This window comes from Cucumis melo, chromosome 5, assembly GCF_025177605.1.
Source record: "Cucumis melo cultivar AY chromosome 5, USDA_Cmelo_AY_1.0, whole genome shotgun sequence".
Classification (NCBI taxonomy): domain Eukaryota; kingdom Viridiplantae; phylum Streptophyta; class Magnoliopsida; order Cucurbitales; family Cucurbitaceae; genus Cucumis; species Cucumis melo.
Genome location: NC_066861.1, coordinates 20,990,437 through 21,054,735, shown reverse-complemented (window position 1 = coordinate 21,054,735; position 64,299 = coordinate 20,990,437). Strand labels below are relative to the sequence as shown.

The 64,299-nt window shown below is 33.3% G+C and overlaps 5 protein-coding genes across 12 annotated transcripts in view; 2 read left to right on the top strand and 3 right to left on the bottom strand.

Moving 5' to 3' along the window:
• Positions 1–1,249, bottom strand: part of LOC103492195 (uncharacterized) — an 18,835-nt gene extending 17,586 nt beyond the window's left edge. Inside the window, exons 1-3 of the mRNA XM_008452464.3 lie at positions 949–1,249; positions 737–764; positions 447–547 (exon numbers count right to left, since the gene is read on the bottom strand). Of these exons, the coding sequence (XP_008450686.2) occupies positions 447–547; positions 737–764; positions 949–1,074 (255 nt within the window). The 5' untranslated portion in view covers positions 1,075–1,249. The remainder of the gene's footprint in view (positions 1–446; positions 548–736; positions 765–948) is intronic.
• Positions 1,250–17,114: 15,865 nt separating this feature from the next.
• LOC103492176 (pentatricopeptide repeat-containing protein At3g42630-like) lies at positions 17,115–20,682 on the top strand. 2 transcript variants are annotated; one of them, XM_008452451.3, is made up of 4 exons: positions 17,116–17,320; positions 17,919–18,083; positions 18,184–18,412; positions 19,283–20,682. In XM_008452451.3, exons 3-4 carry the CDS (start codon positions 18,290–18,292, stop codon positions 20,435–20,437), a joined length of 1,278 nt encoding a protein of 425 aa, XP_008450673.2. In that variant the 5' UTR covers positions 17,116–17,320; positions 17,919–18,083; positions 18,184–18,289; the 3' UTR covers positions 20,438–20,682. The 2 variants fall into 2 exon arrangements, with proteins under 2 accessions (XP_008450656.2, XP_008450673.2); XM_008452434.3 differs by lacking the exon at positions 17,919–18,083 and having other exon boundaries at positions 17,115–17,320.
• Positions 20,683–25,832: 5,150 nt separating this feature from the next.
• Positions 25,833–42,647, bottom strand: LOC103492157 (26S proteasome regulatory subunit RPN13). 3 transcript variants are annotated; one of them, XM_008452414.3, is made up of 14 exons: positions 42,466–42,647; positions 42,171–42,266; positions 40,172–40,264; positions 33,256–33,315; positions 32,422–32,460; positions 30,420–30,494; positions 30,258–30,324; positions 29,183–29,264; positions 27,961–28,025; positions 27,842–27,868; positions 27,217–27,311; positions 27,063–27,140; positions 26,911–26,965; positions 25,833–26,234 (listed from the first exon to the last, which is right to left on the bottom strand). In XM_008452414.3, exons 2-14 carry the CDS (start codon positions 42,207–42,209, stop codon positions 26,098–26,100), a joined length of 912 nt encoding a protein of 303 aa, XP_008450636.2. In that variant the 5' UTR covers positions 42,210–42,266; positions 42,466–42,647; the 3' UTR covers positions 25,833–26,097. The 3 variants fall into 3 exon arrangements, with proteins under 3 accessions (XP_008450636.2, XP_008450629.2, XP_008450644.2); XM_008452407.3 differs by having other exon boundaries at positions 42,171–42,246; positions 42,466–42,645; XM_008452422.3 differs by having other exon boundaries at positions 27,842–27,865; positions 42,171–42,246; positions 42,466–42,645.
• Positions 42,648–46,343: 3,696 nt separating this feature from the next.
• LOC127149302 (uncharacterized) lies at positions 46,344–48,188 on the top strand. 2 transcript variants are annotated; one of them, XM_051084478.1, is made up of 3 exons: positions 46,344–46,749; positions 46,848–47,629; positions 47,716–48,188. In XM_051084478.1, exons 1-3 carry the CDS (start codon positions 46,605–46,607, stop codon positions 48,136–48,138), a joined length of 1,350 nt encoding a protein of 449 aa, XP_050940435.1. In that variant the 5' UTR covers positions 46,344–46,604; the 3' UTR covers positions 48,139–48,188. The 2 variants fall into 2 exon arrangements, with proteins under 2 accessions (XP_050940435.1, XP_050940436.1); XM_051084479.1 differs by having other exon boundaries at positions 48,010–48,186.
• A 13,747-nt stretch (positions 48,189–61,935) lies between these two features.
• Positions 61,936–64,299, bottom strand: part of LOC103492150 (uncharacterized) — a 17,627-nt gene continuing 15,263 nt past the window's right edge. For all 4 annotated transcript variants that reach the window (XM_008452394.3, XM_051085474.1, XM_017046672.2 and 1 more), the window contains exon 5: positions 61,936–62,613. In XM_008452394.3, the coding sequence (XP_008450616.2) occupies positions 62,167–62,613 (447 nt within the window). In that variant the 3' untranslated portion in view covers positions 61,936–62,166. The remainder of the gene's footprint in view (positions 62,614–64,299) is intronic.

The following is a 64,299-nucleotide window of genomic DNA, read 5'->3' as shown; positions in this document are numbered from 1 at the left end:
GGGTTTAGAAGGGAAAGAGCAAGAGCAGCTCACTAAAAAATGATCTAAATGAATACAAGAAAGCTCAACAAGAATTTTCTGAATCAATTTAATTTATTTCGAAGAAAGCTTGTAGGCCCTCTTTTCCTTTTATAATCAAAGCAGCACATTCACAGGCCAGCAGACAAACTTAAACAAAAAACCTTCATTCAACCCCATGAATTAAGGAAATTATGCCATTCCATCCAAATTAATAGAGCGAAAAACTTCCAACATGCTAGAATAAGAATTAGTTATACATGTGTACACCAAAATCATTAAACATGAACGAGTAAATAAGCCCATGTTAGTAATCAACAAACATTTTAAATAGAACCAAAAATGATGAATTGAGCCTGAGCAGTTATGCATCTTTTGCCAGGAACATTTACTTCATAAAAATTGACATATATTCCGAGTGAGCAAACCTGATGAGCACGCTTGAAAACTGCAATGTCAGACCCATAAGCAGCAAATGTGTACTCACGGTAGGAAGCAAGAGCTCGAATCTTCTTGGGCAATTGAGGTCCTAAACATCAAGCATCAATACAAATTAGTAGAATCACAAACACGGGTGAATCCCAAAACAGAAATTTTAGAAACACCCCAACTCAAAAAATTCCAAAAGACAAACAAACGGGAAAATTATATCCAAATGGAAACTGAAACGAAAACAAACTTCAAAACAGAAAGGAAAAGAAACGAAAAACTCACTTACCAACAAGCACTAAGTTTAACTTCGCGCACTGAAATAAGAAAAACAAACACATAACAACGATTAAGCTCTAAAGTGACAGTTAAAATAAGAAAAACCAACAAAAATAATAGTAATCTTGTAAACTTAAACAGCTCAAGCAAGTAACGGGGATAAAGGGCCGCAGTAATGAAAATTCCACAAGGAAAAGAAGTACAGTGAGAGAATGATCTTACATTATAAACTTGAAAAGCTTTGCCAACGCTAACGGTGACGAAGGTCTCGGTTCCAAGTCTCTGCACAGAGAAGGGGACGCTATTTGTTATGTAGCCAATTGCTCTGTAAGGTTCAAAAATTCCCATCTTCTCTTGTCGCTCTCCGAGAACTGAAGAAGCTCGAGAGACGCAGAGTGTGTAAGAAGAAGGGTTTTAGGAATTTCTTCAGCTATGTTCTCTTCCGGCAACGAAGAAGAAGAAGAAGAAGAAGAAGAAGAAGAAGAAGGACGACGCTTGGTGGCGCTTCTTTCAGGGTTTTGTGGCCGCCGACCAGAACGGAGGTTTAAGCAATAATGTCATATTTTGTACCAAAATGCCCTTAATACCAAACCTATATTATATATATAATAATTACTAAAAAAAACTTTAAATAAATTATTGCAAGTGGCAAAACCATTGCAAATATTTAGAACTAGAATTTAAGTATATTTTGTAAATACTTTGGTTAATTAAAACTAATGTTAATAAACTTTTGGACCACGGTCTAAATTTTGATATCATTTAAATCACTATTGACCCAAAAGCTATTTAATTATATCATTCAACATATACTTATGTCTTGGATGTTTGGTTCAACTTCTAAAATGTTTAATTTTGAAAACGAGTTACTTTAGAAAAAAGTAGAGTGTTCAAAAACAACTCAATTTTAAAGTTTTTTTTATCAAGAGAGTTTAAATAGAAAGTCCTTAAACTTAACGAGAAGTGAAGTTCACAACTTCATACTTCTCAACTTCTACTTTTTTAGTCATTTGTCCAAACACCTTCATATTAAACTGATTAATAACCTAAATACACAACAGGTGTTTGGCACACCAACATGAGATGAGTTGAGTTGGTATATTGTTTGGCCCACCAACTTTAAATGTTGGTAGAGGTGAGTTGGTATCACCCTAACTTTTCCTTCTCCCCGTTGCTTCCAATGGGTTCACCCATCAACCACGATTAACGATTACCATTGCCACACTCCGAGAACCAACTTTGACAACTACTTTCACATGTCCAATTTCGATGACTTATTTTTGGGCTCCGGCAACCACCTTTGGTGACAAACCCTGGTGACCATCTACGACAACCACCTTTGTGTCACCAATTCAAACGACCAATTTTGGGCTCTAGTAACTGTCTCGAATAACAAAATTCGTTGAAAATCAACTTCGACGACCACCAAAACAATACAAATTTCAGGTTTTGACGACAAACTCTTGCAACCAACTCCAAGATCACATTCGTATACTTAGGGCCCGTTTGGTAACGTTCCCGTTTCCTGTTTCCTATTTTTGTTTTCATTTTAACAAAGGTGTTTGGTAACGTTTCCGTTCCCTGATTCTTAAAAAAATGAGAAACGTTTCCCACTTTATAAGGAACTATTGGAAAAAAAATAGTTTATCCCGTTTCGTTTCTCAATTATTTCTATTGGTTTCCTTTTCCTATTCTCAATTTATTTCTATGTGTTTCTTTTTCTTTTCTTTTTTCAATTATTTTATTGATTTCCTTTTCCTTTTTCTTAATTATTTTTATTGGTTTTCTTTTCTTTTTTCTCAATCACTTTTTGGTTTCCTTTTCCATTTTACTCTCCATGTGATTTTCTTTTTATTCCTATCCGCGTGATTTCCTTTTCGCCAGACTCTTCCTCTTCGCCAGATCCATAGTTTTCATCGGACTCTCTGCGCGGATAAATGTTAAATTTTGTTTTGTTTCTTTCAATTCTGAATATTGAAGACATAATAACTTACTTTAAAATTAATATTACATTCTATATGTCACAAAATATCGATGAGAGGTTGTTGAAATTGATAGATTATGAGGAACCATGGTCAAACAAGGGTGAAGTTTTATTTGTAGACTTAATGGATGAAGAGGTTGCAAAAGGCAATCGACCAACAACAACATTTACAAAGACTAGTTAGAATTATATGAGAGAAGCCAACAAAATGCTAGTACAGGATCTAATTATTCTCATGATCAATTGAAAAACAAGTTCAATAAATTAAGACAAATCTACAAAGACTTTAAAAAGATATTGAGTGATATGACAAAAAATGGTTGGGATTCATTATTAAGCACTATCAATCTTGAAGAGGAGCAATGGAACGAACTTTTTAAGGTATAATACTTTCATTCTTTTTTCTATTTGTAACCATCGGCGAAGAAGAGAGCTAAAAAATTACCAAACACATTTTTTGTTTTTGTTTCTTTTTTTCAAGAAACAATAAATAGAGACAGTTATCAAACACATTCCTGTTTCGTGTTCTAAAAAAATAAAAAATAGGGAACAAGGAATAGGGAACAAGAAACAAATAATGGGAATGTTACCAAACGGGCCCTTAACTTCTACCTCCAACAACTACCTACAATTACAAACTTTGGCAAAAATCACCTTTGGTAATTAACTTAACCACCTTTAACTTCGGACTCCAACAACTTTGATAATAGGGGAGATTCAATTAAAATAAATCATGAGAGAAAAAAATATACAAAGCATCAGTTAGAAGAAAACGAAAACGAAAGTGAAAGTGAAAGTGATTAAATTCATGAAAAAATTAGGAATCAAAAAATGTTGTGTTAATTCTTGTTCATTACCAAAAAGAAAGAAGAAAAGCTAAAGAAAGAAGAAAAGAAAGAATACTGTAACGACCCAACTCCTTATACTAAGCTGAAGTCATTACTAATTTAAAAGATAAATGAAATTTCATAAATTTAAGAATATAGAAAATAAACCAACCTTAAATACTCATTAAAATCATAAACATATGTCTGTAAAGATAAAATTAAATAAAATCCTAACTCGGGTCCTATCTAGTTTTAAAGAAAAATAAATAAAATAAAATAGAAAATGCATCAGATCAAAAGATATAAAGCGGAAGCAAAAATGATCCTTATGGCTCGCCAGGGTCACTTCTTGTCAGTCATCACCTTCCCTCTACTCTTACCTCTACCTTTGTAAAATTAAATAAGAAAGAGTGAGTATAAGAATATACTCAGTAAGGGACCCACTACTAGTCCTGCTAGGTGTTTGTTAACTTCCTATTAGAGTCTGTAAAGTGGTACCCCTAAACTGGCACGTTCCCGAACATGTGCAATCTTGATCCCGTAGGAACATATCTGGTTTTCGGTGAACCCAAAGGTACACCTAGGATAACTGTTCTTTAGTGTACCCGAAGGAAACACTAAGACGAGCGGGTTGTGATTGACCTCGTCGAATAACTCATAATCATGTCTATGTCTAAGTCATATTGGACTAGTCATCCCATCGGACTACACAGTCATAAAAGGTGGTGATTCCGAAGGACACCCATGTAGGTACGACTCTAATAGCTAAAGCTAACAGCACAACCTAACCATAACATGTAACATAACATACAATATCAAAGCATGGCATAAAAATCGATCTTATCATTTTAATCAAACATTGCCATCAAGGACATAACACAAACGTCATCACTCACCCAACGTCATGACAGTCATTATCAATAGCATTAAATCATGCATCTTAGCTAACATTAACGCAAAACCATAAAATACATGCGGCCTCTTAATTTATTTCGAGGGTCTGTAGTAGAATCTCTTACCTAGAGATTAGTTTAAACTAAAATTAGCCTAACAGTCACGATCAAGCTTTCCAACAATCAAGTCCTAACACAAGTGAACCCAATAACTAAAAATTAATAAATTAATTAACAGTTTCTTAGGGACCAAGTTCCAATTATTTCCACTTACCAAAGTTGAAGATGAATCCAAATTTTATCCTTGGCTTAGGAAAATCTACAGTACAACTCCCAATCAATCTAACATGAAAAAATAATTCAATCAAACCCATAATTAAATTATTTAAGGTCAAAAAATTTGATCAATGTTGGGAATTAACCAAAACCCAACTCAAACTTACCAAAAATAAGTGAAAATGACCAAAATAGACTAGGTGGCTCAATATGGCTTGGCTAAGGGAAAAACTGGCTAGGTGGCTCGGCTCGACAGGAAAACGGCTCGGCTGAAGGTCAATGGCTGGGGCACAGCTCAGATCATGCGGGTGGCTGGCGCGACTCGGGGAAAACAAATGGAGGAGCATTGGTTGAGAAACTGCCCAAAATACCTTGCTCAGAAAAAGGGTAAGAAAACTGCATAAAAAGGTAAATGTTACCATTGTAGTGAAAATGGGCATTGGTTGAGAAACTGCCCAAAATACCTTGCTCAGAAAAAGACAGAGAAAGAAGCACAAGGTAAATATGATTTACTTGTTCTTGAAACATGTTTAGTGAAAAACGAAAATTCTACCTAGATATTAGATTCAGGAGCCACTAATCATATTTGTTTCTCATTTCAGGAAAATAGTTCTTGGAGAAGGCTTTCTGAGGGCGAGATCACTCTCAAGAGTTGGAACTGGAGAAATGGTCTCAGCTAAAGCAGTGGGAGACTTGAAGTTGTTTTTTAATGATAGATATATCATGCTCAAGAATGTCTTGTATGCACCTCAGATGAAGAGAAATTTAATATCTATCTCTTGTATGTTAGAACATATGTACAGAATATCTTTTGAAATTAATGAAGCGTTCATTTTCAGAAAAGGTATTCATGTTTGTTCTGCTATACTTGAAAACAACTTATATAAATTAAGACCAACATAAGCAAACTTTGTCTTAAATACTGAAATGTTTAGAACAACTGAAACTCATAATAAAAGACAAAAAGTTTCTTCCAATGCCTTCTTATGGCACTTAAGACTTGGACACATAAATCTCAATAGGATTGGGAAATTGGTTAAGATTGGACTTCTAAGTCAGTTAGAAGATAACTCCTTACCTCCATGTGATTCTTGTCTTGAAGGAAAAATGACCAAAAGATTTTTTATTGGAAAAGGTCTTAGAGCGAAAACGTCCTTAGAGCTCGTACATTCGGACCTTTGTGGACCAATGAATGTCAAAGCTCGGGGAGGATATGAATATTTCATTAGTTTTATTGATGTCAAGGTATGGTCATGTTTACCTAATTCAGAACAAGTCTGATTCTTTTGAAAAATTCAAAGAATATAAGGCTGAAGTTGAAAATGAATCAGGTAAAACAATAAAGACATTTCGATCAGATCGAAATTATATGGACTTCAAGACTATTTGATAGAACATGGAATCCAATCACAACTCTCTGCACCTAGTACGTCTCAGCAGAACGATGTATCAGAAAGAAGAAACCGAACTTTGTTAAACATGGTTCGCTCGATGATGAGTTTTGCTCAGTTGTCATATTCTTTTTGGGGATACTAGAAACAATTATCTATATTTTAAATAATGTTCCCTCTAAAAGTGTTTCTGAAACACCTTATGAGCTATGGAAAGGGCGTAAAGGTAGTTTACGTCACTTTAGGATTTGGGAATGTCCAGCACACGTGTTGGTACAAAATCCTAAAAAATTGAAACGTCGTTCAAAATTATGCCTATTTGTAGGTTATCCAAAAGAATCAAGAAATGGTTTGTTTTATGATCCTCAGGAAAATAAAGTATTTGTATTGACAAATGCTACGTTCTTAGAGGAATACCACATAAGAAATCATCAAACTCGCAGTAAACTAGTATTAGAAGAAATTTCCAAGAATACTATAAATAGACCTAGTTCATCCACTAAAGTAGTTGATAAAACTAGGAATATTGGTCAAACACATCCTTCTCAATAGTTAAGAGAACCTCGACATAGTGGAAGAGTTGTACGACAGCCTAATCGCTATTTGGGTTTAAGTGAAGCTCAAATCATCATACCTGATGATGGCATAGAGGATCCATTGATCTATAAACAGGCGATGAATGATGTGGACTATGACCTTAAGAAATGGCTAGCTACGCAATTCCAAATGAAAGATTTGGGAAATGCTCAATACGTTCTTGGTATCCAAATAGTTTGGAACCAAAAGAACAAAATACTAGCTATGTCTCAAAAATCCTATATAGACAAAATGTTGTCAAGATATAAGATGCAAAATTCCAAAAAGGGTCCGTTGCCATACAGATATGGAATTCATTTATCAAAAGAACAATGTCCAAAGACACCTCAAGAAGTTGAGGATATGAGTAACATTCCCTATGCTTCTGTTGTTGGAAGCCTGATGTATGCAATGTTATGTACTAGACCTGACATTTGCTATTCAGTAGGGGTGGTTAGTAGATATCAGTCCAATCTTGGACGTGATCATTGGACAACCGTTAAGAATATTTTAAAAATCTCAGAAGAACAAAAGATTACGTGCTTGTGTATGGTTCTAAGGATCTGATCCTTAATTACTGGATACACTGACTTTGTTATTCAATTTGATAAAGATGCTAGAAAGTCTACATCGGGATCAGTTTTCACTCTGAATGGAAGAGCAGTAGTATGGAGAAGCATAAAACAATCATGTATTACTGACTCCACTATGGAAGCAGTATGGCTTAAAAAGTTCTTAACAAATTTAGAAATTGTTCCAAATATGCATCTGTCAATCACCTTATACTGTGACAACATTGGTGCAGTTACAAATTCACAAGAACCTAGAGTCATAAACAAGGAAAGCACATTGAACGAAGGTACCATCTTATCAGAGATATCGTACATCGAGGAGATGTTACAGTAACAAAAATCTCCTCCGAGCAAAACATGGTTGATCCGTTTACAAAAAGCTCTCACGGTTAAAGTGTTTGAGAGCCACCTACATGGTTTAGGTCTACGTTGTTTGTAAACTAGGACAAGTGGGAGACTTATTGAGATTGTGCCTTAGTTTAATATATATGTTTATTGTACTCACATATATTCTTCTCTCATTGTTTAAATTCTAATTTTGTATATTCTACTTGGAGTTTTAGTCTAAGTGGAAGTTTGTTGGAATTTATGTTCTCGTATTTTGTTATTTGATTCAATAAAGTTTATTATTGAATACTATAATCTTAAAACCAATAAGTATTAAGGTCTCGAGGCTATTTTACTAAGTTTGTCAATATACTTGAACTTTATGTAGAGACATAAACATGGATTAATTTCGAGTTAATAGCCCAAATAGTCTATAGTGTATGAATAAGGTTAGACGCCTTATTCTAGAAAAACACTATGGATGAGGCTCGCTCCGTAATTAGTACAAACGATGTAATCCTGAATCGTTCATGTAGAGACATGGGAGTGGGGGCGTCCTATGTAAATGGTTTGCATAAGACTGGAACCACGAAATAGTCATTTTTAGTCATAATACCGTAAACTATAAACTGACTATTTCAATTATGATGACATATGTAACTTGATCTTAATCCTGAGCTAACTATGAACTTTTTTTCATTCGGTAGTATCCTTAGATCTGCATAGGTGAGGATTGTTCATCATCGCTGGCCCAATAAGTCTTCCATTTCAGGGATAAGATCGAGTGGATAGCTAGGGACATAGGGTGCAAGACGGAATTCACTCCTACCCATTTCTGGGATAGTAGATAGGTTGTTTCCTTAAGGATTGAATCCAAGTCTTGAACAAGGGATCCCACCTTCTCATTGGTTCGAGAAGGATTCAAGTTTATAGGTTGGACCTTAAACCAATTGTTCAATAGTGGATCAGTGGGTGTTAAGGAACAAAATGTAATCTTGGGGGTAAAACGGTATTTTGACCCAGCCAAGATTATGAATAACCTGTGAAGTATCAACTTACTCATCATGGTTATATCAGGTGGATAGAAATATATCTATAGTGAGGGGAGTGCAACTATGAGTCTTTAGGGGAATTAACGAATGTTGATTAAGCTTGGTCTAAAAGAGTTTAGCCAGTTAATCTCGAATCGTTGGAACCCATGATCTATAGGTCCATTAGGTTCCCCTACTAGCTCATAGGGATTCAACTAAGAACAATATGTTGGAATAATTCGAATTGTTCGAATTAGGAAAAAGAGAGAGAAACCGACAAGTATATAAGATCTAAACTTTAAGCTTTGTGTTTAAATATGATTTAAATAAATATGAATGTAGATTCATATTTAAAAGCTTGGAAAGTTTTGAAACGATCAAAGTTGTAAAAGTCAAAATGTTGACTTTTGACTTTGAAAAACAAAACTTTGACCGGATTTATATTCAAATATGATTTGAATTTTAGAAAAATGAATGTGGATTCATACTTAGAAGGTTAGAATTAGTCAAGACGGGAAAAATAGCAAAAAGTCAAAATGTTGACTTTTGACTAAGAAAAGTCAAAATTTGACTTTGACTTAATTGATCAAATGATCAAATTGCCCATTTGGCTAATTTCTTAATTAACTAAAAGTTAGTGGGAAATGTGGCAGCTTATTGTGAATTAGAAGCCACTAATTTCATTAAATAGTTAATGAATTAATTAGGTGTTGAGATTATATAAAATAATTTGCATGCAATTTGCATGTGAATTTTATATTATAAACTTCTCATTACAGAATGAGATGAGGTTGATGTTTTTCTCAAAAAATTACCTAAATGATTCACCTATCTCCTTCCTTCTCTCAAAATGATTTTCTTCATAGAAACGAGTCCCACAACTCAGTTCTTGGTCCTGAGATTAGTAGGTCAACGTAGTGGTTGTCCGTTGCTCGTAATCTTTAGGCAAAGAAGTTTTTGTAACGAAAAAGAAGTTGTGAACTACAAAGGTAAGCTCATCGTTTACCTTTTACACTCTTCGTTTAGGTCTTTCGTGTAGTAGTTGCATGTTAATTTCTAAATCGTTTAGATGCATATAGAGTAAAGCATGATCCTTAGTCTTTCGATGTTGCATGCTCTGTGTTGTTTTTCCCAGCAGTCGGAGAAGGTGGCGTCGGCAGCAGCAACTTATTAGGGTTTGTAAAACTAGGGTTTTGTGAGGAAGATGATAAAGGGTGATGTTTCCAATGCCTATTTAATAATAATAATAAGTTATTATTATTTTCTTTTTCTTTATTTTCCAATTAAACCAACCAAATTTTCTCTCACTTCAATTAAAACCCCTCAAATCTTTTTTTTTAAAAAAGAATTCAAATATTCTCCCTCTCACCACTCACATCACTTTATCTTCCCAACTATATATAATAATCTTAAATAATTACATTATCTTTATAATATAATTAATGTAATTATTTTATCATCACATCACTTAAATATAATTGTTCACATGAGATTTTCGAAGAAATTTGATTCGTGGAGTTGAACTTGTGTTGATGTTGTATTTATGTTGATTTGATGCGATGTGGTTCGATCTCTAGAATTTGATCCTCTGATTCTCTCTCTTCTGGATGCTTAGGCTTGATTTGAGGAAGCGAAACACATGATGTTCTTGAAGTTGGAGTCTTGGAAGAAAGCTTGTATCTTCGAAGAAGCTTCAATCTTCGAGAGTGTTCTTGAAGTTGAAGACTTGGAAGAAAGCTTGGATCTTCAAAGGAGCTTCAATCTTCGAAGGTGTTCTTGAAGTTGGAGACTTGGAAGAAAGCTTGGATCTTCAAAGGAGCTTCAATCTTCGAAGGTGTTCTTGAAGTTGGAGACTTGGAAGAAAACTTGGATCTTCAAAGGAGCTTCAATCTTCAAAGGTGTTCTTGAAGTTGGAGACTTGGAAGAAAGCTTGGATCTTCAAAGGAGCTTCAATCTTCGAAGGTGTTCTTAAAGTTGAAGACTTGGAAGAAAGCTTGTATCTTCAAAGGAGCTTCAATCTTTGAGGGTGTTCTTGAAGTTGGAGTCTTGGAAGAAAGTTTGTATCTTCAAAGAAGCTTCAATCTTCGAGGGTGTTTTTGAAGTTGGAGTCTTGTAAGAAAGTTTGTATCTTCAAAGAACTTTGATCTTTGAGGTTGATTGACTTCAGGAGTTGAGGAGACTTCTATCTCTTGGGAGAATCCTCTATAGACCTTATGGAGTCAAAAATTTCCAACCCCCACAAATGAAGAGAACTTCTCTATTTATAGAGTTCCCTGGTTGGCTTTTATGGACTTGAGCCTGTTCTAGTCCATGGATCATACCTATGGACTCAATCACATGGATTTGGGTCATATTTTATTTTAGGCTAAATTAAGCTTATTTTTTGGCTCAATTGAATTTTAGCCTAACTAAATAATATTTAATTGAATCAAAATAATTAATTTGATCCAATTGTCATAATAAAGACACGTGACATCATTAGAATTGTCCAATTTGTCTTTAAATTTAATTTGGGACACATGCCAATTTTTAGTTAATCCCAAATATAATTATTTTAGTAAATGATGTGGCAATTTGTGATTGGTTTTAAAATTTCTTATTCAACAATAACCTTAAATAATTATATTATTCTTATAATATAATTATTTTAACTTCACAATCAAACAATTATAAAATCAATGCACAATCAAGCAACTTTCCATAAACACAACAATTGGATATTTTTCCAAAATATCTAATAAGTTCCAATAAATTTCAACAATTAAATAACACCCAAAATTCAAAATTTAAACTTTAGATAATTAAAATAAATTACCTTAAATTTTAGAGCGTTACAAATAGAATCCATATTTTATAAGCAAAGATATGTAGAATTATTGAATAAAAAAAAACCTAAAAACAAACATAAGTATATAAAAAAAAAACATATTATTTTAAATTTAAAAAGTGCACCAGATATCCTAGCATATGAGCTCAATTTTGCATCTAAACATATAAACTCAAACAAAACAACTCAGCACTTAAACACAAACATATAAACTTTCAAGACTTATGAAATCCCACAAACACAGACTTCAAACATCTTATCTCAATTCAGCACTTTAAACAGACACTTAAACTCAAATTAAAACAATATCTGTTCAAAACATGGGTTTTTTAAATTTATACTAAAACTGTTTGCACCCAAACATGCATTATTCAATTGCATTGGCTATTATATAACTCTACGTATTATAATAACACGACATACTATATATTATAACCAACTATGTGCTTTATCTATCAATAGTTTTTTTCTTAAGAAAAAAGTAAATAAATAAAGGCTTATATGGACATGTATTACTCAGATTTAAAATTTAGAAACTTATTCGATATAAATTAAAAGTTCAATAACACGTTCAAAATTTAGAGATCAAATAGACATAAAACATAGAAGTTCAAAGACGATAATTTAACCTAACGTATCAAATACATACATCGTTTGTTTAATAATTTAAACAAAACTTTCATTATGTTAATAAAATTCGTCACAAAGAGAAAGTTAAAGTTTAAAATTAATCGTGTGGTTTTAATAGTTAAATTTCATTTATATTTTCCGAAAAAACCTCATAAACTATCCTTTATACAATTGTAAGTGTAAAAAATAAAAAAATTTACTCAATTTCTCACCTTTTGCCTCCCCTCGGTCATTGCTCACCTTTCCCATATCATAACGATTTATATATACATACTTTTACAGTTTAGCATGGGAGATGAAAATCGAGATTCGAGCTACATACATTTACCAATTTAGCATATTCAAAGTGATCATGACATTTCCTATAATTCAAATGAAGGAGGGCATAAATTATGCTCAAAAAGTTTCTTTATACATTTTTCTTCTTTTAGTTATGGAAAATCAAAATTTTCTCACCACTATATGTAGTTGTTCGGTTACGGTTGGATGAAATTTGATCAATTTTGAGGTTAAACATGATTCTTAATATTCCAACGTAGGTGAAGTGTTTCTCATATTTTTACTTTTTATTCTTTTAGAAAATAAATTTATGCTTCATTATTCATTTAACAGATATGAACTACCTATTATGTGAATACACTATGGGAGTCGACTTTCTCTTTTACATAGAAATAACAAAATATCACATGTGGGAAAAAAAATGCAGAAAATTGATAATTACAGACATGGCCAAAAATTCATTATCTTGTTCCAGGAATGGATTTTGAAGGAGCTAGGGGTTGAAGGCTTATATGGACATGTATTACTCAGATTTAAAATTTAGAAACTATATGGACAAGAGATGCTAAAGGCTTTTAAACATGTGGATTTGATATATTCGTATCTATGTAGAACACTCAGAAGCGACATTGAATTAAGGGAAAACCCCATTTTAGAGGCGGCAAGAGAGAGTACACATGGTAAAGAGGTTGAAAAGAGTGATACTTGCCATACAAAGGTAGCCTTAGTGAATTTTGTGGATAATACTATGGAGGTATAGAGGATGATTCCTTGTTTTAATTATAAGCAAATTTAACTTATGTTGATGGTGAAGAAATTAGATTGTGATAACAGTAGTGAGGATTATTTTGACATTAATTATGAGCAAGGTTGCAAGTTTTAGAATATGGACGTACGAGTTTATTAGTGAGTTAAATCGTGCTAATGGAGTCTTTGTTAAGTCTGATCAATTGGGTCTTTTAGAGACTTGAGAGCTCACCAATTCAGTCTGATTAAGATGGTATACAATAAAAAAATATAGTGAATTTAACACTTGGATGCTGCTGAGGGAGTAAATCAATTATTTATCTCTAGGAACGATATTTTGGGTGAGTTAAAACATGCTTTAACAAAATAAGCTAACAAGATCAGTGACGGTAAAAATGTCAAGAGAAGAGAATTGTGGTCGGTCATTACATGCATCTAAAAAGCAAGATGAAAGTCCTTACAAAATAAAATCACTACAAAGTACTCACTCATGTTTCAAATTAATCCATATATAATAAAATAATATAATTAAGACATTCATTCTCAGCCATCTTATCTAAAAAATTTCAATTATCAGGGTTAGAATTATTTTTGGAAGAAAATACAAGGAGGGTTTGGAGGGTTTGGAGGGTTTGATAGAGATATAAATGAAAGAAAAATCAATTCCTTAAATTTCCATCCAATCAGTCAATGGCTAGTAACTTTCTTTGAACAAGATTTGCAAATTCAAAACACAATAAGTCAACTTCATTGGACGAGATTTACAAATTCAAAATACAATAAGTCAAGGAAAGTAAATTTTCAAATTTGTTGCAACATCTAACAAAATTGATAATAGATCAACTAAATGGATCCATCAAGTAATCTATTGCAGCTGCTTTTAAATTATAGAATCATCCTCAAATTTGGTTACAATACACACAAGTCATCCAAATTTGATAATATAGCTTACAAATCATCAGTTGCAAATGCTCTAAATTCCATGAGCTTACCCTTTTTGATCCATGTGAATATTAATATAAATTGATTTAACAAAAGAGTTCAATAATAAACTTTAGAGAATGGTTCATCAAATTGATAGTTTAGGGTTGTTCTGCAACCAATCTCATAGTCTAAGGGAGATACACTTCAAATTATCGTTTTTCTCCATCCATTCGGTCATTTTGGAGATTTACCGATATAATAGTTAAACAAGTACAAAATACAAAAAATTAGACTAAAACCTAATTAGATCATTAATTAAGTAAGAAAGCTTCATATGGGTGTGCAAAAACCACCAATTCTCTAATTCCATGATATAGCACTAAAATGTATGTCTATGGTTGATACTTACCAAGTACAGATCACCACTAGCTACTACCATGATGGCATACAAAAATGTTGTCAACTCATATACATGATTAAAAAAAATGATGGTAGATTATCCTTCAAAAGCATTCCAAGAAGAATAAAGGAACAAACAGTTTTTCTAGGAGGTGCTTGCAATGAGATAATAAGTTATTTTATATATATGAATGGACTTAAAATGATTTTTTTCATATATGTATATAGTTTTCTTGTTTTAATTTATTGATGGGACTATAAAATAAGTTATATATTAAGACATGTTTGGATTAATGTCACTATAAATATTAAACATTAAAGCTAGTCGAAGTTGGTTTCGTAGGTTGTTATCGATAAGAGATAGTGGAAGGTGGTAGTCATTAAAATGGGATATCAAAAGTGATCCTTAATGGAGTTGGATGTTCATGAGATTGGTTGATTGGATTTAGCTATTAGCTAGATGTGGTTGTTGGAGGAGTTGGTCACAATATTATTGATCTTGAAACCAAACAAAACATTTTGAGTCATTATGAACTTGTAATTATTATTAGGATAAGTTGTAAAAACTACTTGTTAGTGCAAGTGCTGGAGAATGTAGTGAAATATGCATTGAAAGACAACAATAGGCGTCTGAATGTTTGGATGTCTAGATCAGAGAACACCTTGAACTTGGTCGCCTGGATAAAGTATGTCTGCACTGGTGGATGTCTTGTTGATGGTCGCATAGACATAACACCTAGACTCGTGGATACCTAGTTGGTGGTTTACCTAGATAGAATGTCTAAACAAGTGGACGTCTAGTTGGAATGTCTAACTGCGAAACAAAAAATAATTAGATGAAGGCTGAGTCGCGAATCACGCTCTCTTTATGATGTTTTGCATCTCTACTCGAAGTGCAAACGGCAGTATTGTCACTTTGTCCCCAAGATAAGACAGCAAAAAACAATCAATCAGAGCTGCATCGAAACCGATCGAAAAACCTACACTTCTTGAATGACTTTGCTAGGAAACTAAAGAAAAGAACCTTTTGAGATAATTTTATAAGAAAAATTAAAGTATTTTCGAATAATTGAAATGAGAAGAGTGGAAGAACTATATATAGTGATAGGTTTTGAAATGACTCAACGGTCAAGTTAGAAACTTAACGCTTTAAGATCATGTCAAAGCGTAACGTCTCAATGCCTCAAAGTCACATCAACGTGTTACAATCTCATCACCTCATTTCAACACCTCAAAGAAAAACTTTGAAAACAACAATTTTGTTGATTAAAATTAAAATAAATATTTAAAATAAAAATATTATTTTATTCCTCACCTTGCCTCACCACACCCGTCCGATCGAATGGCAGCGACGCGCATAAAGATATCAACAAATTCGCATTTGTCTGTCTCCCCACTCTCTCTAAAACAGATTCACATTTGTTTCGTGAAGCTTGTAATAATTTTAAAAATTGGACCCATTATTATATAATTGAATCATCTAATAAAATGTTATAATTTATACAATTACGGAAATTTTTGAAGATCGAATTTAACCCAAATTTAACACTTCTATAAATTTGATTAGTCAAAAATGACAAAATAGACAAACTATTTACATTTTATGGCAAAATCAGGTGTAGTGATTTTTTGTTTTTAATGGTTTTTGGCATGAAGTGTAAATAATTTGTGTTTTTTTTATTATTCTTGAAAAAATCATTTTAAAAATTGAAAATATTGAAAATATAATTGAACGTAGTTTTTATAATTTGTCATTATTATTATTATTTGGTTAAATTGCACCAAATGCCTCGAACTTAGTAGTTTATGTAAAAAATATCCATAAACTTTCAAATATTTCAAAAATGTCCTTAAACTTTCAAAAGAGGTTCAAAATACTTTCACTTCTAGTTTTGTATGAAAACGGTTTAAAGTTTTGTTTCAAAACTACCTTGAACTATTGAAAACTTTCATAAATACCCTCGAACTTAAAAAAAAAAGTTCAAAATACTCTCAATCCAAATCTTACACCTATTTTCTCATCACTATAATTTTAAGTTAAAACCATAATTTTAAATTTATTTGACTATTAACACAAAATAGATCATGAATACAACCAATCTAAATAGTTATTGCTGTAATTAACATACAGTTAATTGTCAAATAAAAAAATGTTTGACTGTTAGCACACTGTAATAGTCTTATAGATCTTTTAGTGTGAGATTTTTTTTGTGATATCTGTAACCGTGAAATTTTTGTGAGATTTTGTGGAATTTCATGTTTTAATCGAAGGTTTAAATTATTGATATTGAAGTATTAGTTTTACGGGAATTTCAATTTCGATGAATATATTCTTAAAAATTATAATGACAAAAATTCAAATTTTTATTTTTATTTTTAAATAAGTAAACATGTCTATTATTTATATTACTGTCATTTTTATGTTTATTTTTTGTGATTGGTGGATGTTTCTACGAGGTAATGAATTTATCTATTCACACCTTCTATCGATATCGAAAAATATAAAAATATCGAATAAAAATATTAACGTATCAATTTCAATGTAAATTTAAACTATAGTTTTAATTTAAAATTTTGATTAATTTTAACTTTGATATTCATGAAACTAAATGGAAGGATATTTTTTAAACTTGTTCAAAAGTTAGAATGCCATGTTTATATTTTTTATACAAACACTACTTTTCAGCTGACATTTTTTATAATTTAGAAAAAAGAGGGAAAAAGAAATCATTAGTCTAATTCGTCGGTTCAGAAAAAGCCACGCCGCGTCAAACTGTAAAATTTCCATAAGGGGATTTTGCTTCTTTGCTGGCCGTTTGTGGCGGCGGGATACACGGCCAAATTTTCCGGCGAAGTGGTCGCTCTTCTTCGTTCTCTCGGCACTTCAGACAATCCTTTCCACATTTTGAAGGTGAAATTTCTCTTTCTGACCTTGCTTCAATCATTTATTGAAAATTGATAGTTCATCCTGCTCTCGTTCTACTTCTTCTACCACTAATTTCATTTTGGATATGCTTTATCACTTCCATGCCGGAATGTTTTTTAGGTTGTTTTGAAATTTGAGATAATTTACACTCCTACCTCTACCTTTGATCTTGTTTGACATTATTGTTCTCTCCAATCCACTGCACTGCATCGTGTAAGAGTTTGTTATTAAGTATTGAAACGGCTATCTTCTATGTTCCAACTTCACAAAAACCAAACTCCACAATGTCCAAGAACGAGTTCATAAATCAACCCACCCTCTTTCTCTTTTGTCCAAATGTACACCTCTCAGGGAGTTAAACAAATTCAAGCATGTATAATCAAAACAAATCTTCAGAATCGCACCTCTGTTCTCACCAAGCTCATTAATTTCTTCACGCTCAGTCGCACAACTTTGTCCATGGACCACGCCCACCATCTGTTCGATCAAATTCCTGAAAAGGATAGTATTCTGTTTTACATAATGGCACGTGATTATGCTCTCTCTGATTCACCATATCTTGCCTTTTCTCTTTTTGATCTAGTCTTGTGCTCTAACCATCGGATGAAGTATTTCTACATCATCAACAGATGAGGTGTTTTGCTTCAGGACTCGTTTTCTTAAAAAAAATGTACTATTTCGCTTAGTTTTTAATTATTATTATTGACAATATGAGGAGGGGATTCAACGTCTAACGTCCAGATTATTAGTAAGTCGAGCTACGCTCATTTTGACATCAATTTTAATTAATATACAGCCGGAAACTTTATTTGACTAAAGTTTGGTTTTGTCGGTTACAATTTCACTAGGAATGAAATAATGAATATTCAAAACGATTTTCCAACGGAGGTTTGGGCAGTGGTTTGTCTGGTTTTCGTGATCTTTCCGGCTGTTTGAACTGAGAATCATTCCACCATGAAGATGGACTTTCTTGTCACAACGGTGGCAAATCCATACTGCTTTCCAAGAAATTTCAAACAGGAACGCCCAATGTTGTCCCATCAGAGACACACTGCATGTCGAGCTTCATCTTGTAAGGTATGCCCCATATCACTGAAAAAGTCTATGAAAGGTGTGAATTCATCCCCCCCCCCCCCCCCCCCATTATCATTTGTTGGTTTATAGTTTCCTTTCTTTTTTAAGGAAAGAAGACCTTTTATTTATATAATGAAATGAGTTTAATGCTAAAAAATACAAGACAATAATTGAAGACAAAACTGAAAGGATAGAATTGTGAGAGATATGCCAACATTATCTCATTATTTTTTTCAAGAATTTGAATGATAATATGGCATGTATGTGCTATTGTTATGATTGATTGTTAATGTAGATTAAGTAACGTTCAGAAGAATGAAAAAGTGCTTGAAAATAAAACAAACCAGTGGGCCCTCTTAACATTCTTGTTGATGTCTAGAGGGAGGAACCAAGACCCCTTGGGAAGACCTCACTAGCTTTGGCTTCCGTTATTAACCTAGCAATTACTTTTCAAGTTGAAGATGGGTCAAGTCACTGATCTAGTGATCTGTTTCTGGAAGAACAATGTGTCAGGACTATGCTATGCCTCTTTGGAGTTTCTTTAGGATGTACTTGTTGATATTACTCATCTTGAACCTATTGCTATGGTTTTTATTTTACTGGGAAAACTGTTGCTTGAAATGCATTATTCAAGAGAGGCAGGATATTCATGAGTGGACAGATATAACATACTCAATTTGAAGGGAAATGCCCTAAGAAAATGGCATATTAACCAGAAAACAAAAAAGAAAAAAAAGCAGTCGTACTTATGACAACTATTAGACCCTTAAAATGATAAAATGGAAATTAGAGTGATTTCTTTTCTGATGTTTGTTTTAAAGAGTTTCACTACCTTAATTTTTGCTTATTCTTTATGCAATGTACCTATGCTAGATATTCCAGCAGCATAATGAAGGAAGTTCTGTCGACTACGGTTTTAATATCAACAATTCTCAAGTGATTAAAAAATTGAGCCGAAGAAGAATGCCTACTTTAGCAAAAGAGATTTTCTTGGAGCTGAAGTCTGAAGGTTTTCCTCTAAACAACTCTACGTTGTCCACTATTATGGTACACTACATAGATGATGATTCTCCTCTCCAAGCACAAGCAATGTGGGAAGAAATGTTAAACAGTTGTTTTGAACCTTCTGTGCAAGTAATTTCAAAGTTATTTAACGCTTATGGAAAGATGGGACACTTTGATTATATAACTAAAGTTCTAGATCAGGTAAAGTTAAGGTATTCACACTTACTGCCTGAGGCATACTCACTAGCCATATCTTGTTTTGGGAAGCACAAACAACTAGAATTGATGGAAAGTACTTTGAGGGAAATGGTTTCTAGTGGTTTTACAGTTAATTCTGCTACTGGAAATTCTTTTATTATATACTACAGCATGTTTGGTTCTTTATTAGAGATGGAAACTGCCTATGGTCGTCTTAAAAGGTCGAGATTTCTAATTGAGAAGAAAGGAATCATGGCAATGGCATTTGCCTACATAAGGAAAAGAAAATTTTACAGATTAGGTGAATTCCTCAGGGATGTTGGTCTTGGAAGGAAAAATGTGGGGAATCTTTTATGGAATCTTCTACTTCTATCTTATGCTGCCAATTTTAAAATGAGAAGTTTACAGCGGGAGTTTCTACAAATGGTTGAAGCTGGATTTAATCCAGATCTTACAACATTTAATATTAGAGCTCTAGCATTTTCAAGAATGGATTTGTTATGGGATCTTCATCTTAGCCTTGAACACATGAAGCATATGAATATCGAACCCGATCTCGTGACCTACGGTTGTGTTGTTGATGCTTATGTCGATCGAAGACTTGGAAGAAATTTGGAATTCATTTTGAGCAAAATGAATCCAGTTCAACCTCCAGTATCATTAACAGACTCTTTCGTCTTCGAGGCATTGGGTAAAGGAGACTTCCACATGAGTTCTGAGGCGTTCATGCAATTCCGCAAGCAGAAGAAATGGACTTATAGGGAGTTAATATCATTGTATTTAAAAAAGCAACACAGGAGAAATCAAGTGTTTTGGAATTACTAACCCAGAACGTTATCGAACGTCTTCTCTCAGCAATAGAGGATTGTTTTTTGTACCTGAGTTTGGGGAATTCAAATGTACTGAAATGATTAAGTTGATTCTTAGAAGTGAATAGTAATGTTTCCAACCGTGGTCTTCATCCCTAACTCAGCTGGGTGGTGTACAGTGTAATTTAAAAGACGTGTCTGATATTTGTTATATATTGTTTAATCATCATCCTTTCCTATCTCAAGTTTTGATTTGGTTAACTCCAAGAAAGTGTCTTGTTTCTGCTGACATCGAGCTATACAATGATCTCCTCCACCCTTTGAATGGAAAATTTTAAGCGAACAAGGATGGAAATGTCAATTCCCTCTTCCAAATTCCAATCCATCCATTCTTTACTCTGTCGTATCAGCACTCATCAATTAAGGGCAATAGAGCAATTTGTTGATTAATCTGTTTTGACATACTGATTGGATTTTAGTTCACCCTTGTAGATTTGTCGCTCTTAGTTTGTTTTTAATTATCCATATACAGAGAATTCCTAATGAATTAACCTTTATTAAATATGTAACAGATTTAGTTTTATATAGGTTAGTTTGTTATTCGGTTGTAATTTGCTTCTCCACTTGACACTTAGGCTATATATATATGCCCCAAATGCCTACATTAACACCCGAAAGAGCTGGATGTTGTTGGCAATTCGGCAGAACTCGGTGCTAATTGTTAATGTCGGAGAAGATGATGAATAATATATCAGATGTGGTTTCTCTGGTTTTGGTCCGCTTGGACGACATCTTGTATATAGGGGAAGAAACTTAACCACCTCTCTATTCACTTGGAGAGCTCTACTATTGTCTCTTTCCAATGTGGAACAAAAGAAACTCTTCTAATTGTAAGCTAAGTAGTTGTGGGTCATTTCTAACATTGGATAGTTTAAGGTGCCCATAAAAGAAACTCTCCTAATTGTAAGCTTGCTTGGACCATGGGTGTAAGTAGTTGTGGGGTCATGGACGGATTTAACATAGGTTGAGGGGACTTGAGCCTCCCTCAACTTTATGCTCTTTATATTGCATATACATGTAAAAAGTTAAAATAATAGCAATTCCAAAAGTTAGCCTAATGGTAAAACTGTCTCTTTGCCCCTTTGGACTCAGGTTCAAGTCACACTTCTTATATTTCTTTCCCATACCATTTCAATAAGATTTCTGGATCCACCTTTGTTATGGGATCGTTTCCAATATAGATAGTCTAAAGTTTTGTTGCGTGTGAAGAGAAGGATGAAGGCACTGCTGATATGAACGAGAGTTTGAAAGTTTTGTTACTGTTTGGACATTTTCATGATTTCCAATGAGAGTTTTTTTAGATCTACTTGGTTATTGTATAAAATTTCTATTAAGATCTACATGGTATAAGTCCACAATAATATCTTGTCATGATCCATATGCTAAATTTTTTGGTTTGATTTAAAGTAAAAACTCAGTGTCAAGCCAATGCTTTAACAAATTTCTAAAACTATTTAACAAAGAATGTTTTTAATGGTACGAATGGATTTTCATTCTTAAAAGTTTTAATTTGACAATATATATTATATGGGAGTTTGGTAGTGTAATAATCTTGATTATGCAAGAATTAATAAGTAAGGATAGTAAAATGAAAGAGATTTCGTAGAATAATAAATTTAATTTAAAAGGTCCAAAGAAAGAAATGTGAGGTGTGAAATCAAAATATTTCTCTTTGCTTGATCAAATATTGCAACAACGATCTTTTTCACTAGAAATGTCTGGTAGCTTCGGATAACAAAATCCAGCACCGTTGTTCTCTTTGACACAATCATTATAACATGACTTGTCGTCATATGTGTTAGAGCATGACCGAACACAATGCACATTCAACACGTCTCCTTTCGCTGCCATATTACCAAAGATTTCATAGTTTAAAACATCATTTTAGCAAAAACAACATTATGAAATTAAAGAAGTTATGAGTTAAGAAAATACTTGTTGATACAAAACATTCAAATATCATCGGAACAACAATTGATATCGTAATAAGCTTCTGAGTTGACTATCTCTTAGACGATTTGGATGCCTACGCTTCTATAAGATTATTAGTTGGATATGTATTACGGAATATGAATTGATGTATTTAAAACGTTTGGTTCTAAAAACTCCAAAAAAAAAAAAAAAAAAAAAACAGGGTGTTAAACAAGCCCTAAAAGTAAAGTGATGGGGTCAATTTAATTTTAAGAAACTAATACTTCTATAGAAAGCAATGTTCAAAATGATAAAGAAATAACAATATAGATACTAATTTTAAACAAAATTATAAACAACTATATTGTATATGAGATATAATTCAAAACTTAAAACACCACAACAATGGCCAACACACTTTTATGTACTGCTAAAAAAGTGCATTTGGTAGTCAGAATGTAAAAGATTTATTAAAAGTGCGAAGAAAACAAGTAAAAAAGTGGAAAAATATCAATTTGTACCGAAAACTTCAAGGCTCTTGTATCAATTTAAACTATGAATGTAGTATTGAACTTTTATATGTATATCAATCAATAACTTCCCTTCATTTGGAAAATTTTAATATGAAATTTATAATTGTATTAGTTTGCTTCCAAAATTTCATAAATGAATTAATTTAAGCTCTTAGTTAAATTTTCCTTTGAGATCAAGCATTCATACACGCATTTAAGAATAGCATAGATGATCTTCAAAGGTAATTAAAATGGAAGGTCTCTAAGTTTATTGGGTCATTAGAATGTAAGAGCTTAATTAGCTAAAAATTGTAAGTTTCATGTGATATTAGTTCGAACGAAAGTTGGAGAAAGAAGAATGTAAATTGAGACACTCACGTAAATTTAAAATTTAAATGAATAAAATTAAAAGTTTAAGGTTTAAATTGAGACAAATTCAAACTTTGAAATTTTCGAACGTTCAACTATTAGTTGGAAGAGTGCCCTTCAAAAGAAAAAAAAAGAAAAAGAAAAAAAAGAAAGAGTGGATTTAAAGTTTGTATGATCAGCTTTTGTATTATTTGTTTCTAATCCATCAGCTTGGTATTATGATATTTGCTAGTTTGATGTGTATACTAAGGTTGATGATCTTGACTACTTGCTAATATCCAATTGGAAAGGGAGATAACAAGAAGAGATAGAGGAAAAAATGTATGAATTTTGAAGAAGCTAATTTGCAAGGAGATTATTAATTAAAAAGTGTCGGTATGATTTATGCTTTGAGGTAATATGGAATAAATGGTATGCGATTGTTCATGTAGGGTTGCATCTTTTTCTTTATTTCATGAATGTATATGTCTTTTCATACAATAACCGAATTGAAGAAGAAACACGAGTATTCATCAAACGGTCATGTCCTAGTTTAAAAATATGTCAATTACTCAAATTGCATTCAACACTTTTTCATAAGCACTCTTCTCTCCTAAAACGTTTCTCCTTCTTATAAATTTGTTCAAAAGTTTGATTTATTTCCACAGAGTATAGTTCGTTGGATCTTGTGGAAGAGATGTTACTTCCATAAAAAGGTAACTTGTTCTGCAATTACTCATGAAACTCAAACACTAGAATAAGTAAAATTGTCTTAGTGTGGACTCAAATTTAAACTCTATTAGCTAGACTCTCATTACTCTATGCAATGCAATGGACTTTTGTTATCAAAAGACTTATTTTAGGCAAGCTAGTTAGGTTTGCTCTAAAAAAATGAGTTAGCCTCTAAAACTAACTACTAAAGTGGATGTTTGAAGTAAGAAGTGAGCTATAATAATCTTATGTTCTTTCAATTGAGTTATAGTAGTTTGTATTTGAGGTTTAGATTATTTTAGTTTGAGTTTTGATAGATAATAGATGTTTGTGGTGTAGATTATTTTAGTTTGGGCTATGATAATATGTGTTTATGGTATAAATTATTTTAGTTTGAGAAGGAAATAACAAACATAGTAGCAAAGAATAAAAGAATGATGAATGTCAAAGAATAAAAACTGTAATAAATAATAAATATTGTGGTAAATAAGAGGTTTTGAAATAGTTTTTACTTACTGTAGCTAATTGGAGATTTTCAAATAGTATTTACTGCTGCTAAAAGTGTAGCTAATTGAAGATTTTTAAATAATATTTACTGCTACTAAAAGTGGTTATTAGGATCCTACATAATCCTTATTCCACAACTCCTTAGATTATTGTTTGGAAAATATGTGTCCAAAGCCATATTCTATTTGAGAGATGATTAAACTATTTGTTAAGAGATGATTAATCAACCAACCCACCTCACAAAAATTAAGTTCTTATCCAAGTAGCTAATAAAGAGTCATGCATCTTAATTTATTTGAGAGATTTGTTCTATTCATACTCATTAAATAGGAGTAGATATTAATCCAAAACAACATCCCTCTCTCTCTCTAGTTTAACCCTCTATGAACTCCCCGAAAGCAAGAAAATAAATAACTTATCTATAACATCAACAGATAATGAATGGGGCACCCGATTGATCATTTTGCCATGGAGGGAAATTATAGTAAATAGCACAATGAGGAAAAAGAAATCTAAAAACTATAACACAATTTTAAAGTGTTTGCAAATATAAGACAACTAATACTCTTTTTTTTTTTTAAGAATTCCAAGTTTCCTTTGTGTTTCAATCATTGATAGCAACTTTGCATATTTTTCAAATTAAAAATTATCACTAACGACTATTATTGATATCCACTAATAACAGCTTCCATCGATAGTAACATCATTGATAGCATCTATCAAAGATAGCAACTGATTGCACATTTATCAAATTGAAAGCCATTACTAATAGTAGCTATCAATGTTATAAATTAATGGTAGCTATCGATGGCTAACTAATGTTATAAACTAACGACAGCTATCAGTGACTAACTAATAGCTACTATCATTGATAACTTTCAATTCGAGAAAATTTAGAAAGACGTGTGAAATGATGTACTAAGCATGAGTTTTCAATCTTTCATCAAATTTTTTACTATACAGTTATTTTATCTTTATATTATACATATTATTATTTTAAGTATTTTTGCACAAGCCCATATAATATACACACACATCGAACTTTTATTTACTTTATTTATGATGTACCATTTTATTTGTTAAAATAAACTTAACTCAATAGTAAATGCTCTACCCTCCAAACCTCACCTAAGCCAATTAAATTATGTTATGATTCGCCAATTTCATCGCACCTATATTCTTGATAAAACTCACTATCAATGTAACACGAAACTACATCTTTTAAAGTTAAAGATATCAGAAACAAGAAATAGATATCCAAACTTTTTTCATCAACACTCCTAAAACCTCCGAATGACAAAAAAAAAAAAAAAAAAAAAAAAATCAAAATCAAAATCAAAATTAAAGATAAAAACAAGGGAGTAACGAAACTATACTTTTGTCAGTATACAATTAAACACTCCAAAAACTGAAGAACTTACAACGAGATTAATCAAATATGAAACTAAGATTATCGTCAGATCAAATATAAGAATCCAGATAAAAATCCGCACTTTTGGTTACTCAAGCAATTCTAGTTCTTCCTCTCTAAGGTATACAAGAAATGTCAAGCAACCTTCTCTTTGCCGATAATAAAACAATGAGATTGGTAACTGATTAGCAAACACAGAATTAGAATATCTTCTTACTATGATTCATCCATCGAGTCACTACGGTTGAAGGATTGGGATCTTACATCCTTATTATCCTGCTCCAGCTCCGAACTTGACGTTTTTGAAACAGAATCCTCAAGGGCGTCAAGAAAAGACAATACCGTAAATTTGTCTGCAAGAAACCAGAGAATCTTTAAATGTCAGCATACATATTTTAGAGCAGATTGAATAGGACTGAAAACCAAGATTGTAAATGCATCACTATTTCTTGTTAGAACTCGTGGATACAGTTGTACAACTTCTAGAACAGATTCTGTTCAAGTAAGGTTGTGTATCACTATTTTTTGTAAAGACAAACCAGAACTTGCAATACCTCTGAAAGCTTCAACTATCCCGTGACCGACTCCAACAAACAAAAAGTTATTCAAAGTATATTAACACATATAGTGTTTTTCTTTTTTGAAATTATATTTTACAGCACTATATTAATTAAAATATATCATGTTACGCTTATTTTATTTTTTATTTTTAAAAAGAGCATATAACACAAAAAAGTAATTTTTTTGTCGGAGTATAATTCATCTTCCAAATATCAAATATAAAGTTTGAATTTCTAGTTTCGGATCACATGATCCAGAAACAGTCTTAAAAAAAAGAAAATTTCACTAAACCTATTGCATTCCTTTGCATACAAAAGAGACCCTTCGTTTTCAACCTTCTAATGACACCCCTCAAGTGCACTATTACTAACGATCCCAAAGAAGAAACGAGTGGACCTTGAGGACACCAAGACATAGCAATTAGCAACTGAAAAACCAAAAGGCCTCTATAAAGCAAGATCTACTTACATTTGCTCGGGTCTATTCCAAACTGAGACAAATCTATCTGTCCAGTCCGGAGAACCTAGGAAAAAACATGAGATCAGATCAGAAAATTTGAAGCGTCAAATTATTGATTGTATAAGAATTAAGGAACCAAAATTCAGAGTTTAGAATATTACATAAGTAAATGAATCTACTTGTTGACGGAAGGGTGGGCTTTGTAAAAGCTCCAATATATCCTCAGGAGTCCATGGACCCTGCAATCGGAACACAATTATTATGAAGAAAAAAAACATATCACAAGGAATCATCAAATACCAAACTGGTACATACCTCAGGCAAATATGATGCTAAACTCTGTTCCAATGGTAACGTTTCCAGCACTGGCATTATCAGATCAGGCTTCAATAAGTCTCCTAATCCAAAACCTACATCATCAAGGAAGTGTAAGCAGTAAGCTATAAATTTGTACGGAAAGGTTCATTATACATATTAAGGTAACGCTAAGATTTTCTGATTAAAGTTGAATGGCATTCGTTTCACTCAGGAGACTTGACAAGAGAGGAGAAAAGTTTTCTAAGGTGTGGGTAGGGAAGGGGAAAAAGATACAATTTGAGTTTCTGCAGCTACATGCATTGTGGTCATCTTTTTTTCTTCTCTCCCAATAGGCATTTGAATCTCATTGTGGTCTTTCTAGTAGACACTTCTATAGTTTTGAGTCTTATTTGACCATTCTTAGATTTATACCCACGGAAAGAACTCATTTAATTATGCGGATTTGGTCTTCTAAATTTTATTTATTAATGAAATATTTTTCTTATCTAAAACAGGATTTAGTTGAATATTTACAATGTAAACAAAAAAGGATTTCTGCAAAGAAGAGGAATTCTCCTAGATATATACTACTACATTTACATGATACAAGAAATATGAAAGAATTTTCATATGGAAATATTACCTGCATCTGGATCGACATCAATATCTGCTGAGTTCAAAAAAGCAGCAAAAAGTTATTAGATTCTGGAGTGATCAAAATGAACAAAGAGAATCAATACATGTTTGAGGGGAACCACATACCAGATGGCTCGATGTTACTTAAAATTCTTTGCAGGTCTTCCAACTTCACTGGCCGTAGTGAGGAGCTTCAGTGTCATGACATAAAAAATTACTATCACAAATTTTAGCTAATGGGGGAAGAAAGGAAAAGGAAGACACAGCAAGGGAAAATATCCAACGAAGTAAACAGTAGGAAAATTTTCGTACAATAACCTTTAGGCAAGCCAAACCGACATTATTTCTGAAAACAATAGTCCCTAAGCAATAAATATTGTTCCAACTCATTATAGTCATTTTAATTAGGTTCTTAAAAAACTAAGAGATTGTACTATTTTCTGATACTTCTTTGTTTTTTGAACAAAAAATGCGGATGCCAGTTGAGCTAAAAGCTTTTGTTGGCAAAATGCAACAATAATGGATAAATGTTTCTTGATATTTTGTTTCTTTCTCAGTGCATCTGTATTCTAACAATGACATTTTTTCTAAGAAAAATGCTTGGGTGCTTTCAGGTCGTATTCATGTTTGTGCCCCCCAACCAATAGTCCAATCACAGTTCCAACTTTATTGGATGTCCCCGTAGGGTTAATAGTCCAATCACAGTTTGCCACATGAATTATTTTAAAATATGTGATCAAATGGGGGTATTACTCTTTTTTAATAAGGAAGAAGTTATGTGAAGATTATGAGTTTAGGAATTATGACAAGCGCTTTCTATGGATCGAATACATTTTTCAAATTTTAAAAAATTTCACATTACTTAGTTACCGAATCAAGCAACTATAGGAACCGTTTCATTAAAGCTTCCTAAGTGCTCATTAAAAAAACACTTTACTCAAAAACACTACTCTCAAATAGTCAAACTCAATCTTTCCACTGAGTACCGTCACTAGAAGTTAGATTTCAATTGAATCCCTCCAGATCAGGCAACCATTTCCCATTAGTAGAAAACTGTTTTTGGAAAAGCTTCCTCTCTATCAAAAAATTTAAATTATTTTTTTGAACACTTAAAAACCATTCGAAGGTGCAACTAGGGCTAGTACCACCCAAACCATTTGAAATCAAAAGGGTCAACAAAGAAATGCGAATCATTGCCATACTTCGATAGGATATTTCCTTCACCTGTGCTATGATTGTACTTGAATGTGCAGCTAGGCAGTAGAAGGCCAAAGAAAAACCATTTGCAGCATCCAAAAGGTTTTAGAAAAGTTCAATTAAACCAAAAAAAGGCGGGTCCTCGCTATACCTCGATGGGGTATTTTCTTCGACTGTGCCCTCTGAAACGTGCATTGGAGTGGAAGCAACAGGTTCTTCTTCCTCGAGAAACTCTGAAACAACATAAACAAAAATAAAGGTGATGGGGTGAGCTAACAAAGCATAAAGCAGCTCCTCTGTAATCTAGTGCAGTCAAAACTCGAGACAAACAATTTAAATCGGTGTGATTAAAAAAATATATACATATCCAGCAGGCGTGCCACTAGGTTCCAATTTCATCATTGGAAGAACTTGATTAAAGTAAACAATTACGTCATTTTAATGCCAGCATTAATATTTTTTTTAGAAATGAAACGAGCCTCTTCACTAATAAAATGAAATGAGAATAATCCTCAAAGTACGAGAGAGTTATACAAAGAGTAAAAACAGAAGTTGGGACAAAGGATCAGGTGGGGAACTCGACTAGGTTGACCCCCCTCCCCCTAGCGCCCTAACCATATCCGATCAAAGCTAAACTTGACAAACATAAGACCAATGCTAAGAACAGTCCACACAAGTGAGTAAACAAGATTAAACGGACAATAACCACCAGGCCTAAAAACTTCAAATCAATCCAAACAAGGCAAAACTAATATCAGTACAAAACAATAAAAGTGTGCCAAAATCAAGAGACTTGAGTTGAGTAATCTATGAAAATCTTTGAGAGGATGGACCACTACAAGGAGTTTCGAATGAGCCAATCTATCTCGATACTGACTATCCAAAGCTTTTCTTTGGATAGCCAGAATTAATATTTCACTCCATATGCAACGAGGATGGCTGTCAGTGAAAGATAATCTCCACGATATTTATGTGGGTTCTTTTCCTTTTGCATGTTTATTTTGGTTCATATATATTAATGATAATCATTACAAGATTAAGAAACTTTGGAAAGGTAAATTTTATTTCAGGAATATAAGCGTGTTATATGAACATATGCACATAAAGCAATAACGTAAAAGAAAACCACAAATACAAGCCTGCACTTGACCCAGCACAATTGGTTAGGAAGTTATTACTACAAGCTTCATACAGCAGATACTTGAACAAATATAGTTAGGAAGTACCCAGTGGCCGATTAATGTAGTCATTAACAGAGATGCATAACTGCTGGTCATCATCAGCTTTGGGCTCCTGGTTACAGTTTGTCGAATGCAGTCAGAATCGTGAAAATAGTAGAATATAAATCAACGCTCTCAAAGAAAAAAAAGTAATATAGAGATGCTGACCTGCATCCAAAAGAAGAACTTCCTGTCATCTGTTTTAAACTTCAATAAGTAAACTCTTCCTGAAGCTTGATTAACCTGAAAAGCAGGCAAACAACAATTTTAACCATGTATGAAAATGTAAACGAAATTTTCTTGTAATTATCATTTAAGGTTTCAACAGCATCTTGTAAAGTCAGTTTCTTGAGCATTTTGTAATTATCAGTTTGGTTTTGTTCTTTTGAATTAGAGTCTGTTTCTGTAGCTACGGTTTGAAATCCTTTTCTACGGTTACTTTTGTACATTCATATGTATTTTTTCATTATTTGAAAGCTCCGTTTGCCCTTAAAAAGTCATTTATTGATTTCATGATAGTTAAGGTCATTGTGGGAACATTAACAAGGTAAGATGACTCCAAATATACCTTAGAAGTGACAGATTAATTATTGGTATTTATTAGTATCGGAGATTCCTTGAAGAAAGTACTAATGTGAAACTGTCATTGCCAATGGTTGGAGTAACTAAATTCCAGAAAGCAGTCACAATGACTGGAGTTTTATTTCATGAACTAGCACCCTTCCTATCTGACATAACTAACAAGACATTCTTTGGAACAATGAAACGTGCAAATAAGCCAAAGGAATTACAAAATCCCTCTTATTGTCACAAATGTAGCTACTCCATTAAATCTTCTTCTATTCACACTCTGCTCACTGAAATGGAGCTAATCACGTCTTGGAATTTTGAGTTTCTAAAGAAATATGATTGAGAGGATAACTGAAGATGCAGCCCTTGGTTCTAATAATCTAGGAAAGGGTAGATTACATCACTCCAGGCATGACTTGAGATTAAGATTATGGTTGTTAGAAGCATCAGTGAGTTTTCATGTAAATCATTATGAAAATTTGGTATAGGGGCCTAGGGCATAGCATCAATGTGTTATCCCCTGCGCTAATCTGTAGATAGAAATCCAAAGCCCCCCAATAGATTGAATCTCTTTGTTAGGACATTGGTGTTCTACAGAAATCACAATACTAACTAACAAGCAAATTTGAAGTCAAAGATACCCCACCTTGTTCAATCGGGGCATGGCACGTCTGTATAAAAGAGGAAAACATATTTTTTATAAGAAATTATTTTCATTGATAAATGAAAATACATAGTGGGCAACAATGTCCAAAGCCAAAGCAGTTACATAATATTTCTCCAATTGGTTATAAGAGACGTGAGATCAGACGAATTCAAAAAAGAACAGTTGCATCATGTTCATAGCTAAGTAGATAAGGTGTTCCAAGAATGCTTTGAATGACTTCTTATTATCCTTGAACATGCGGTTGACGGTTGTTCCTCTCTGTCCAAATAGTCCAAAGAAACGCTTGAATTAGATGTGACCCCATGATCTTCTTGTGTTTGTTGAAAGGGTGGCCCATGAGAACATATGTGAGTAAGTTTTGGATGTTCTGAAGGAGAGGTGTTGACCAAACAAAGAAAATATCAATCACCTCTCTGTTCAATGCTTGCAATCATAGAAGTGGGAGATCAGTTGTTTGAACTTTTCGGCGTGGTTTTGGATGTTCTGTGGGAGAGGTGTTGACCAACCAAAGAAAGTATCAATCACCTCTCTGTTCCTATAGAAGTGGGAGATTAGTTGTTTGAACTTTTCAGCGTAAAATGTGGGGACACAAAGTTCATTAAGGCAGCATTGTCGGAGGACTTGTCAGAGACTAGAGGGATGGAAGAATTGTTTGCTATAAACATGAACATAAGGGTGCATCGGAATGCGTGTCTTAACATATCTCTCAAAGCATCTAACTGCAGAAAGGTATGGCAACTCTCTTTTTCGACTACTGTTTGATTGGAGACCCTTAGCCTCTTGAGTTAGGATGCACTCTTAGACCCTTAGCCTCTTGAGTTAGGATGCACTCTTAGTTCTTCAATTTCCCTCTTTATATAGTTTTTTCCAATTTCTTCAATGATATTAGTGCTTTTTTAAGAGACCGAGAGAGACAGAGAGAGTATTACACACCTTCTCAAAAACTGCTTCATCGGGAAAAACAATCTGATCCTGTATACCTCGAATTAAGGAAAATAAAGAAAAGGATCTAGCCAGTAAAATGGCAATAACAGGAAAAAGTCATAGCTGTGGAACAGAGAAGAGTCAGATGCAACAACATAATGAATATGATCTTATAACTTTTTGACATCCTTGCATTTGGAAGAACATACACCATCGAAAAATAAAGTTTAATGAATATACGATTAAAAAGATACCATGCTGTCAACACAAAAGCCATCATAGACAGAATGTATCAACCACTCCATGAAAAAACACAAACAAAAAATTAAGAAATTAAAATTAAAATCATTTTCATTGCTTGCAGAAAAAGCCAGCCCATTATCTACTAGAGTTTGTTCACAACGATGGTCCAGCATAGTTCATTGTCATTCTATTGCGTTTCAATTTCAACCATGACATATCAGAAATCATAATATTTAATGATGGAGTTGTGTGCGCGTGTGTTGAAGAAGAGTATTTCATCATGAAGTTTATTTAACCGGGGGAAGAAAGAGAAAATCTCATCATTAGGCTCAAATAGTAGGTGCTCTGCTGAACTTGTCTATATACAATTTGTTCTCCCTCTCTTTTTCTGTATTCTCTGAAGTAGGACTCTTTTCAACTTGCCTTTATTTTTTATCCTTTTTTAGCGAGGGTGAGGCTTTAAAAGTCAAGTGAATCAAATGTTCGAGTTAGGACCATACATTCTTAAGTTAATAACCAAAAGAAATAATCAACCCAGGATCTCTGAAAGGTTAGCCAAACACAAAGAATTGACCATTAACACAATAATGATCAGGATACATCTTCAATGACATTTTGTGTCCGATCAAGCCATTGAAAGTGCAGCAATCCCTCCTCACCCTGCATGAAAAGATAAAAACAAGGTCCACATTTTAATTTTATCTTATGAAGGATCAGGTTCAACGAGAAAACATAATTCAAACAGATCGACTCATACATAACAGGGCCAAGGCAAATAAATTTATTAAAGGAAAATTTTCAATTTATACCCCTGAACTTTGAGGTATGTATCAATTTAAACTTTAAACTAATAATTGTATCAATTTTAACCTTGAACTTTTCAGAGTCGTATCAATTTTAACCTTGAACTTTGAGGTATGTATCAATTTAAACTTTAAACTAATAATTGTATCAATTTAGATCCTAAGGGGCCGTTTGGGGGAAAGGTTGGGTTACGATAAACCTAGTTTTATCAAAACATGTGTTTAGGGGAAGGGTTTAAAAAGGTAGTTTTATGATAAGATATGTTTGAAAGAGGATTTGAAAAGGTAGTTTTATGGGAGGAGTTGAAAAGATAGGGTTATGGGGGGTTGAAAAAAGTTTAAGAAAAATGAGAGAGAGAGAAGAGGAGTTATGACAACCCTTCCCCCAAACAAGGGTTGGGTTACCATAACCCAACCCAAAAGTGATAACCCTTAGCCAAACGGCTCCTTATGAAAGTTTTACGAGTGCATCAATTTAGACTCTAAGGTTTAAATTGATACAATTATTAGTTTACATTCTAAATCGATACAAACCCCAAAGTTCAAGGGTATAAATTGATATTTGCTCTATATTAAAAATAACATAAGGAAAAACCAGAAACATCAGTGTACCTCCCCTCCCCCTTTCCTTTTCCTTTTTTCTTTATGACAAAACCAGCTTTAATTAATATAGAAAAAGTCCCAAATACAAAGAACGAACTAACGGTGTAAAGAAAATATTATGACCTGCTCTCAACTGAGTTCTTTTTATTATTCATTTGTTTATTTCTTATTTTATCGACACTTTGGGGAGAGAGAAATGGTCTCAATTTCAAGGATATTTCTTCTTGGTTTGATCATTTTATGGACTTCATTCTTTTTCGTGTATTGTATTGGTGTAAATGTAAACACCAGTCTACTGATTATAGCCTTTCTACTTTAATTGCTACTTAGCCTCTTTTATGTAACCCACCTTTAGTTACTTGGGGTTTTTACCCCTTTATTTCATTTTATCAATGAAATTTGTTCTCTCTCTGAAAACTAAAGACAAAGGACAAACCAACGGAGAGAAGAAAAAACAGAATGACAAAAAATAAATAAAATAAGGCCACCTTTAATAGATGCATTAAGATGCGCACTTCTTATGAAAACCACCACTTTCATAGAGAAAACAAAAAAAGAATACACGGGCATACAAAAAACGAAGCCCAAAAAAAGGGAAGACTCAAATCATATAATATCATGCCTATAGAATAATTAAAAAAAAAAAAAGAAGAAGAAGAAAAAACCTTCAAAATTGAAGCCCAGGGAACATGAAAGCAAACAAGGGCCCATAACTCTCAATACCCCTGAAAACACCATTGTTCCCCTCTCAATTAAACTTGAAAACTTCTATTCTGACCAACCATATAAACGTTGACTGCAATACGGTTGGAAAAAAAGGCTTCCACAATAAGCAATAAGTGTAATTTATTGGAAAAAATGCTTCCACAACAAACTTTAGTAGACAAAAAACCAGGGAAAAGACCTGAAAGCAAGGAAACAAGGTTTCTCTGACCCAAAGCACAAGAATTAAAATAAAAAAACCGTCCAATAATAAAGATTTGATCTCTGAACCAAACTGAAACCAAAAATCTACCTCAAACAACCTTGGTAGCAAAAAGGCAAAGCCAAAACATGTGATTCTAATCATAGAAAGTCTAGAAAGTCTTGGGAATTGATCCTCCCAAAGAGACGAGGAGCCATGAAAATAACCAAACTAACAATCAGATTGATAGACCACACGTGACAATGACTGTATCAAGAAGAGCACTTCAAACACTAAAACAAAGAGAGGGATTTTCCAGTTGACTGAATAATTGAAATGGGGAACATTTTTGGATAGGGATAGAACATATAGTACGAGAAATTGTCTTGAGAAGGTACCCAATAGAAGCCGAGGATCCTCCCAAGTGACTCAACCATCTCTAAGTAGAATGTTGAGAAAAGACAGAAGACGAGACACTAGTGGTCCTCAAAAATTAATAAAATGGACCCAAAAAGAAAAAAGTTTCTATAAAAATGACTCGCTTTCGAAAAAATGTCCTTTTTCCGTCATTTGGGTGAGGGAATCCCCCGGACCCACCCCCAACCTCGGTAAGAGCAAATATATCTCCCCACCATAAACTGTATAGGAAAAATAAAACGGTAAAGAACCAGAAGAGTAAATAAACTCAAGTAATAAAGGTCAACAAAGATGCAATTGGAAACATATACATAGGCGTAAAAGTAGCCATACTTTTAACTATCTGGTGAGCATTTTTCTTAAAAAAATGAATAATTGAACTTTCATGGCGAAGAAACGAAAAGATACAATGACAAACAAAAAGAGCCGTCAAAGAAAAAAAGAGATCAGGTAAACTTGAAAAAGAAAGAAAACTCTCCCGGCCAAGAGAGATAAGACCTAACAGATAATTACAAAAGGAATTATTACTGAAACCCCTAGAGGAACACATAGGAATAGGATCTAAAGGGACCAGACCTTGCTTTGAAATCTCAAACCCTCTGAGCCTACTCCAACACATAATCAAATAGCTGTGTTTTTATCTCCCCAGATGCTTAATCACCCAACTTAGGTAACACTCTACCCTTTTGTTTATATCCCTGAGTGTTCGGCCCAACTTACCTGCACCTCGACTAATCTCACGAGATAACTTGTCTAACCCTACAACATTTGAGTGTCAAGAAAACTCATAGGAAATTAATTCCTAGGTAGGGTTTGGTTTGAACGTAACCAACGCATCTTCCATGATAAAAAAATGGAGTGGGTTGACATCATAGACAATTCTAAAATAAATGTTGCAACTTGGTGTTCTTCAAATGCAGAATTCAAAGATTCTCCGTACAGAACATCTGCCTCAACTGGACTGCCTTCATCTGAAGAGATTAAATGCAGTTTCCCCCGATTGCTAGTTCAGAATTTGTGATTTTGTAGTTTTGACGGGCTTTAATTTATATTTCTAGGAGTTTTTACTTTTCAGCTTTGCTTCTGTCTACCGTAGGAAGCTTATATTGTTATTTTGGTTGTTATCTTGGTCTTTTCAAGACCTTAGTATTGTTCTTGTATTTTGGATATGATGAGGGAGCCAACCTAGTTGAGATGTCTGGGTGCACCTACTGATCCTATATCTCTCTTTCCCCTATTTCTAGGCTTCTCTATTACTCTCAATGTATAACTCTCTTGTACTTTGAGTTTATTAATAATATTGAAGCTTGTCTCCTTTTAAAAAAAATTAATTCCTAGGTAAGTGACCACTATGGACCGAACCCATGACCCCTTAGTTAGTTATTGAGACTGTGTATCCTTTTTACCACTAGGCCAACCCATGATGGTTTACAATTCTTCCTTTTATAATGAAAACTTTGTTTCTTTCTTTTGTTTTTATATTTGTGAGTGTCTGGACCAACTTATGCACACCTCGACTAATCTCACGAAACAAACCGCCTGACCCTATAACATTTGGGTGTCAAGAAAACTTGTACGAAATTAATTCTTAGGTAGATGACCACCATGGATTAAACCCATGATGGTTAAAAAAATGGAGGGAGTTGGAGGAAAGTTGATTTTGATATGCTTAGTCCCCTCTAGTGCTTGGTTCTTCCGAGTACGCCATCTAATGATATGTTTTCTTCTTTAAATCCCATTCCCAGGAGAGGCTACATACAATTTCTTGAAATGAAAAAATGAAAAAGAGGACAAACTTAGAGGGAAGGAATGATACCTCTGACTCAACAGGTAGTATTTTGTGAAAAATAATGACAATGTGAATGCTTTCATGGAGGAAAATTATAGATAGGCCTAAAAAGAATCACCCCCTCCCAAAAAAGAGTAAAGTCATAATTGTCAGTACTAACTATGAAATGAACCATCACGAATTGGCCCAGTGGTAAAAAAGGAGATGTTGCCTTAATAAAGGGCTAAGAAGTCATAGGTTCAATCTAGAGTGACCACCTGCTTAGGAATTAAATTATATGAGTTTCCTTGACACCTAAATATTGTAAAGTTAGACAGGTTGTATTGTGAGATTAGTCAAGGTGCACGTAAGCTTGCTCAAACACCAACAAAAGGTACTAATTATTATGAAATCAACTCAAATCCAAGAGACTAAGACCTGCCTAATAATCTAAAAAAGGGGGAGGGACCAAAGCCCATAATGAGGAATTAAATATCATAATATCCCACACTTCAATCTCAGATCCCTCCAAACCCATAAACCGATAAAAGCATGTGATGTAGTAGAAATAGGATATTATGATAAAATCCTTAATATATTAGGATTAGGATTAGTTTCTTCTATTTGTTAGGATTAAGGGTAGTTTCTTTTATTAATTAGGATTAGGATTAATTTGCTACAAATAGAGTACTTGTCTTCCTGTATTCACAACTTCAAAATATTAGTAAAATTCTCTCATTTGAGTTACATCAAATTGGTACCAGAGCAACCGTTTGAACCAATGTTGATTACCACCGGTGAAAGATCGGGAAACTCTTATGACGTTGATCACAAGAGGGCGCTTGAGTTGTGCTCGTTGCCAAACAACACACGTCTAACACGAGGAACCCTTAAAATTAAAAAAAATATATTTATCAAGATTTTGTAAGAACGGACTATTACCACTCTAGGAAGACGACGAAGAAAACATATAGCAGTGTTATAGGCAAGAAAGTCAAATCTACTCCAAAAAGTAATGTTCGGATTCTTATCAAAGTAATTCAGAAGAAGAATTCCAACATAATAATTTCACCTGTGCTCGATTTTCTCAAAGAACCTATCCACATTTGAAATTTGATTATAGTGATTCGACAATTCCGATGAAGATTCTAATGAAGTTTGGAATGGAATAACAAGGCAACATTATCAACAAAGAGCCCGAGGATCCAATCAAACCGATTTCTCAAGAAACCAATGCAAGAATTGGGAGTTTGATGATTCAAAAAATGATTTAAAGTGTGAAATAAATTATTATCACCAACATCAAAGAACACCTATGAATAATTCCAACAAAAATTTGGAGGTTGAAACATTTTCAAGGAAATAGAAATATTCAAATAAAAACATCTATGAAGAGAACTTTCAAAAGAGCGTGAATAAAATTCAGATTCTTTTGGACAACAATAAAAAAAATGCATAATCATAATCTTCAAGATTTTTCAAGAAACTGTCAAGAATCACATTTAGTCACTCAAGATGATCAAGAACTCATCCAAACAGGCTGTGAAATTTGGAAAAAATGAACGAGGTAGAAGAAAAGAAAAATCAATTGAAGTTGAATTGAATAAGAAAGGTAGAAAGATCGAAAACAAGAGCTTGCAGTAGAAGAAGAAAATACCAGTTGACTACCAAACGACAATGGAGATATGTCGAACTCAAACACTTTTGGATACTTCATCGGCAAAGCAAAAGAGCCGAACAGAAAATTTTGACCAAGAAGGAAAATGAAGAAGATTGCGTGGCTGACAAAGGAAATAATTGGAAGGCAGTCGACATTTCATTCACGATCGTTCACAAGATGGAAAAAGATGAAACAACAATGCGAAATGAATGACTTAGTGAAAATTATTCCCATATTTTCCTTTCTAACCCGAGCCAAAAGACACATTCCAGACCCGGTTCCATAATTATTTCCAAAATTCATCCATCAATTTTCCTTTTCTTAACCAAACCCAAACCCAGATGACCTAATGTATTCCAAACAAAATTTTGGTCTTCTCAGCCCTTGACCCACACATCTTGACCCAAAATCATCTCCAAACCCAGCTTGATTTTGAAGTCCATCCAATATTAAAATACAATCTGTCATCTGGCCCATGTTGAAACCTACTGAAAAAATAAAAATTCAACCCCAATTCAACTTTCATCACACTTACATACAAAATGGGCTCTTATTCATTTTATGAGAAATCTTCATATTCTTTGACAACAGAGTTCTTTTTTATCACATTAGTTCTAGGATCAATTGGCAGGAATCACAGAATTGAGATATTATCAATGTTGGATGTTTCTGTATGCCTCCATTCGACTGAATTACTTTTTATTTTTACCTTCATTTTCGTTTAACACTTGAGGACGAGTTTTTTTTGGGAGGGATGGAATGATGTAGTAGGAATAGGATATTATGGTAAAATCCTTAATTTGTTAGGCTTAGGATTAGTTTCTTTTATATATTAGGATTTAGGGCTAGTTTCTTTTCTTAATTAGGATTAGGATTTCTTAATTAGAATTAAGGATTAGTTTCTTTAATTAATTAGGATTAGAATTAGTTTGCTTGTATTCACAACTTCAAAACATTAATAAAATTCTCTCATTTACATCAGTATGCCTAATCATCACAAGCAATAAACCCCAATACACTCCAAAGATACAATCCTGCCAAAGAACCCTTCCTTTATCCCAAAAGACAGGATATATGAGAGTATTATGAATCAAAAGCCACAAGTAAGGGGACTCGACTAAAAAATTAGACAACATAAATAGACCAACCAGCTGCCAACCCATACAACAGCCCAAATTTTGGTTCTAAAGCCATTGTCTATCATAAGTTTGGCTTCAACTGAGAATACAATCTCTTAAAAAGAAACCAAATGCAAAAATTTGTATATGGCGAAGCAGTAGAATGCTCTAAAGAAAACCAATTCCAGAATTAACATATAACAGAAAGATCAGATTATATAAACATGAAAAGTTCAAACTCACCCTTCCAATACGAACAAGTCCTTTGCGTGTATCAGGTACAACCCTTTTTCCTTCAAAACGCATTTTTCCAGCACGAAACTCTAGAAGTATTTCCTGCCACAGGACCAATTAATTTGGGACGCATAAAATGTTAGCCCGAAATAAAAAGTGAGAATATTTATAAATGATTCTAGTAGACTGGCTATCCAGAATTATTGTATTATTTATTTAGGAGAAACAATCCTAAGCTTTGACGTGAACACTTTTCTTTCTGTTGAATTTATGATTTTTTTAGGAAACAATTTTCATTGAGATAAAAATGAAAGAATACAGCAATACAGGGATAAACAAAACCAACCCCATCAAAAGAGAAAGGAAGCCCCCCTAGAAGAAAGGATTTCAACTATACAAAATTGAGCCTAAAGAGTAGTAACAAAAAAAGTTATCAAAACCACAGCCCAAAGAGAAACATATCTAACCAGAGACAAAATCTCAAAAGAACCCCTCTTAGAACCCCTAAACAACTTGTTAATCCGCTCCCCCCCAGAAAACCAGAAGAACGGCACATCCCCCACCATCCATAAGAAGCGTCTCTTCTCATGAAAAGGCGAATGAAGGAGGAACCCCCCAATCATATCACTAGTAACCATGCCAAACAAGTAGGAACCCAAATGTCTGAAAAAAAAATTGCAGGCAGCTCTCACAAATTCACAACGCAAAAGAATATGATCCAAGTCTTCATCTGCCAACCAATAGATAATACATCGAAATGGACCAACAAGCAAGGGAAGCTTCCTAGCAAACTGATCCATCATGTTAACCGAGCAACACTAGCCAGGTAAAAAGCTTTACTTTCCTCAGGATCTCAATCTTCCACAGCACAGAAAAGACCAACACATCGAGGGGAGAAGGGTCGAACACACAACAAAAAAGAGACTTGCAAAAGAATCCCTCCAAAGGATTGGGACTCCAGACCCTCAAATCCCTTCCCCCACTACTAAAAGGGTAACCCTCAAGCAAAGACAAAAGATAGGTTACGCCAATCACTTCCCTATTGAAGAGAGAATGAACAGGAACACCTATCACCCATGCCTAACCAAGAAATCAGAGTCAGACGCAAGATGATCTTTAAGAGAAGACAAAAGGTAAAGATGAGGAGATAAAGAACAAAAAGGTATATCCTCAACCCACTTATCTTTCCAAAAGTATGTGTTGTTCCTTTCTACCAACGCATAATGGATAATGTGAACAAGAGAAGGGAGCTCATTGGAAACATCCTTCCACAATTTCCGGTAGATGCCTTTGACCCCTTTCATCAACCATTTAAAAAGGATGAGGACCGTGTTTACTAGAAATATTCTTATGCCAAAGATGCTCAAGGTGGAACCACCACAACTACTTAGCTAAGAAAGATCTATTACGAAGCCTAAAATTCTTGATCTCTAAGCCCTAAAACTCAATTGCCTCTCAATGATATCCTGTGATCGTTGATCCTTTACCTTTTCCTTCCTCCTCTCCTTCTCAAAGTAAATCGTGCATCATCCTTTCCAAAGGCTTGAAACCTCCCACGGGCTCTGAAGAGAGAAAATTAATACGATGGAATACCACTCAACATAGACCTGATTAAGGTCAGCCAACTAACTTTTAAAAAGAAACCTTTCTTTATGAGGCAAGTCTTTTTTTAACTTTATCCACCACGGGATTCCAAAAAGCTAAGGATTTAGGATTGCTGCCCAGAGGAAGACCAATGTAATAAAAACGGGTTCCCACAGTTTCTTCATATTAGGCAGCCTCAGTTCTATCATTTTCCTTAATAGAGATGTTGTCGATCAAAGAAATTTGTTGATAAAAGTTATCTCCAATGATCAAACTGAAAATTTATTTATAGAAGTTAAACATGCAGCAGGATAGACTCCCTTCCTCTCCCTCCTTCCAATTACTCGCAAAATGAATCAATGTGTTGATAGCAATACGTACATGTACAGTAAAACACATTGGCTAAAAAGCCTAAACATTTTACCTGCATTGCTGGAACAGCCTCTATAGACGACGAGTCCATATCCACTTATTCAATCCACCTTCCAACAACAAGAGAACTACCACAAAGCAAAAAAAACTTAAAAACAAATAATCCAATTAAAGAAACACACAAACCCAATAAAGTTTGAACAAAAAGAAGTACGCATATCAAATCAACTAAACCTCATAATACAGAAAACCCTTTTAAAGGTTGGAATGAAAGAAGATTGAGCAACGAAACAGATGAAAAAGAATGAATCGTAAAGGTGGAAGGAGATGAATTAAGCGGCGTATACCAAGAAATCGATAGAGGAAGTTGTGGGAAGAAGGGGAATCCGAAGAGGAAGAAAGCACTGAATCTGTAGATTGAGATATTTCTTCTCTTCTTTCCTTTTCCTTTTCCTTTTCGTTTTGTTCTAAATAGGAAGGAGTAACCTCGAACGAGAGAAGCCAAGCCGGTGTATGCCTTGCGCTGTTCTATAAATCTTTATTTACAGCAAAAGCAATTTTCGATGGGGTATCATATTTTAATTGTCCATATACATTATTAGTAATCGAAGTGCACCAAAAGAAATACCAAAAATCAAACAATTGAAATAATCCAAATACATTTATGGATTTGGTTTGTGTTTTTAGTTTAAAATTAATACATTTTGATTTGTATTTTTATAAAAATAGAACAATTATTGATTTGTTCCATTTTTTTTTTATCAAAAACTACCCGAAACTAAATTATATCATATTAATATCTATCGATATCTATTATTAATGAAAATTTGAAATTTTACTATATTCTATCGATAGATTGCATCATTACTTTTTTTTTCCAGAATTTTACTTACTATGGTACAATGTTTATCTTTTATCTATACCACATATATATATAAATAAATAAATAAAGCAGTAATAATAAATAGAAGAATTTTTACATTTCTATTTTGCGACTCATATGACTATTAGTTAGTTATTGATTCATTTCCATTTCCCATCCTACTATGAAGTAGGTTTAAAAATTATGTTGGTCTAAACTTATGTAATTTTAGATGTTGTTTAGGAATTGGGTTAAGAATAAAATTATTGGGAATTAAAAATGTTTTAGAATAGTAAAATTAAAATTAGGATTGCTAAAATTAGGATGTATGTGGTTATTATGTATGCGAATGGAAATAAATTACTTTTGTATTTTATTTTCAAAATTAATAACGAAAAAATTTATAAATTTTTAATATATTAATTTGATAAATAATAAAATTAATTCAATTTTTTAGAAAAATTAATTATTTAACAATTAAAAAATAATATTAATGGAACATTTAAAAAAATAAAATATCGAAACTATTTACAAAATATAATAAAAACCATCAAACTCTCTATAACCTACTTAAATTTTTTTTGCTATGTTTTGTAAATAGTTTCAATATTTTACTATTCATGACAATTCCTTGTTATTTTAAATTATTAATTATTAGTATTTGTAAAATAAATAATTTGAAAACATAAATTTGATGAAACTATGTAAATATAAATATGATGTACTAATTAATAAAATAAATAATGAATGATAAACTAATTATAAATTTATTAAGAAATAAAATCATATTATATATATTATGCATAATGATCCTTAACTAACTAAAAATATACTTAATTGATTAATAGTTTTATTAAATCGGTTTTTTACCGTTTATTTAGAAGTACCATTAATTTAAACATAAGTATGATGTGTATGTAAACTAATTTATTAAATTAAAATAAAAATACAGTATATATTAATTTAGGAAATTTACATAAGTAAAAGAAAACCAAAAGTATTTACATCTTATAACAAAAAAAGGGAGATTACATGGCATAATATTTTATTTTTATATTGTTCCAAAAATATCCTTTAACATATTCAAATATTCATGCGATCACTCGATTCTTAGCGCCTTCTTCATATATTTTTTTGGTGATTTGATATGTATTTTAATCTTTGTTGGTCATTGAAGTTTTGATCAGAACAACAATTATCTCCACGTATATTTCCACATCCATAACTAGAGGCAAATTTTTCCATAGTTAGTGTTTCCACATCCATCATCGACAACAATTTCCTTTCCAAGTATTCTTTTCTTTCTTTTGCTTCTTCTTCCTTTCCTTTTTCTTCTTCTCCTCGTTCTTCTATTCTCTTTTTGTTTTTGTGCTACTTATTCTTTTTCCTATATTTTAGGTTTTACTTAATTTTTGTTATGTTTCTCTTTATTTTTTTAGTCAAATTCAACACTTCAATTGTAAGTGATAGGTTTTGAAATTAAAGTGATTTTGAAATTTGAATTTTATGGATTGTTTTTTTGTAACTTGTTTCAGTTTTAAGGATGTTCATTTTTATTTGTTTGTTTCAAATTATACATATAATTTATGAAAAAATTGTGCATGCATAGCGGAATACAATCAAAACTTACTCTAATTGCTAAGATTAATATGCAAATACCTTAAAGTTAAATCAAATTAGAGTTAAACAGATGATATATACCTCAGTATTTCCATAATTGCTCATTTTTCTACCCAAACACAAATCAAACCACCACTAGTGTTGATCCACTATTCTCCGAACTCATAACCGGGTTGTGGAACTCAATGAATAAAGAAATCGGGAGAGAGAAAACTTGAATTAGAGTTGAATGCTAGGAGAAATCAAATTTCTTTTTTAGGAATCCTTGAAAATGGCAAATATAAGAATGGAATTTGTCAAAATAACAAACAGTTATTTTATTTTTATTTATGGCAAAACCAACTGCCTGGATAAATTTCCCACTTTTTTCGACCGAAAATGCCCTTTAACGTATCAAAACTGTCCTAAATCAAATACAGTATATTTAAGGAACCTGAAAAATCAAATAAAACATAACATAGCCAATTACAGTGTATCTATAAACACACCAACTTATGTTAATTATTAACCAAATCAAATAATTATTATATTATCATAAATATCCCTAACCATGTTTAATTGATTTCAATATCCCCTAATTATTCCCATTTTTCCCTTCAATAATTATATATTCAAACTTTAGCTACTGATTTTTCCTTCAATAGCTATTAAGGCAATGAATAGCTTATAGAATTTTAATGCAATGAAGTATTCCTTCCTAAAACAATGATAAACATGATGCAATATTTAACCATTTACGAAAAAACATTAAAGAATGTAACCGAAAAGCATTTAAAACAATCGAAATTCAAATCTATAAAATTCAAATTTAAACTCCAACAATTCCCTAAAATTATGGCAAATATAATGGGAATACTTATCTTTAGATTCAAATCTCAACTATCCCTAAAATCATGCCAAATAAATTGTCATCTATATCTTTAATGTTACAAACAAACCACAGTTCGTTAATGGAAACCGAAACACAATCTCAAATCTGAATATATTACGAAAATACAAATTTCACCAAAACGTTCATGGCTATTAAAACATAAATTTTAACGAAGAATGGAGCAAAACATATTCTTTTTGAAATTTCAAATCTTTATATCCTAAACTACTTTAGAAAAATAACTAACATTGCCTTCCCAACATTATATTCATAAGATGAAACAATAATTTAATATTCATCCCTCCTATATACAATCTACCACTTAATACTTTTTTCGATAAACATGTTCCCTTTGAATTGTTTTGATGGCTTTGCAACGAGTGAAGACCGTATTCCATGGTAGATGGATCGAATCATGCCGATATATTGACTATCGCCTCCTTGATGTATATGTTCCAGTTTCATCCTCGTTTCAAGAATTTGTAAATTGTATCCAACATAGACTTTTTCCAAATTCAGAAGTTTCTATCTGTAGGTTGACCCTTTACTGGAAATATGGCAACAATTCGAAACTCATTCGGATTGTGGATGATAAGGATGTGTCTTGGATTATGTTAGTTTTATCAAAATTGACGGACAATGATCTACTCATTGTTGTCGACACCGCACCTGCTACGGATATTGGAAATACCCCTTATATGAGCAGCGAAATACCTAGAACCGAAGACTCACGTACTGAAAATGTAATTATTCATCTCAATGCATTTGAATCACCAAATACTGCTATACACATTAGAGTTGGATCCATGTTTAGACAAAAATCAGTTTTGAAAAAAGTTATTTATATGCTCTCTTTGAATAGTAGTTTTGAATTAGTTACTGTTCGGTCTAACCGTACATCATTCGACATCAGATGTAAGGATCCATCTTGCCCCTGGTATCTACGTGCTTCGGTATTCAAAAAAAGTGACATTTGGATAGTTCGTAAATTCACAGATACACATCTGTGTTCTGTTGACGTCGTGAAGAATGACCACAAACAAGCAACATCCTGGATTGTATCTGAGTGTACGAAATTAATATTTAAAACGAATGACAAGGCTCCATGTCGTCCTTCGGATGTTATATATTATATGAAGATTCACCACGGTGTGAACATAAGTTATGGTAAAGCTTGGAGAGGACGTGAAATTGCTTTGAATTCCATTAGGGGTACTCCGGAGGACTCATATGCCATGTTGTCTGCCTTTTCGGATGCACTGATCCGAAACAACCCAGGTATCAAAAATTTCAATTACCCTGTATTTTAACAGATACCACAAGATCCATATAAAAATACAATGTAATTCTAAACTACTTTATATGACTGTTTTTAGGTACATATACGGCTGAAGAAGCAGATGATGAAGGTCGGTTTAAATTCTATTTCATGGCACTAGCTGCTTCAATTGATGCATGGAACTACTGCGTACCAGTTATTTCTGTTGATGGTGCAGCTATGAAGAACAAATATCTTGGTACCCTCATATCTGCTTGTACTATTGATGGGAACTCTCAAATTGTGCCACTAGCTTTTGCTGTCGTTGATTCAGAGAATGATTTGTCATGGTCATGGTTTTTTCGAAACCTTAAAGCCGTTTTTGGGGAACATAATGAGATGGTAATTGTTTCTGATGCTCACAAAAGTATAGAAAATGGGTTTAATGCCGTTTATGAAATAGCTGAACATGGATTATGTGCATTCTATTTGTTGAAGAACTTGAAAAAGAACCATAAATCACTTCCCATGGAGGACTCATTCAATAAATGTGCCAGAGCGTATACACCACTGGAATTTGAGTACTACATGAGGCAACTCGAACAACTATCTCCATCAATGAGGCATGAGTTGGAAGCAGTGGGAAGACATAAGTGGGCCAGGGCATTTTTTAGGAGAAAAAGATACCAGGTTATTATAACCAACATCTCTGAAAGTATGAACTCTACCTTGAAAGAACAACGAGAATTGCCTGTAATTGGACTTCTAGAATCTATCCGTAGTTTGATTCAAAAATGGTTCTATGAACGTCGTACCAAATGGAGTTTCCAACGCACACAACTTTCAATATATGCAGAAGATATGATTCGAGAATCCTTGGCGCAGAGCCGCTCAATGAATGTAAGTTATTTAATATTCAATAAATGCAGTAAAAGTGTAGTGAATTACTTTTTTTGTACATGATATTTGTTGTATTGGTTTGACAGATATATTCTGTAGACCAACATGAATTTGAAGTCCACCATCGTAAGGAACAATTTGTCGTCAACATTTTAAATCGGACATGTTCATGTCGTCAATGGGACCTTGATTTGATCCCTTGTTCACATGCATGTATAGCATTGTCCACAAGGAATCTTAATCTCCATTTATACACCGATAAGTTCTACTATGTCTCAAATTTGATAAACCTATACAAGAAGGGGACGCGTCCTATTGGTACTGTAAACCAAATTAGGAATATCCACCAAGGTGGCAATGATGGAATACTTCCACCGCAGGTTAAACGTCCAGCTGGAAGACCCAAAAAGAAGAGGTTTACTTCATTCTTAGAGAAGAAAGCCTCTGTTCGTTGTAGCAGGTGTGGTAAAAAAGGTCACAATTGCAGGTCTTGTAAAGAACCCATTTAGTAATAGCGATGTTTAAGAAGTAAAAGGGATAATTAGTTTATATTCATAGTTGTATTTTCTTATTAAGTTGGTTGAATGATTCGTTCAAATAAGATCGTTCTTTTGTTCACTTAAATACAAAGTATTCAACTACACTGTATTTGGCTGTTTTAAACTCAATCACAGTTATGTTCAAAATCCAATGTAATCCAGCTTACATAACAATTATCAAATAAGCATGAATTTATAAGTTTTGTAAAAACAAATACCTTAGTTCAACAAAAACATGTTAATTCCAATATATTCTAGACCCCTAACAAAAAAGCATAAAATGAATATTTCAAGCTTGACTTAGATGCAGATCAAACGATGGCCATTCTGAGGATGAATTCTCTTTATCCTTCCTTGGTTCAACTACTTTTCCTCTTAAAGCATCTATCCATATTCCCGTTGAAACTGGTGTAACCTCTCTATACTCTTTAGCATTTGACCTTTTCATTCCTAACCCTTCCTTTATGTTGTTTAGCTAAAAAAAAAATCCATGAATAGGATAACAAGTTATAAATTACATATAAACTAGATCGTATGCTTACATGTTTTAGAACAACCCTTGCTGTTGCTGTATTTTCCGCCATATTTGAAACCCTATCATTACTCGGCATTTTGCCTATAATCTACAAGTTATTGGTAAACAAGTCTCTATATTAAGTATGTTATTATCATTTTCGAAATGTTGAACCGTCATTTATACTAGATATGTTATCACCTTGGCCATCTGTGGTTTATGTTTAATTTTGCCAAATGCTGGTTGCACGTTCCTCAACATTCTTGGGGTTGAATTCAATGAATACTGACCCTGTGCATTCTTTAATATTTCTCGGGTATTAGTTAAAGATGCCATTCATATACAACAATTCACAACGTCTCGAAGGAATATGTAGTCACACCAAACATACAGCCATTCACATACTTATATGCCAGATTTCAAATACAGTTGAAATGTTATCCCAATTGCCTAGATAGAATAACTATATACTCATTCAACATTATACCTATCCATCCATTAACTAATCTTCATAATGTTAAATGTTTCGCAGCAAGCCATTCAATCATATTCATAATGATAAATGATATTCAATGATATCCCTAATGATAATTACCCAGAAGGGGACCGTAACCAACACATACATAGTAATTTCCAGCACAAAAAACAGTGGCAACTAGTACATAACCCCAAAAAACATTCATGTCATCGATCCCCATACACTTAAACTAACAGGCAGCCTACTACCACAGTTAAAGCTACACATTCAATGTAGTTTATACCACAGTCATTAAACATACACAGTCATTTAGTATAATAAACATATAGAGATCCACAACTATACCGTTCTTCTCCTCTGTTCTTTTTTCTTGATCTCATCATATATAACACTCTCATCAATTGACCGTATCAGCCTGTTTATCTCCTCATCTGTTTCCTCTGGGGCCTATTACAAGTATGTACATATTAGTCTATAATATGTATTATACACATTCTCAACATTTTGATTTTTTTTTTTACCTTATACTGCGAAGACTCTTTATCTCCAGCTCTTGGTGGTGTCTCTGATTTTGCCACTTTAGATTGACCACCGTCGTGCCCTCTTGAACTCTCTCCTTGACTTTCATCCATAAGCCCTTTTCCATCCTTGTCTTCATCGTCATCCCTTTTTCCAAGCACGGTTCGATTGCTTGTATCCAAGTTCAAATCTTCAACATCATCTTCTTCTTGGTCTTCCTCCACCTTGTCAAAGTGCTCTTCAAACGCCCGTGCTCCCTGCGCAACAAATACAACCAAATACATTGTATTTGGTAAGACTATTTGCAACCAGATACACTGTATTTGTCAAGATTCTTTACAAGTACAAACCAGATACACATATTATCAAAGTCTACACATCATGCTTACCATAAATTCATGCCTCTTTGTTGCCTCCATTATTCCATTCATCTTCTGCACTAGTTCTTCAAACCGATTATTCATTTTCAACTCCACAGATTTAAGAAACTCAAGAAGACCTTCCACACTCGTCTCCATCCTCTGTTGGCTAATCTCAATCTTCTCTACCATTTTCCTCAGGACATTAATCTCACTTGTAGATGGCATGCCTCTATTCAGCAAAACAGAGGCTATGTGGTCAGAATTCTTGTTCTTTCGAAGCTCATCCTCTGCTTCTTTGAGTATGTCTTTTTCTGTCTCGATGAATGGTGCGAAGAATGGCATTCCCACTTCATCTGGGGTTGCCAGCATTGGAGACACTTCAAGCTGTTTCAAAAATGAAGAAAATACTGTATAAACAAAACTATTATGAATATATGAAGTACTACAAATTACGAGATCTACATACCGTTGGCGAATCGAACACTTTCTGTTTTAAGTCCTTCCATTTGGGTTGTGTGTCAGCCGCCCAATTTATAATCCTAGGGACTTCATTGGAGATCCTCGTTGCAAAAAAGTTGGGCGGAGTACTTAATGTTGGGATTACCTCGTAAGCCCAAGCGAGAATGGGGAAAATAAACCCCCCCATAGAAATACCTGTTTGCCCCTTGCTACAGACGACCCTATTCATGAAGTCCACTAAGAGTTCAAAAGCAACTCTACCCCACGGGTACCCATCAAATACTTCATCATCGTCTACCATAATGATATGATCCCAATCTACACTTGGACATTCTTGTTTGGGGATCAAAAAACTCTCCAGAAAGTACAGCTTGGCCATCTTTATCCTATCATCATCAGTTCCAGTGGTACTTATATTGAACATAACATTCAAGTACTGCCTCGTCACAGTTTTAAGATTTTCAAAATATACCCCTTTTAGCCGCCCACCACCATTTATATCCTCATGGTTAATATCAGGAATCTTATGACATCTCAGGCCTGTTATAAGTGCAAATTCTCTCAATCCAAACCTCAGAACCCTTCCTCCTATTAGAAATTGAAGCTGACTAGTCGACTTGGGTTTGCACATTCGCTGAATAAGGTGCAACAATAATTGGGAGGATTGGTTTGTTATGGAGAGGTTTAGAAAGTGCCCAAATATCCCCTCCCTAAATCTATTAATAAGCCTATCTCCAAGATTTTCCTTAATTTTCTCTATTACTGTGCTCTTAATGTGTAGATTGATTTTTAAAGGCTCGTTTCTTCTTTCAGAACACATTAAGTACACCGAGTCCTAACATGATTTGAAAAAATCATCAGTAACCAGACATATACCTATCACACATATCTCATATGCATTAAACCGATAAATACACCGTAAACATAAAAGACAGCCAACATATATAATTGAATAGACTATCAATATAAAATAACATACAGAACATTTGTACCTTTCACTACCAATTTACACATACTCTGTAACTAACTACATCCCATTCAATCAACTACCCAACATACAAAAGACGGAAGCCACAAATACAAAACACATACAACCCAAGTATCATACATTACATATGAAACACTACAAATACAGAGTATCTAAACTTAATATATGAAACAGTCTATGTTACCTCTGATTTCTCCGGATTCATTGGAGCTTTCCCCTTTCTCCTTCTATCTTCTCTTGCCTTTTCTTCCTTTCTAACAGCCTTCACCTAGTTTATAAAACCAAGATTTGAGCTATGTATGCAAAATAACATACACCAATATGAAATTACTTGCTTACTTTCTTTCCCTTTTCTCGAGCCTTGCTCCTTTTCCTAGTATCTGGGGGTATCTCACTCGTTGATGAATTCGAATCTTCACCCACGGCGGTCTCGCCTTCCTCTTCTTCATCCTGTTCTTCTTCATCTTGTTTTTCTTCGTCTTCTTGATCATCAGCTTGTTCATCTTCTTCCACTTCTTCGTCTTCATGTACTTTCTCCTCCTTTTCGCTTTCGCTTTCTGTATCAACCTGTTTGTCAAATTTACAATTAATATATATAGCACATAATTCATCCATAACAAATGTATGACGGTTATACCTTTCCTTCAACCTCCTTTTGTTTTTTTCCTTTCCCCCTATAAACTCTCTTCCTCGAGACCTAAACAAGGAACAATATAAATAAAAAGCTTATTTGAATTACGAGAGACCACAAGTAATTGGAGAATAGATTTACACTTTACCAAACTCTTAATCCGTTGTTTCTTCTGGACAGTGGCTTCCTCTTTTTCGTTTCAGTTCTCACCCTCTTTTTTGAAGTTCCTGGACTCTCTCTTTTGCCCCCGGAACCTTCTGCCATGATATCTTCTGTTCTCTGACATTTATAGAAAAACATATAAACATCTATAACTTGTTTGGTAATTACAGAAAACATTCATTTGTACCTCCTCAGAAGAACTAGATAGATTTTGAATTCCGGTTGGCAATGATTTCCTAGAACCAGTGATCCCCGCGGCTCGTAACCGATCACTTGTCCTTGTTTTGATTTCTCCCCTCCCCTTTTTCATCTTTATATTCTATAAAATTTAAAAAATTCCAAAAGCCAATATATTTATATATAATTTCAGAACAGATCCCAAGAAACGCTCCTAAAATAAAGGGCGTATCTGTTCACACATTATGCCCTTTATTTTAGGAAACAAAAATCATGGAATTAAAATATAAATACGACATTCTATGCCATTTGGAAGCGGGTGGGAAGCAATTTGAAATTTAAACAAATTTTAGAACCGGAGAATTAGAACTCGGTATTTTTTTCACACAGCAAGAATCCAAAGCTTGAATATGCAGAAAACACATACATGCAGAAAACAGAGCAAGAATCCAAAAATCAGAAGGAACAACTCACCGATACTTTGCACAATTTGCGGCGCAAATCGATTGAAAGAAGAAAGGCGTGCAGACGGCGGAAAAACGACGGTGCAACAACGACTGTGGAAGATAAATCGACTCTGAAAAAACCAAAAAGGAAGATACGGTCGGAAAACAAAGGGCGTGCAGACGGCGGAAAACCGACGATGGAAAAGCGACTGTGGAAGCTAATATACGGAAGAAGACGCAGGGTTGAAAATTCGAAGGAAGACTTTAAGCAAGTGAAGGAAAAACCAGGGTTTTATTTGAGATGGGGAATGGTTGCATGCAGAAGATGTGATGTTTTGCAGACAGATGGTTTATTTATTTCGGATGGAAAATAGAAATTTGAAGGCAATGTGTATTAAGTATAGAGTATTTGCAATTCTGCCTACTATTGTATTTAAAAATCTATATTTTAAATTAGATAGGGGCATTTAAGGCATAGTTGTCCCATTTATTATATGCAAATTAACTGTTTTGCTATTTTGACAATTAAAAAAGAAATTTGCCATTTATCCAAAGTAAATGTTAAATTTTGCTATTCTTCTTGTCGCCCCTTTCTTTTTTGTGAAGAAATTTTAAGAAGAAAATGGGCCCAAAATTCCAACTCATCAAATGAATCGTAAGACTCATTTTATAGGAATTTTACATGCAAATTTGCGTAGCCTAACAACACATAACCCATTAGCTTAGTGGGCTCAATGTCAAATTCTCAAGTCAACACCTAGTCCATTAAAGTTAGGGGGATTATTCAATAAAATGTTTGATTTTTCTACTAACATTAGTCAAATGTCAAAATGGTCATTTTCTTAAATTTAGTCAAAGTCAAACTTTGACCCAAAAGTAAACATTTTGACATCCTATCTTTTTGTCTGTCTTAACTAATTTCGACCTCCCGAGTATGAATTTACATTTATTTTCTCAAAATTCAAATTACATTTGAATATATTGTCGATAAAGTTTGATTTTTTAAAATCAAAAGTTAACTATTTGACTTTTTACAACTTGGATTAGGAGTGTAAGAATAACTCGAATTCTCGATAACCCGATTGGGTTGGGTTAGTTTAAAATGTAGGTTGAGTTGGGTTGAAAATTTTGATTTTTTTTTATTAAGTTGGGTCTCAGGTTGGAGGGTTGAAAAATTCAGGTCAACCCAATCCAACCCGAATTAATATAATATATATATATATATTATGTTTATATGTATGTTTGAAACTCTGAATGAACAACAATTTTGGACCTTTTTTTTTTTTTTAAATGAACAATCTTGAACTTTACAAACATTAAAATTTAGAGAAAAAAAAAACCTGACAACCCAACCCATAATTTGGGATATTCGGGTTGCCAATCCAACCAACCTGAAAATATGGGTTGGGTTGAGAATGTCTCCCAACCCAACCCATTTACACCCCTTTGATCATTTCCATCAATTCCAAGCTTCCTAATATGAATCTGCATTTATATTTTTTATATTTAAATCTTATTTAAACATAAAGTTCTATCTCTAAACTGATAACATGCAAAACTATACATATATATTTGTCAGTTTTCTTTATTTACCTAATTCAAACAATTTGAATCATTCCATCATACTATCCTAAGTTTATTATATATGAGTTAGCATGAGAACCTAATGGACCTCTAAATCACGAGCTCCAATCATTCGAGATTAATTGGTTAACTCTTTTAGACCAAGTTAATAAACATCGTTTACTAACAGGTCACTCCATTAAAGTCTCGTAATTGCTCTCCTCGCATTATAGATATATATTTATGTCTATCTGATATGACCATGATTAATAAGTTAATCTTTCACAGGTTGTTCATGTTGGATTTTATGTCCTAAAACTCGTAGATAGTAAATATAATCAATTGACCGTCATTAATAAAGTGTTTTATTATTATAATTTCAATAAGTGTTATTGATTATATTATTAGTTTTGTCTTAATAACTTAAATTCAATAAACTAACATCCTAAGTTGTTTGATGAGTCTTGAACAGTATGTAGAGACATACGGGGATCAATGTTCAAGATCAGCTTAAAGGGTCTATAGTATAGGGTTAAGGTTGGGTACCTTATCCTGTTAACACTGGATACGACTCACTTTGTATTTGATACAAACACATTGATCCAATACATTCATGTATGCGACATGCGAGTGAGGGTATCCTATGCAATGAGTTTGCACTACAAGAAAATGGAGCATTCCCGACGCCGAAAAGCACGTCGGCATAATTGTAACTCCGTTAACTAGTTGGATTTCTATTTCATTAGGATGACCTAGGTGACTTAGTCTTAATCCTGAGTGTATTATGAACTCCTGTTTGCAAGGGATTGTCCTTTGATTTGAATGGGTGAGAGTGGCCAAATTTCCGACTCAATATTCTTATCATTTTCGGGACAAGACCAAGTGGAGAGTTGGGAACATAATTATACAAGATGAAATTCACTCCTTCCCACCTTTAGGGTAAGTAGATAAGTGTTTCCTTAAATGGTGTCTCTGAGACTTGAACAAAGGGGTCTACCCTTTCTATGGCACGAGAGGGGTTTCTGTTTTGTGGTTGAACCATAAACAGGTTGTTCATTAGAGGAGCACTGGTATTTAAGGACTAGAAGTAACCAAGGGGTAAAACGGTAATTTAACCCAGCTGGTGTTACGAACACTTGTGAAGGACTAACTTACTGTTATTAGTCTATATCCGTGGACACAGAAATATATCTACAGTGAGAAGAGTTCAGCTGTGAGTCTTTAGTGGAGTGTACACACAGTTAACGAATATTGATTAATGTAGTTAATGAGTTTAGCTAATTAATCTCATATCGTTGTAGCTTCTGATCTGTACGTCCATTAGGTCCCCTTCCTAGCTCATAAAGAGTAATGAGATTTATTTATATTGGTTGTAATTTGAAATGCTCAAATTTACTTTGGGAATTAATATAATGTATATTGATACATTATAATATAAAGTTTATATTTTAATTAGACTTTATTATATAAATTTAATTTTAGATATGATTCAAAATTAAATTACGAAAGAATAAAATATTTGAATGAGTTCAAATATTAGTTTAATGTGAATTAGATTCATATTAAAACTATAAGTTAAAATTTAATGTGTATGTGATACATATTAAAACTATAGGTTATGAGAGAAATTTATATTTGAATATGATTCAAATTTTGGATTAAATTAAATATAAGATATTTAATTTAAAAATTAATTGATTGGAGAATTAATTAATAGTTTAGTTTAATTTCGCTTAATTAAATTTGATTTAATTAAATTAATTAAATTAAAACTATCGGTTATGTGAGAGATATTCATTTAAATATGATTTAAATGAAATATTAATTAAATATGATTTAATTAATATAATTAATTAATTTAATATTTATTTATTAAATTAATAAGGAACGTGGGTGGTTTTCCCATGTTACCATTTATTCTCTCTAACTTTCCTCTTCTTCCGACTGAAGAAGAGTGAATTTTTGTGTAACGAAAATTTTGAGGGGTGAGTTCTGCAAAGACTGAGTTGCTCTCCCATTCTCTCTGAACAAATTTTCTCTCTAAAGAAAAATTTCCTCAATCCAATTTAGTTCCCACAAACCATCTCAATCAGAGAATATGAAGGTTTCCAAGTGGTGGTGCCCCAAGTTGGTGTTTGGTAGATTCAGAGTCGTTAACGAGAGTAAGTTCTTCTTCTCTGTTTTTTTCTTCACAACATGTTTAACATAAAAAATTAGTTTTGTAATTTTTGCCAATGTATTGGTAATTTTAAGGTTCCAATTAAAATTGGATTTCTCTAATTCTTCCGTTGGAAAGAGTTTTCATCCTTTCAGTTCATAATCTCGACTGGGTGAAAATTATCGTTTTACCCCCTGAGATTACATCTTATTCCTTAAGTCCCACTGATCCTCTAATGAACAATTGGTTTAAGGTTCAACTTATAAATCGAATCCCTCATAGGCCAATGAGAGGGCGGAGCCTCATGTTCAAAACCTTGATTCACGATTCAATGCTTAAGAGAACAAACTATCTAGTAATAGGTAGGAGTGAATTTTGTCTTGCACTCAATGTCCTCAACTATCCACCCGGTTTTACCCCTGAAATGGGAAGCTTATTGGGCCCCATTGATGTGTAGCCTTCAACCATGCATATCTAAGGATAATTTCGTGTGAATAGAAGTTCATAGTTAGCTCATTATTAAGATTATACTTGTTGGTTTCTCTCTCCTTACCTAATTTGAACTTTTCAAACTAATCCAACATCTTGTTCTATGTTAATTCCATATGAGCTAGCATGAGAGCCTAATAGATCTATAGATCATGGACTCTGATGATCCGAAATTAACTGATTAAACCCTTTTAGACTGAACTAATCAACATTCGTTAACTAATGGGTTATTCCACTAAAGTCTTGTAGTTGCACTTCCCTTACTATAGATATATTTATGTTCATCTAATATAACCATGACCGGTAAGTTAATCCTTCACAGGTTGTTCATAACTTCAGCTAAGTCAAAATATTGTTTTAGACCCAAGATTACATCTTGCTCCTTAAGTCCCACTGATCCACTATTGAACAAATGGTTTAAGGGTCCAACCTATAAACCGAATCTCTCTCGGACCAATGAGACTTGGATTCAGTCCTTAAAGGAACAACCTATCTACTACCCTAAAGATTTTTTTTCTTGCACCCTATGTCCTTAGTCATCCACCCGATTTTACCCCTGAAATAGGAGGCTTATTGGGCTAGTGTTATTGAGCTGCCCTCACATATGCAGTTCATAGTTAGCTTAAGATTAAGATTAAGTTACATGGGTCATCAATAATCGAAATAGTTGATTTTAAACAGTCAACGATGTTATGATGTAAAAGTGTCTATTCATAGTTCCAATCTTTAAACTCTTTACATAGGATGCCTCCACATGAACGAAATGATTCAGGATCACATCGTTTGTATATGATGTAAACAATAAATGATGTTTTGATGTACTAACTATAAAGTGGACTGCATCCATAGTGTCTCTAGTATAATGCGTCCATCCTTATTCATATACTATATATTATTTGGGTTATATACTCGAACTTGATCCATATTTATGTCTCTATATAACGTTCAAGTCTAGACTAGGTAGCCTCAGACTCTTAGTTTATTAGATTAAAAAATATAGTATTCAATTTTCACTAATTGAAGGAAAAAAAACATCAAAGAAACATACAACGGAAGATAAGGATCATGCTTTACTCTATATGCATCTAAACGATTTAGAAATTAACATGCAGTAACTAAACGATAGACCTAAACGAAGAAAATAGAAGGTAAACGATGAGCTTACCTTTGTAGTTCTCAACTTCTACTTCGTTTCAAAACTTCTTCTCTGCCTGAAGATCACGAGCAAAGGACAACCACTATGTTGACCTACTAATCTTAGGACTAAGAACCGAGTTGTGGGACTTGTTTTTGTGAAAGAAATCTTTAGAGAGATGGATGGAGGTAGGTGTATCGTTTAGAGATTTTTCATCAGAATCATTATCTTCTCATTCTGTAAATGAAAGTTTATATATAGAAAAATTACATGCAAAATGCATACAATTTATTTCATGAAATCTCAACACCTAATTAATCCATTAACTATTAATGGAATTAGTGGCTTCTAAATACATTATAAGCTGCCACATTTCCCACTAACATTTAGTTAATAAGTATATTAGTCAAAGGGAAATTTGGTCATTTGACCAATTAAGTCAAAGTCAAACTTTGGCTTTTCTTAGTCAAAAAATCAACGTTTTGACTTTTTGCTATTTTATCCTTCTTGACTAATTTCAACCTCCCGAGAGTGAATCGACATTCATTTTTCTAAAATTCAAATCATATTTGAATATAATATCCGATAAGTTTTGTTTTTCAAAGTGAAAAGTCAACATGTTGACTTTTACAGCTTTGACCGTTTCAAAACTTTCCAAGTTTTTAAATATGAATCCATATTCATTATTTAAATCATATTTAAACATAAAGCTTAAAGTTTATATTTACCGACTTATATCATATACACTGGTCGGTTTCTCTCTCCTTATCTAATTCGAACAATTCGAATTATTCCAACATATTGTTTTTAGTTGAATCCATATGAGCTAGTAGGGGAACTTAATAGACCTATAGATCATGGGCTCCAACGATTCGAGATTAACTGACTAAACTCTTTTAGACCAAGCTTAATCAACATTCGTTAACTGAAGAGTCATTCCACTAAAGACTCTTAATTGCACTCCCCTCACTATAGATATATTTCTGTCCACCTGATATAACCATGATGAGTAAATTGATCCTCCACAGGTTGTTCGTAATCTTGGTTGGGTCAAAATACCGTTTTATCCCCAAGATTACATCTTGCTCCTTAAGACCCATTGATCCACTATTGAACAATTGGTTTAAGATCTAACCTATAAACCTGAATCCTTCTCGGACCAGTGAGAAGGTGGGGCCCCTTGTTCAAGACTTGGATTCAGTCCTTAAGGGAACAACCTATCTACTATCCCAGAAGTGGGTAGGAGTGAATTTTGTCTTGCACCCTATGTCCCTAGCTATCCACTCGGTCTTATCTCTGAAATGAGAGGCTTATTGGGCCAGCGATGATCAGCTGCCCTCACCTATGCAGATCTAAGGATACTACCGAATAAACAGAAGTTCATAGTTAGCTCAAGATTAAGATCAAGTTACCTAGATCATTATAAATAAAATAGTCAGTTTATAGTTTACGGCGTTATAACTAAAAGTGACTATTTCGTGGTTCCAGTTTTATGCAAACCATTTACATAGGACGCCCCCACTCCCATGTCTCTACATGAACGAAATAGGATTACATCGTTTGTACTAACTACGAAGCGGGTTACATCCATAGTGTTTTTCCAGAATAAGGCGCCTAACCTTATTCATACACTATCGACTATTTGGGCTATTAACTCGAACTTAATCTATGCTTATGTCTCTATATAAAGTTCAAGTGTATTGACAAACTTAGTAAAATAGCCTCTGGACCTGAATTTATTGGTTTTAAGATTATATCATTCAATAATAAATTTTATTGAATCAAATAACAAAGTACAAGTTTTAGGACATAAATTCCAACACTAATAAGTCTTAAATAACCACTTTATTAAATAGAACATAATTTTAAACAATAAACTAGGGGTTTTAGGACATAAATTTCAACAATAGAATCATTAAACAAAAATATATTATTAGAAATATATTAATTTCTAGTTAAAATTTAAATTATAAATATATTTAAGTGGACTAAAATTAGAGATTTAATAAAGAATGAGTGGTTTTTCTTCATAAACTTAATATTTATTTATTTTTAAAAAGTTACCGTTTTTTGCTTATAAGTTGATTAAGACATTATTAGTATATTAGTTAGTTTTAAATTACATTCACATAAGCCATTGGATATCAACAATTAAACAGTAATATATTATTATGAGAATATATAAAATGAAAATCTAGACAATTTTTAAAATAGATATTAATTATATTTTGCCAAATTAATAAAAAGAAATTTATATTTTAATTTTTTAAGAATTAAAATACACGTGTATTTCGCACGTAGTAGAATACTAGTATATAAAATTTTTCCTTAGAGCATGAAAAATAAATATGATGAAGTACTGGACATGGAAAAATATTAGAGTCATGCATTCACAAACACAAGTCACACACACTCGAGTGAGAAATTCTTTCCATATATAGTAACCAAACCCTCCTACTAGTATTCATAAATCTTGACATTTACTTCATTGTTTGAGTCTTAGAAGTTATGGATGATCCAAAAGTATAAATTCAATTATTACTGATTTTTTTATTTTTCTAAAGTCTATATTCTTAAAGAGTGGCCCAAGGTCCAAGACTTCGGCAAGCCCAAGTCTATAACACTCCTCCATTAGGTATGGAGTCCTACATCCTAAGAAGGAAAGTCAAAGTTTTAATATGTTTGAGGTTGTTCCCTATAATAATAATAATAAAAAGAAGATATTTTAGCCTACCTTATTTGACTTGAAGGCATAAAACCGCATAACAATACAAATGCCACTTATATGACACATCACAAATAAACGTCAAACGAAGGATCCTACAATCCCACAGCACCACCTCAAGAGGTAAGCAATATTCCAAGTCCTTAATTGAACTAAACATTTATCATACTAAATTAAGTGTTGAGGCTACAATACAAATTCCCTTTACAAGTTGGTTCATATGTACTCATCAAACCAAGTGGAGCTTCTTGGTCAAGGGTGTATTCTATATCCATTAGAGCTATGTTAAAAATTTGACTTATAAAACCAACATAAAGATAGAGTGGGTGGAAAATGTACATTAAGTTGATAAAATGTATGAAATTAGAAAATGTTGAATATAAAAAATTGTATCTTCACTTTCTTAAAATATTTTTTTCCAATTAGAATTAAAGTAATTGTGTTTGAAACTTACAAGTACCTAGAATTATAAAATGATTTTTTTAACATTATACCACCAACAAACTTGAATTGCTTTCATTGTCCATCAATGTGCACACTCAGTTCTCTTCTTTGTTACTGAACTAGTACGTATAAACATCCAACATCATGCTTGGACCACTTTATCAAGAAACATGTTCTCAAAGATTTGTGTTGTATTCCAAAACTGCGAACCTCCTTCCTCATGGAGAGATTTTCAAAGCAAAGTTGCTTAGCTATGATCAGTTCATTGAGAAGCTTCATTCAGTTTTTGGGTCCCAACAAAAAAAATAATCATTTTCCATATGCTCAAACATTATATAGTTTGGAAGAGTTGGATTATCTCCTTACTTTATGTGTCTGCCGTGCTAATGCAGGAGCTTATGTCCAATCTCTAGCCTCCATATCACAAGTTTAATGATGGCATTCCACCGCACAAACAAAGGGATCATCATTTAATGCAACAAATTATGTTTGGAGCTTCATAAATCACAACTTGATATTTGTTATAAGGGGAACTTTACTTGCTTTCAATGAAAACGCTGCGACTTCAAGCAACTGCTTTCTTAGGGTTTCATTTGTAGCTCTCAAACGAACCATAAAACAGAAATGCAATGTTGCAGCCAAAGGTTACAGACTAATTTGACTATTAAGAACATAATTATCAGATATTCTTGATACAACAATGACATTTACATATTAGTACTCAGTTTAATCTAGTTTGACAAGTATTTCACACCTCCTTGGCTCTTTTTCGGGCCAAAAAGCGCTCTTTTGCAGCAGCAACAGCATCTTCATTTCTTTTATGGTGATCACGCTTTGGTGATTGTTCACTTTGCTCATGCTTGGGCCGTTCCTGAACTAGAGCTTTATCGTGTAAAGTAGGGGGGCTAGTACCTTCTATATCAGATGGTGTTGTTTTGTTTGAAGCTGAAAGGCGTTCTTCAAGATGAGAATGCTCTTCTATTGTCTTCGAGTTTTGCAACTGATGGTCATTAAAGGTATCACCATTACAACTCTCTTCATGCTTCTCCAAAATATGAACTTCTGTCTGCTTCTCTTTCTTCTCTAACTGAAGCTTCTTTGGGGTTGCCCTTGGCTCAATTGCATTTCGGGCACCATAGGCAACATTCTTTTGAAGACTGAAGTAAAAATCGCTCATGTCGCTCTTCTTAGTAACCTTCAAATGAGTACAAAAATAATATTAAACAAAACAAAAAAGATCAACAAGTATATATTTTATGAGAAACTGTAAATAATAAATAAAATAAAATAGAATACGTTTGTAAAAATATCTCTACCAAAGGCTTCGTTTATAGGTAGGGGCAGAAAGCCCGTAGAAAATGCCAGTCAACATAGTTATAGGTCTCTTTTTACCTTCTGTCTTCATCCACGGCTTCGCTTTCAATTAGAATTTAGTTAATTATTGTCCTTCAATTTTTTTAATTTCTTCGGTTTTAATACAGACTAAAATTGGGGACTGATAAATCCAAATTCAACATTCAACATATAGAGTGTTATAATATATACGTAGGAGCTTATTAGTCGTTTGTTTATTATTGTAATTTACTAGTCTTTAGTTAGGGTTTCCATGTATGCTTACATATTGAACTCTACTGAATAGAATGAATCAAGTGAGTTATTTCATTTTTCCTCTAACTTCAACATGGTATCAAAACGTATGAGAAAATTTGGATTTGAGATTGTAACATCTAGGGCTTTACGGAGGGGTGGGTTTACAATTTTGCTCACTCTCGCCATCATCGGTTTGTTTGTCGTTCGTCAGCCACTGCTGCCGCCGGAAGTTTGTTCTTTTCTGACACCCCTGGCTCAAAAAGGAGCCTAGCTGCTGATCTACCAAACTCAAGTTTCAAACCCATCCAACTTACATGTAAGGCTCACACGCCGTCTCTTCCTCCATCGCAAAATCCACAAATCTGTTTTGTGCTTTGTTGGCTGGGTTCATCTCCATTTGTGTTTTCTAGATGATCTATATATTTGGTTCCTCTGCAATCTAATCAAGTGAGAGGGTCTTTGGAAAAATACCCTTTTGGTTCTTCGAATTTGTTGCTGTTTTGTTCTCTAATATGAGCTGCCGTTGGTTAAAAGCTTCTCAAATCTTGGTTTTCGATCCTACAATGAAGTCTCATTTGGCTCAATTACGGGCTCCATCTATCCATGATTTGTCAACTAAATCGTTGAAAGCATCTCCTTCATCATTAGCATGTGCCCCTGAACCATTGCTAGGTAACATGAATAATTGTCTTTTTTCCTTCTCCACACAATGAGTCATAGACTCTGGTACTACTGCTTATATGACAGGTAATCCCAAATTATTTTCTACAACTTTGTCATCTACATCTATTACCAATGTTACCCTAGCAGATGGATCAAAATCTTCTATTATTGGACCTGGCAATGTAAATCTCACCATATGCCTTTCTTTGTCATCTGTCCTCCCTCCATTTACCTCAATTGTCATTTAACTTGCTCTCTGTTAATCAAATCACTCGTGACCTTAATTATTGTGTCTCATTCTGTCCTAGCTATGGCTTGTTTCAGGATCTTGTAACAAAGAAGATTATTGGAAAAGTACATAAATCTGGATGACTTTACAGTTTTAATCACCAAGTATCAACGTCAACAACCGTTGCTTGGTCTGGAATTATTTCTCCTTTGATGTTGCTAGGCCTCCAATCACCAAAGTTTATCAAAAGAAGGGTATTTCAAATATGATAGTTAGGATTGCCAGTGGTCCTAAAATTACGTGGCAGCAGCAAGAGGAGTATATATATTTGGGAGTTTTGGGCTAGGGTTGAGCATTTGAATATTTTAAGTATTTTTGTATGAACGTGGTTGTTCATTA

Coding starts and splice junctions, on each gene's coding strand:
- LOC103492176 (XM_008452434.3), top strand. CDS start 18,290: ATGAAGATGGACTTTCTTGTCACAACGGTGGCAAATCCATACTGCTTT. Junction 18,413..19,282: donor GTCGAGCTTCATCTTGTAAG/GTATGCCCCATA, acceptor TACCTATGCTAG/ATATTCCAGCAGCATAATGA.
- LOC103492157 (XM_008452414.3), bottom strand. CDS start 42,209: ATGGACTCGTCGTCTATAGAGGCTGTTCCAGCAATGCAG. Junction 30,495..32,421: donor ATGAAGCAGTTTTTGAGAAG/GTGTGTAATACT, acceptor CCTGCTTTTCAG/GTTAATCAAGCTTCAGGAAG. Junction 28,026..29,182: donor GAAGAAAATACCCCATCGAG/GTATAGCGAGGA, acceptor ATGACACTGAAG/CTCCTCACTACGGCCAGTGA.
- LOC127149302 (XM_051084478.1), top strand. CDS start 46,605: ATGAAGATTCACCACGGTGTGAACATAAGTTATGGTAAAGCTTGGAGA. Junction 46,750..46,847: donor ACTGATCCGAAACAACCCAG/GTATCAAAAATT, acceptor GACTGTTTTTAG/GTACATATACGGCTGAAGAA. Junction 47,630..47,715: donor CGCAGAGCCGCTCAATGAAT/GTAAGTTATTTA, acceptor TTGGTTTGACAG/ATATATTCTGTAGACCAACA.